This window comes from Malaclemys terrapin, chromosome 12, assembly GCF_027887155.1.
Source record: "Malaclemys terrapin pileata isolate rMalTer1 chromosome 12, rMalTer1.hap1, whole genome shotgun sequence".
Classification (NCBI taxonomy): domain Eukaryota; kingdom Metazoa; phylum Chordata; order Testudines; family Emydidae; genus Malaclemys; species Malaclemys terrapin.
This window is the reverse complement of record NC_071516.1, coordinates 49,904,146-49,964,870: the sequence shown is the minus strand read 5'-3', so window position 1 is coordinate 49,964,870 and position 60,725 is coordinate 49,904,146. Positions and strand designations below refer to the sequence as shown.

The window sequence follows — 60,725 nt, the reverse complement described above, 5'->3', positions numbered from 1 at the left end:
ATAGCCAACACTCTGTCTCCTGGCAACTAATGGTCTGGGCCCTTCCCCCCTGCAAGGTGATAGCTAAAGGTGTTGTAGAACAAAGGAATCAGGTGACCTCCTGGCCAGGGAAAGGGACAAAGTCCAGAGGAGGAGGGACTGGAGGGTGAGTCACTTTGGGCTGGCTGGGGATGTGGAGTGAGAGCAGACATGGGTGTCTGGTTCCCTGCCCCCCAAAATGGACCCAGCTGAGGGGTCCTGTTTCCTGTACCTACAAGCTCTGTTCTATGCTGTGGTCCTGTCGTCTAATAAACCTCTGTGTTACTGGCTGGCTGAGAGTCACGTCTGACTGTGGAGTCGGGGGGCAGGGCCCTCTGACTCCCCCAGGACCCCGCCCGGGCGGACTCGCTGCGGGAAGTGCACGGTGGGGCAGGGGATGCTGGATGCTCCAGGGTCAGACCCAGGGAGGTGGAAGCTGTGGAAGCTTCTTGCCCTGGAGACAGTCAGCTCTGAGAGAGGAGGCTCCCCCCGAGTCCTGACTGGCTTTGTGGGGAGCAGTTCCAGAGCATCGCCCGGCGACTCCGTGACAACTGGTGGCAGAGGTGGGATGTACTGCACCCCCATGGACAGCGCTTCCTGGAGTAAGTCACTGGGGAGCAGTAAAACGAATGGGGGATACTGAGGACCCGGCATGCTGAAGGCTCAGGGAGGGACAGTTTCAGGGGACGATTAACCCCTGGGAGTGTGTGACCAGTGAGAGGGACGTTTGCAGTAACAGGGTTCCCCTGGGGATTGCAGCGAGCGGTCCCAGGAGTGGAGGAGTCTGCAGCTCGACCCTGGCAAAGAGGTGGTGACCTGGAGAAGGGCTGGCACACTAGGGGTTCTTCCTGGAAACCATGGGGGAGCTGAGAGCACACAGGCCTGTGAGTCCACAGCAACTTGGGAACAGCGGAGAGATGGCCTATCACCATCTCCTCAAGAAGGTCATTGTGATCCTGTGTAAAAAGAGAGGGTTACGCATTGGGAAGTTCACCAAGGCCCAGTTCACCCTGCAGCTGGAGGACGAGGACCGCTCTAAGGGGCAGATTCCTGACCCAGATGGGGCTCAAGAGGATCTGGAAGCAGCTGGAGCAGTAGCCAGGCATCCCCAAGAGTCTGGTCCCCGACCAGACGGGGTCTTCACGATCGGGTTCCCCATCGGGGGATCAGAGACAGATGGGACTGGAGCTGAGTCTGAGAGAGCGAGAGGACCGTGAGAGACAGCAAGAGCCCGAGGAAAAGCTGCCGGAGAAGCAGCAGCAGCATGGACTGGCGCTGGTGGAGCGGAGAGGCATAGGGGGCTCCCCAGGGGTGAGTGGGGATTGACCCCGGGCTGCCAGTTCCACAGGGACCCTCGACACTAAATTGCTGCCCCTGGTTAAGGAACGGGGGGGATGTGGATGCCCACCACACGGCCTTCACGCAGGCGGGTGATTTGAACCAGGGGGACCCTGCGGAAAAGCCCCGGTATCTAGCTCCCTTGCTGGGTCCCAAGGCCATAGATTAGGGTTACCATATCTAATAAATAAAAAAAGAGGACCCTCCACGGGCCCTGGCCCCGCCCATTTCCCCACCCCTAACCCTGCCCCAACTCCGCCCCTTCCCCGCCCTAACTCCGCCCCCTCCTCCCTCCCACTCCCAGCCAGGGGGAAAGGACTGACCCAGTGCTACCGGCTTCAGGGTTTGCCGGGCAGCCCCCAGACCCTGCGCCCCCGGCCGGCGCTTCCCCAGCGCAGCTGGAGCCCGGGAGGGGAAGCGCCCAGCCGGGGGCGCAGGGTCTGGAGGCTGCCCGGCAAACCGTGAAGCCGGCAGCGCTTGGGCTTCAGGCAGCCCCCTTGCCTCTGGACCCTGCGCGCCAGCCGGGCACTTCCCCTCCCGGGCTCCGGCGGCGCAGGGTCCGGAGGTATGGGGGCTGCCCAAAGCCGGTAGCGCTCGGGCAGCCCGGCTCTTAAACAGAGCCGAAGAGTCCGGGAGGAGGAGAGCCGCCATTTTCCCAGACATGTTCGGCTTTTTGGCAATTCCCCCCGGACGGGGGTTTGACTGCTGAAAAGCCGGACATGTCCGGGAAAAAGAGGACATATGGTAACCCTACCATAGATGCCGTCAGCCAGATGGGTGGGGTGGTGGACAGGCTCCCACTCCTGGCCCCGGCCTATATGTCTGCGTGGAATCTCCTGGGCTCAGGCCCCTCCGACCCCCAGTGGGAGCGGAAGGTGGGGGTCAATGGGGAGACATGCCTGGGGTGGGGAGACCCTGGGACAGAGAGAACTGTTGTTGGGCCCCCGGTGGTGCAGCCGCAGATGCTGAGGGGCTGTGTGACCTGGGTGAAGGTCCCCGGGATGAAGCCCCTCACCCTGCCTATGGCCCGGATCCCTGTGCAGACAGACACAGGAGGGGTCGCGCTGGCTGGCCATTGGGGTTCTCCAGGATATCGGCTGTGAGGTCCTAGTGGGGGGTGACTGTGTCTCTTTGGGACAGGATCCAGGCCCTGCTCCTCTGACGGCCAAGGGTTTGAATTTGAATCCAGGGAACCAATTGGCTGAGACTAAGCGGTCAGTGAAAATGCAAATGACCTGGCTGGCAGGAGGGAGGGGCTGCTGGGCTCAGGATACCTGCCTGTCTGTCACCAGAGCCCTGGGGCTGAGTGGGAGGGAGAGATGCTCCTTGCCCCTCTGCACACCGGAGAGGGGGCTCACGCTGGCTCTGATGCTGTGACCAGAGCAGAGAGCTCGCTGCCTGCCCCCACTGGGACAGCCAGGGCAGCGCTGAGCACGGTGGGAGCTGAGACCCCAGCTGAGTGGGGGGACACCCAGGCAGGGCAGGTCGTCTGCCAACCAGGTTTGCCTGGTCCAGACGTGCTGCTGGGAATTGATTCCATGGCAGGGAGGGGGCTCTGGATATAGTGGGGCCCCCCAGCAAGGCGATCCGGTTGGGGAAGAAACGCATCCTGGTGGTGATGGATTTCACCAACCGCTACCCACGGGTGGGGATCTGCCCTCCGCGAGGCAGACGTGCTGCTGACCATCTTCAGCAAAGTGAGGGTCCCCAGCAAGGTCCTTACAGACCAGGGGTCAAATTTCACGTCAGCCCGGCTCCGAGGCTTGTGGGAGAAATGTGGGGTCTGGCCCTGGACCTCTGCATATCACCCTCAGTCCAACGGGCTGGTGAAGAGGATCAGAGATTGGCCTGTTCTCCAGACCAAGAAACAGGTCCAGGCCTTTATTGGGATGGCGGGGTACTACTGGGGGTTTGTACCCCACTTCAGCTCCCTAGCTACTCCCATCACCGAGCTATGTAAGAAGGGGAAGCCAGACGTGGTGGTCTGGACCGAGCAGTGCCAGAGGGTTCTCCTCTGTGTGCTGAAGGAGGCTCTAATCCAGGGCCTGGTAAATCTGGTAAACCCGGACAGTGCCAAGCCCTTTGCAGTGTTCACCGACGCCTCAGACGCAGGGCTGGGCGCGGTGCTGATGCAGGCCGATGCTGAGGGGGGGAGACACCCCATTGGGTGCCCAAGCAAGAAGCTGCTGCCCCGGGAGCAGAACTACGTGGCCATAAAGAAGAAATGCCTGGCCATGGGGCAGGCCCTTAAAAAGCTGCAGCCGTATGTATTTGGGCGGCGCTTTGCTCTGTATACTGACCCCTCTGCCCTGACGTGGCTGCATCCAATGCAAGGGGCTGATGCCGAGTGGCGGGTGACAGAGACACCTGGTCAGAGGGTGGCCAAGGTCAAGATGGGGGCTCTTAACCAAGGGAGCCCAAATCACACCCCTCCAAACTGGAGCGCTGGGAGAAGACCCGATCTCAGTTTGAACCACAGGGGTATTGGGGTGGAAATAGGGCACGGGTATCAAGCACCCCCAGCCCAAGGAAGGGCGTAAAACTGGAATGTCCTGGTGTAACTCCCACCAAGGAACGGGAGAGATGCTGGGGCATCCATGGGAATGTTGGTGGGTTCAAACTTCCCCAGGTCACCGGCTAAAGTGACCCCGCTCAGTTTGGTCTCGAAGGGGGGAGAGATGTGATGAAGTGGGAATGTTCTTAATGTTCTCTCTGAATACTGTGTGGGTGCCTCAGTTTCCCCTATGCAGTTCTTAAGTCTCTAGGTGGTGGGATAAGGGGGTGTAATTGTTGAAGAGCAAAGGGCCAGTGTACATAAATGGCCGACACTCTGTCTCCTGGCAACTGATGGTCTGGGCCCTTCCCCCGTGCAAGGTGATAGCTAAAGGTGTTGTAGAACAAAGGAATCAGGTGACCTCCTGGCCCGGGAAAGGGACAAAGCCCAGAGGAGGAGGGACTGGAGGGTGAGTCAGTTTGGAGCTGGCTGGGGGTGTGGAGTGAGTGCAGACATGGGTGTCTGGTTCCCTGCCCCCCAAAATGGACCCGGCTGAGGGGTCCTGTTCTCTGTACCTACAAGCTCTGTTTTAGCCCGTGTTCCTGTCATCTAATAAACCTTCTGTTTTACTCTGGCTGAGAGTCACGTCTGACTGCGGAGTTGGGGGGCAGGGCCCTCTGGCTCCCCCAGGACCCCGCCCGGGCGGACTCGCTGCGGGAAGCGCACGGTGGGGCAGGGGATGCTGGATGCTCCGGGGTCAGACCCAGGAAGGTGAAGCCGTGTGAGCGTCTGGCCCTGGACACAGTCAGCTCCGAGAGAGGAGGCTCCCCCCGAGTCCTGCCTGGCTCCGTGGGGAGCAGTTCCAGAGCATCGCCCAGGGACTCCGGGACAGCCCCGTTTCTGGAAATGGCCTTGCCGACCGAGCGCGCGTGGAAGTTGTTGGCAGCCGCTCATCCACTTTAAGCTCCCTCCCTTCCAGCCTTGGCGGATCCCACGGGTCCCGCAGCGATGGGGGCGGGTGGAAGTGACCCACGACGGACGCTGCTGGGAGTCGTCGTCATGGCATGTGTGCGGGTCGAGGCTTTGGCCACTTGTGCGTTGATTTGGCGGGGATGGGGATGGGGCTGTAGCTTGGCCACTTCTTCGCCACCCCGACTGCTCTATTCAGCAAGCGCCCAGCCCGCCTCTAGCTGACGGGGGTGCTCGAAAACACACTCGAAAAATTGTTCCTCCCGGACAACCTTGGCCAGCTGCCGTCAACACATAAGCCTTGAAAAGCTTCCGTGTTACGACATGGGATGTCCGAATGCTTCTTCATCGTCCAAATCCAACTGACCCCTGCACTCTGGCTGCTCGGATACTCAGCCCCGGCACCATTGCAGCGCTGAACGAGATGTGATGAGATGTTTCTTGTGGAAGGGACGGCCACAAAACCCGCCGGGTGACCTGGGCATCAGTGTCACAATGAGAAAGAATCTCGTTTGGAGAGCCTGCCCATCGGGATAAATCATAGACTCGTAGGACTGGAAGGGACCTCAAGCGATCGTCTAGTCTAGGTGTCTGTCCTCATAGCAGGACTCTCAACCTTTCCAGACGACTGTCCCCCTTTCGGGAGTCTGATTTGTCTTGCGTACCCCAAGTTTCACCTCACTTAAAAACGACTTGCTTACAAAATCAGGCGTAAAAATTCAGAATTGTCCCAGCACACTGGTACTGACAAATTGCCGACTTTCTCATCGTTACCATCTAGTTATAAAATAAATCGATGGGAATATAAATATGGTCCTTCCATTTCCGTGTGATACATGACCCCGTTTTCCACTTGTGAGCCTTGGCATTCTGGGAGGCGGTGAAACTACAGCAACAATGACGTTTTTCTCCACAGTGAGTCTATTCCGACTCTCCAGGCTGGAGTTGGGGGCGTGGCAAGCGGGGTGAAGCTAAGTTGCTTGGGCTTCAACTTTCTGCGCTGGGCCCCAGTGAGTCTAACGCCAGCCCATAAAAATAAACTCGCAACTCGCTTTGGGGTTGCAACTCACAGTTTGAGAACCACTGATGTCATAGATAGAGCAGCATAAACAAGTCAGTGTCTGTGTGAAATCTTCGTGTGTCCTGACTTCGCTCCTGCTTTTCATGTAGCCAGTTGTACAACTAGGCAAATCTCTAGATGAGTTGATGTCCCCCCGGAAGACCTGTGCGTACCCCCTGGGGTACATGTACCCGTGGTTGAGAACCCCTAGAATAAATGACAGATCAAGGAAGCGCCGACTGTGCTGTGCCTGTGCCCTGACAATGACTAACCCTAATGAGGGGAAGGAGCCATTTTGCTCCAAACTAAATGATCTCGTTTCATTGACTCCCCAGGAAAATGAGTGGATTCGTCTTGGTGACGTTAACCATTCTCCGTGGCATGGCCTCTGTGGCAAACATGGCAAGATGAACAGTAAAGGCATACTTCTGCTGGTGGCGTGCGTCGGGCACCAGTTACTTATCACAAACGCTGGCGTTCGGCTCCCCGAGAAACACAAGCCAACCTGGACATGCCCTCGCTTGCATCGTTGGCATCCAATTGACTACGGGTTGGTTTGACAGCAGGACCTACGGGCTGGGAGGGTCAAGCTGACCTGCAGTGAGAACCGACCTCAGGGCAGACTCTCAGGAAGCGGGGCACAAGCCCCCAGTTGCTGTGAGTGCTACAGAGCAGAATCCCGTTTATCCCATCTAATTGAGACCCGGCTAGATTGGATAGTCAAAAGGACGGTTAAGCCGGAGAATGGGAAAGTGCAGTGCTGCATCGCCATCTAGTGGCCGCAGGAGAGTTCGCCTGCTTCTGGGCCTGGAGTCCAGGTTGTTTGTTTAATGCAGAGAACCGGATAATGGAGGGTCGGATAAATGGGGTTTTACTGTACTTAGATGTCACCAGCTAACCATGGAGTCACAGTCAGTCCCCTTGGGCACTCTGGTCTCTCTTGTCAAGCTTGTAAAGATCGATGGTCCCGTATACCAAAAATCACAACAATATTCAATATTCAGCCCACACAAGAAATCCACTTCCTGGACACTACAGTGCAAATAAGTGATGGTCACATAAACACCACCCTATACCAGAAACCTACTGACCGCTATACTTATCTACATGCCTCCAGCTTTCATCCAGACCACATCATACGATCCATTGTCTACAGCCAAGCCCTAAGATACAACTGCATTTGCTCCAATCCCTCAGACAAACACCTACAGGATCTCTATCAAGCGTTCTTAAAACTACAGTACCCACTTGGGGAAGTGAAGAAACAGATTGACAGAGCCAGAAGGATACCCAGAAGTCACTACTACAGGACAGGCCCAACAAAGAAAGTAACAGAACGCCACTAGCCGTCACCTACATCCCCCAACTAAAACCTCTCCAGCACATCATCAAGGATCTACAACCTATCCTGAAGGACGATCTCTCATTCTCACAGACCTTGGGAGACAGGCCAGTCCTCGCTTACAGACAACCCCCCAACCTGAAGCAAATACTCACCAGCAACTACACAACACACAACAGAAACACTAACCCAGGAACCAAACCCTGCAACAAAGCCGGTTGCCAACTCTGTCCACATATCTATTCAAGGGACATCATCATAGGACCTAACCACATCAGCCACTCCATCCAGGGCTCATTCGTCGGCACATCTACCAATGTGATATATGCCATCATGTGCCAGCAATGCCCCTCTGCCATGTACATTGGCCAAACCGGACAGTCTCTACGCAAAAGAATAAATGGACACAAATCAGACATCAAGAATTGTAACATACAAAAGCCAGTAGGAGAACACTTCAATCACCTTCAACACTCAATAACAGACTTAAAAGTGGCCATTCTTCAACAAAAACACTTCAAAAACAGATTTCAACGAGAAACTGCAGAACTGGAATTAATTTGCAAACTTGACACCATTAAATTAAGCCTGAATAAAGACGGGGAGTGGCTGGGTCACTACAAAAAGTAATTTTCCCTCTGTTGCTACTCACACCTTCTTGTCAGCTGCTGGGAATGGGCCACATCCACCCTGATTGAATTGGCCTCGTGAGCACTGACCCCCCACTTGGTACGGGAACTCCCGTCTTTTCATGTGCTGTATATTTATACCTGCCTGCTGTATTTTCCACTCCATGGATCTGATGAAATGGGTTCTAGCCCACGAAAGTTTATGTCCAGGTAAATGTGTTAGTCTCTAAGGTGCCACAAGGACTCCTCATTGTTTTTGCTGATACAGACTAACACGGCTACCCCTCTGAAACAATAGTCAAGTTACTTCCAGTCCCAAAGGACCCGTCACTGACCCCAGGTCAATTGCCCCTTCAATCTCACACCAAAGACAAGGCTTGTAGCCAATCCTATAATAAACCGTTGAAAGCTTTATTACCTAGCAACGGGAAATCAGAGAGTTATTGACAAGATTAAAGCAGGTAAACACACATACAAATGAGTTACAGGCTTAAGTTTCAAAAGGTGAATAGAAGCTTCTATAATAAGGTCTAGTCGAGACTACAGACTAGGTCGACGCAAGGCAATTTACGGCAACTTACCTATGGACGTGTCTACACTAAAATTGTGCTCCCACAAAATTGGCTGTTATTGGCTTTCAGAAGTCGTCCCGCAGCGCCCCGCCCCGACAGTACAATCGGGATAAGTGCTGTGAGGACGCACACCGCCGACACAAGGAGCAAAGTGTCGACGCCACCAGTGATGTCATTACTGCGGCAGCTGTATGCCAACGTAAGTTAGGTCGTCTTCATTTTGTAGCATAGACCTGCCTACACAAATATGTCTTTTAGGGTTAATCCAGGGATCTTCTTCTTAGGCTTAGTAATCCTCTCCCCTCAGACTCAAAGCAGCTCCGCCTTGTTAGGGCTTTTGATTCCTTTCCTGCTTCTGGTTCGAGTTGCAGATTTAGCTGTTGGGAGGAAGTCAGTTGCACGGCTCCTCTTCATAGGGTGAGGGGAGCAATCCACAAAATCGTTGGTCTTCTGATGTTCCACTATGGTTCATCTGGGGTTGACGGGCCGTTTTCCATTGGGCAAGACATATCTCCTCCTGCTGGCAGCTAGAATTTCACGCTTGCTAATGCTTCTCTCCTGTCGGCTGATGTCCAAAGTTTCAATGCAAACCCATCAGTATTACCTTATAGCGTGGGTTACAGCAGTTGTTCTCAAACTTGGGCTGCTGCTTGTTCAGGGAAAGTGCCTGGCGGGCCGGGCCGGTTTGTTTACCTGCTGCGTCCGCGGGTTCGGCCGATCGCGGCTCCCACTGGCCGCGGTTTGCAGCTCCAGGCTAATGGGGGCTGCAGGAAGGGCGGCCAGCACGTCCCTCGGCCTGCGCCGCTTTGTGCAGCCCCCATTGGCCTGGAGCGGCGAACCGCGGCCAGTGGGAGCCGCGATCGGCCGAACCTGCGGATGCGGCAGGTAAACAAACCAGCCCGGCTCACCAGGGGCTTTCAGCAGCGGCCCAAGTTTGAGAACCACGGGGCTACAGGGCTATAAGTGAGATTAGTGCAGGCGGCAACTCACGAGCATTTCATGAAATCTAAACACTCAACGCGGTTTTAGAACTCTGACACCTATTTTAACAACTCTACCATACAGGTTGAGCCAGACTGGTTCCAACTACTTGTCAGCGTTCAGCTGAGACCGGTTTTGGCATGAGCTGGCACCTGGTTTGCCAGCATCATTGGGAGTATAACCCGAGTATTATACGGAGCTGATCGGTGGACTGCCCACCATCTTGTTCAGTTGGAGTTTTCCCTTTTTATTTGGCCAGAAATGCACAAAACCCAGTCCGCCAAGCGTCTGACTGTTGCCTGGTTGTAAGATCTGTTGACTGCCAAACAATTTTCAGCTACGTTTTTGGAAACTCTTCCAACGATCAGTGATGAGGCATCTGCCAAATGCTACAATCTAAAATACGGTTGTGGACGGCGCCGGATGTAAGAAACACCATCACGCCAACTGCTTTGCTGATCACGATCCCGAAATATCGAATCTTCTTGATGCCAAACAGCAAGGATGTGATGTGCTCTTAGCTGACCCGTTCGCCGAGTGGAAAAAGGCCAGATAGATAGTAGCTTGTGGCACTCTTCAGCACAAACTCCACCAAATGCAAAATATGTGGCTTGACTGCAGAGTGGATGAACGCCAGGTCCTTGCGGGAAAAAGTGACTCCAGAAGCTTCTATGGTGTGGTACAGCCCCACCCGATTTGCCTTGATGCCGCTAACAAGTGCTGATGGCAAACTTTTTATCAAGGATCGCACTGCCGTCCACTAACGGCGGCGTGAACACTTTTGGGAATTACTTAATTGTCTCTCTACTGTCTCTGAGTCACTGAATAATGCCCACAAATAGCCTGCATCTTAAACACTTGCAGATCCACCCACGTGAGCTGCGGTGTTGAAGGCCATCCAGGCAATGAAAAACAACAAATCTCCTGGTCACGATGCTATTTCAGCTGAAGTTTTGAAACACAGAGGAAACCTTCTCTTTGACGGGCTTTGTGCATTCTTCTCACGTGTCTCTGGCTTCAAGAAGTCACATCACAATCATGGAAAGAGGCCAAAATTATCACGATCTATAAGCACAAAAGCTCAAATAGCAACTGTGGTAACTGCCGCGGCATCTGCTTCCTCTTCACGGCCGGTAAGATTCTTGCTTGGATCCAGCGTCTGAGCCAAATTATCAACAAAGTCACAGTGCAGCTTTTGTGCTCCCCGGAGCACTGTTGAGGTGATTTGCATCCTTCAACAAATACAGGAAAAATATCGCGAACAGCATCAACCTTTGTACATCATCGTTCCTGGTCTAAGCTTTCAACATGGTCAACCCCCACTGCCGTCTGGAAAGTCCTTGCTAAATCTGGACATCCAGACAAATTTATTAACAACAGTCGGCAATGCCACAAAGGCTTGGTTGGAAGAGTTTGTGTGCATGGTGATCTAACAGACCTGTTTCCAATCACGAATGGGGTGAAGCAAGGATGTATCCTTGCTCCTAGCCTTCTTGGTCTACAATGCTAGAGCAAGCCCTCCATGGCCCTCCAAATGGCATCTGTGATGTTGCACTCTATATGATTTTATGAAAATATGCTAATGAGTGTGAATATAATGTAACTGGGATATGCTTCATGCAAAAGGTCTCTTGTAAGGTATCTTTACAAAGCTTATAATCTACTGAGTGTGATCATCCGATTTGTATAAATGTATCGCTCTTGTATTTGAAACTAGAAATATGAAGTATAACTCTGAGGGCCTATTGTAATTATGCAAAGTGTGGGCCATTCATGGTGGTTTGGAATCTTGATGACTCCCATCAACTAGAACAATTGACTGTAGATGGCTCTGTTTACTTGTAAGTCTTCCTGTGTACCTGTGTGCTGGCAAGTGAGTAACGAAGTCTTACAGTGACATGTGATCATGTCACCTCAACTGGAATCCATCTTTAACCTGGTGCTTTTCCATTGAGAAGGACGGGTGGGAACCCAGAGAGGGACAAAGCAACTGCCTTGTACAAAGCTTTATAAGTGGGTGGAACAGAACAAAGGGGGCTGCAATCATGAGAAATCCCCTAGCTACCACCTGAGCTGGGGCTGTACAAGGACTGTACTAGGGGAAAGGATTGGGCCCAGACTAGGAAGGTGTCCAGTCTGTGTAAGAAGCTTATTGGAACATCTCAGGGTGAGATTTTATCTGTAATCAGTTATTTTTACTGTATTAGGCTTAGATTTGCGTGTTTTGTTTTATTTTGCTTGGTAATTCACTCTGTTCTGTCTGTTACTACTTGGAACAACTTAAATCCTACTTTGTATACTTAATAAAATCACTTTTTACTTATTAATGAACCCAGAGTAAGTATTAATCCCGGGGGTGGGGGGGCAAACAGCTGTGTATATCTCTCTATCAGTGGTATAGAGGGCGAACAATGTAAGCTTTATACAGGGTAAAATGGATTTACTTGGGGTTTGGACCCCATTGGGAGCTGGGTATCTGAGTGCTGGAGACAGGAACACTTCTTAAGCTGTTGTCAGTTAAGCCTGCAGCTTTTGGGGGATGTGATTCAGACCTGGGTCTGGGTTTGTAGTAGGCTAGCGTGTCTGGCACAACCAGGCAGGGTCCTGAAGTCCCAAGCTGGCAGGGAAAACGGACTCAGAGGTAGTCTCAGCACATCAGGGGGCAGTTCCCAAAGGGGAGTTCTGTGACCCAACCCGTCACAGCATCTCTCTAGTGGCAAGCTTTTTATTCTGTCTCGTCTACATGCAAATATCAAGGAGATTGATGCATTGATCCAGGAACTGCTCTACACCAATGGTGTCCCCAGCCTCTGTTTCCCAGAAGCTGGGAATGGGCGATGGAATGAATCACTTGATGATTCCTTGTTCTGTTCATTCCCTCTGAAGCACTTGGCATTGGCCACTGTTGGCAGACAGGATACTGGGCTAGATGGTCCTTCGGTCTGACCCAGTGTTGCCATTCTTGGGTGCTTATGACTGTCCCTTGGTAGCACAATCTGAAGGAGCAGGACAAAATCTTACAACCCGCTTGGCTGGGGCAGCTCGTAAGGTTGGCCTTGCCATCAGCCGAACGAGACTATGAACAGCCAGTCGCTCAACAACTTTCCCCTGATCCATCAGTCTGCAGGGAGGATACCCCGCTCCGAGCTGCCGGGGAGTTCACTGAGTCGGCGGCAGGTTAAATAAGGCAGGAACAATCCATTGTGAAGTGGATGCGCGAAATAAGAACGCACGTGGTTGCCTTTTCAGCGACTCTGGGTGCAGCACACAATGTGTCGGTGGACAAAACACAAAGTCTATAATGCCCTTGTGGTCACAACATTGCTCTACGGGCAGGAAATCGGGACCTTACAAAGCTTGTTCGTTTCTAGCTGTTTCCGACGACTGCTGGGCCTCAAAGGAAGGACTGGGGGCCAGTGCACAAGTCTTGGTTTGGTTGGTATCAAGACTCACTTGATTTGCACCCAACTGACACGAACAGGCTGGAGACCTGTCTAGCAAAGCAAATTCTATCTCCCAGATTAAGCTCTGGCACCGGGAGGCGGCTGGAATTCTTGGACGAGGTTCTGGAACAAAACCTGCACGAGGCGAATATTTCTGCCTCGATCTTCACGCGGCCAGCAACCACCGGCACCACACGGTGCCAGGCCCCAACCGGGCGACTGGCTCTTGGTGTTCCGGGCGGCCAACGTTGTTCTTCCCAAATTGGTCTGGGGAACCGGGTGAAGACCCGTGGGTACAAACTGCCATTGTCCAGGTTGTCCTGGGTGACAGGGTGACGGGGATGGGAACCAGGCCGATGGGCAGCTGGCTGGCAGTGCGGCCGGGGGCGAAGCGAGGGAAGCCCTGGCCCGGGCAGCAGCATTCCCTGGAACAACAGGCAGGTGAGGGATGCCCCTGGAATGGGACCCAGACAATGGGAAACCCCCACCCCGCAGGAATGCGCCTGGCCATTGTTCCAGCAGAGCAAGAGAATCCGTGGGGCAGCCGGCCAGGGCCACCGGCAGAGCTGGGCGGGGGGCTAGGATCCCAGGGGCTGCAGGTCGGGAGTGAGGGGCACCCATCTCAGCACTGCCAGTGCCCCTCATTCCCAACCCACAGCCCCTGCCCTGCCCTGCCTCCCACAGCCCTGCCGGTGCCCCTCACTCCCGACCCGCAGCCCCTGCTAGCCCAGCCATGCCTCCCACAGCCCTGCCGGTGCCCCTCACTCCCGACCCGCAGCCCCTGCTAGCCCAGCCCTGCCGGTGCCCCTCACTCCCGACCCGCAGCCCCTGCTAGCCCAGCCCTGCCGGTGCCCCTCACTCCTGACCCGCAACCCCTGCTAGCCCAGCCCTGCCGGTGCCCCTCACTCCCGACCCGCAGCCCCTGCTAGCCCAGCCCTGCCGGTGCCCCTCACTCCCGATCTGCAGCCCCTGGGATCCTAGCCGCCCCCCGCCCAGCTCTGCCGGTGGCCCTGGCTGGCTGCCCCACGGATTCTCTCGCTCTGCTGGAACAATGGCCAGGCACATTCCTGCGGGGTGGGGGTTTCCCATTGTCTGGGTCCCATTCCAGGGGCATCCCTCACCTGCCTGTTGTTCCAGGGAATGCTGCTGCCCGGGCCAGGGCTTCCCTCGCTTCCCCTTTGGCCTGGCACATGCCCCCAGGCCGCTCTCCCTGCTACCTGCCCATCGGTCTGGCTAGCAACGCTGTGGGGTCTAGTGGCCAGAGCAGGGGGAGCTGGAGGCCAGGATTCCTGGGTTCTCTCCCTGGCTCTGGGAGGGCAGTGGGGGCTGGGGGCCAGGACTCCTGGGTTCTATCCCCGGCTCTGGGAGGGGAGTAGGGGCTAGTGGTCAGAGGAGAGGGGGTTGGGAGTCAGGACTCCTGGGTTCTATTTTCAGCTCTGGCTACTATTAATATGGCCAGGCCTTTTGGGGCCCGTGCACTGGGTAGGTCTATATAAGGCCTGTTGCTGGGCAAGGTGACCGTCTGTCCTCCTTGCTATTGTCCCATCCTCCCTCTTTGTTACCCAGGGATCGAGTGACAGGAGCGGGCGCGTCCTTTGCATCTAGGAAGCTAAAATTACACCAGTGGGAGGGAGGGGGGAAGACAAAGGCAGAGAAATAACAAAGAACAGAACTGAGGGGGAAAGTGCCGGAAGAGCCAGGGAGCGAGAGTGGATGGAAGGAAAGGGACAGAAAGACCCCACAGCGTTGTTAGCCAGACCGAGCGAGAGAAGGGGAAGAGGAAGGAAGGACGGGGCGGGGGGAAGAGCGAGAGAAGGGGAAGAGGAAGGAAGGGCGGGGTGGGGGGTGAGCGAGAGAAGGGGTAGAGGAAGGAAGGATGAGTAAAGGAAAGGCCCCAGAGGAGAAGGGCAGGGTCAAGGCAGAGGCAGAAAGAACGGAGCGGGGAAGAAAGAATACAAGAACAGGGGGACGTAAACGAATACGGGAGAGAGAAGAAGAAAATCTTCCCTCGCTCGCGGTCACCCCATAGCTCTGTCCCAGGTCACGCTCTGGCAAAGCGCCTACGGGCCAGAGCAGGTGGGTCCGGAGGCCCAGGGGTGCCGGTGGGGGGGGGGGGGGTCTCTAGCGAGCGCAGGGTTAATGCCCGGGAACTCCCAGCGCTTGGCACGCTGCCCCCCTCCGTGCCCAGAGTCGCATCCCGAATTCCAGCCGGACACATGCTCCCGGCTTTGTCTCCCACCCCCAGCGGCCACCTGCTTGTTGTCCGTCTGAGCACGGCGCTGGGGGAAGGGAGCGGATCACACAGCAGGGATGGAACCCAGGAGTCCTGGCTCCCAGCCCCCCCACTCTAACCACTAGACCCCACTGCTCTCCCAGAGCTGGGCCTGGAACCCAGGAGTCTGGGCTCCCAGTCTCCCCCCAACCACTAGACCCCACTCTGCTCTATGAGCTGGGGAGAGAACCCAGGAGTCCTGACTCCCAGCCCCCCGCTCTAACGACTAGATCCCACTCGCCTCCCAGAGCTGGGCCTGGAACCCAGGAGTCTGGGCTCCCAGTTCTGGGCTTTGTTGTGAAAGCCCAGGATAGGGTAGATCTTTATGGAGCTACGTTTCCATGGAAACTTGAGTGCTCAGGCACAATCCCATAATATTCCTGATGCTGATACAGGACCAACCAAGATCCCTCATTCCTCCCCCACCCCCCGATCCCAGAACAACTACATGGATGTTAGAAAGCACCCTATACATCTGCGGGGGGGGAGCCCAGGGCAGGGTTAGCAGGGGCTGCGGGTCGGGAGTGAGGGGCACCAGCAGGGCTGGGGGGCGGGAACGCAGGGCAGAGCTGGGGGGGCAGGGGCTGTGGGTCGGGAGTGAGGGGCACCAGCAGGGCTGGGGGGGGGGAACGCAGGGCAGAGCTGGGGGGGGCAGGGGCTGCGGGTCGGGAGTGAGGGGAACCAGCAGGGCTGGGGGGAGCCCAGAGCTGGGCCAGCGGGGGTGCAGGGCGGGATTGAGGGGGGCTGGCATAATGGGGTGTCCGTGTTCCTGTCCCTCCTCCCCTGGGACCCTCCGTCCTTCCGCTCTGGAATCCCAACCCTGCGGCCCCCGCCCCCGCCCCGAACCTGTTCCCATTCTTCATCGTTCCAGGACAATGACGAGAGCTTCCAATTGTTCCGTGGGGGGGAGGGGGGCTGTGCCCATATCGGGCGGGAGCCCCTGCCAGGGCGGGGCGCGGGCTATATAACGGGGAACCCACCTCGGCCGCCCCTCCACAGCCCCCCGTTTGTGTCGGTGTGAGGTAGGTCCCCAATGTTAGAGCTCTGGGGGGGGGGTGATCCCTGGGGGGCAAAGGGAATGGGGGGGTCAGGCCTCTGGTTGGGGCAAGGGGAAAGGGGGGATGTGGGGTTCCCTGTGAGTGTGGAGGCTCCCGGGGGAGCATGGGGGGAAGGGGCTGGAGGGTGCTAGCAGTGTTATGGTGCTGATGGGGGTCTTCCCAGGGGATGTAGGGGGATGGGAGGCTCTGGTGCGTCCCCGGGGGGGGGGGGACGAGGAGTTGGAGGGTGCTAGCAATTTTAGGGGGTTGATGGGGGGCTCCCTGGGGAATTTGGGAGGAAGAGGATGGGGGGAGCTGTGGTACAGAGGGGTTGGGGTTTCTGTGGGGATGTGTGGTATTGGGGGAGTCGGGGTGAGATTGAAGGGGGGGCTGGAGTTGTGGGGGGCTGAGAGGTTTTGTGTTTCTGTCATTGTGTGTGTGTGTGCCCCCTCCTGGTGGGGCTGGGCCCTGCCCTGAGGGGGGGTGTCTCACATGAATGGTGGATGTGGGATGGGGCGTGGAGGTCTGGGCCCCTCTAAGGGCATCCCTCGATCCCCGGCTCCTCTCTGACCTGCTCCCTCTGCCTGACAGGACTCCAGCCCCGTGGCAGCCAGCCCAGCCCACCTCGTTCTTCCCCCGCAGGAGCGTCAGAGGAAAAGAAAAGGTAGGCCGAAATGCGGCCTGTCTTGGGGCGGGCGCGGGGGCTGGTTATACAGGACCCCTCGCCTGGCTCTGAGATGCGGCTGGCTCTGGGGTGGGGCGCAGGGGCTGATTATACAGGGATCCCTCGCCGGGCACCGAAATGCGGCCCGTCTGGGGGAAGGGGGCGCAGGGGCTGCTTATACAGGGACCCCTCACCCAGTGCTGAGATGCGGCTGGCTCTGGGGTGGGGCACAGGGACTGGTTATATGGGGACCCCTCGCCTGGCTCTGAGATGCGGTTGGCTCTGGGGTGGGGTGCAGGGGCTGGTTATACGGGGACCCCTCAGCAAAAGGAGGTTGCTGCCCCTTGTTAGCAGCTGTAGGAAGTGTACCCCACCAATTCCAGCACCCCGGGGATGCTCGGGGAGGGGTCTGCCCCTCGTGGTCTGTCAGGGAACTACAGCACCCCAGGGCTGTGGGTTCGAATCCTGGCTGGGGAGGGGCCTGGGTTACCTACCACCCTGCTGCCGCCCGCAGAGCCCGCCATGCCGGACGCAGAGATGGCTGAGTTTGGGGCCGCCGCCCCCTACCTGCGCCAGTCGGACAAGCTGCGGCTCGAAGCGCAGACCCGGCCCTTCGACCTGAAGAAGGACATCTTCGTGCCGGACCCCAAGGAGGAGTTTGTCAAGGCCAAGATTGTCTCCCGGGATGGGGGCAAAGTCACCGCCGAGACCGAGACCGGCCAGGTGCGGGGGAGGGTGTGTGGGGTGGGGGGAGTCCCAGACAGCCCCATCCACACAGCTCTCTCCTGCCCTCCTCCAGTGCCACTGCCCCCAAGCACAGCGCCCCCAACAGGCTCCAGACACCATCCTCCATGGGGCCCCTCAGTGCATCCTGGGGCCCCTGTTCATGAAGGGGTGACTGCTCCTCCCCCACACAATACACCCAACACCCCCAAAGTGACCCCTCCTCCTCCTCCAGGGAACCCCCCTCCAGCCCCTACCCCTCATGAGTTCACCTCAGGGGGCCCCCAAACTCCTCCCCCCGCAACTCCTACAGTGCCCCCTGGAGGCTAATCCTGGTTCCTCTGGGGGCTGCCTGCCCCAGACGGCACCTGCCTCCCCATGGTCCCCCACGCTAACGCTGCCCGGGGCTCTCTCGGTGTGTGTGTTGCGGGTGTCCCTGCAGACGGTGACGGTGAAGGAGGATCAGATCATGCAGCAGAACCCGCCAAAGTTCGACAAGATCGAGGACATGGCCATGCTGACGTTCCTGCATGAGCCGGCCGTGCTCTACAACCTCAAGGAGCGATACGCCGCTTGGATGATCTATGTGAGTCTGCGGGGGGTGCCCCCTGCTGGGCTTTGCCAGCTTCCCTTCCCCGGCCTCCCCCGTGGGGCAAGGGAGAAAATACCCAGACCTCCATGCTGTGCGACCCACCCCTGCGTCGGTGCTGTAGTATTTCTGGGAGCTCTACATCTAGAGCCGTTCTGGAGTCGGACGTTCTAGATCAGGGGACTTTAGAGCCATTCCCCATCCAATGGCTCTGTTTAGAGCCCTTCTACATCAGCAAATCAGTCCATCTTCTAGATCCGAGGTTCAGGGGTTGAGGACTCTCTCCATCTTCTAGTTTAGAGCCGTTCTAGAAAAGAAACTCATTCACTGTTTTAGATCGGGGCATTGGAGCCATTTTAGAGCAGAAACTCAATGTCTCTTCTAGATCGGGGGGGAGGGTTAGAGCAATTCTGGAGGAGGGGCTTCCGCTCCCCTTCTAGATCAAGGATGTTAGTGTCATTCCGTATTGGTGGGGGTGTCCTCTCCTTCTAGACTGGGATTGGGTGGCATTATCTCTTCTTCTAGATCAGAGGTTGGCAAACTACGGCCCGCGGGACCGTCCTGCCCGGCCCCTGAGCTCCCGGCCAGGGAGGCTACCCCCGGCCCCTCCCCTGCAGGCACGCCGCTGCTCAGGCAGCGCGGCTTGCACCCGCCAACCTCCCAGGCTTTCCAATAAGCCAGTTCTGCCACTCTGAGTGGCATGGTAAGGGGGCGGGGGGGTTGGATAAGAGGCAGGGGGTCTCGGGGGGCAGGCAGGGGACAGGGGTCGGTTGGAGGGGCGGAGGTTCGGGGGCAGCGGTCAGGAGACAGGGAGCAGGGGGGGTTGGATGGGGGTGGGTTCCCGGGGGGTCCCCGGAGGGGGGAACAGGGAGCAGGGGGGTTGGATAGGGAGTGGAGTCCTGGGGGGGGCAATTAGGGACAGGGGTCCCGGGAGGGGGCAGACAGGGGACAAGGAGTGTGGGGGGGTTGGATAGGTCAGGGGTCCCAGGGGGCCTGTCAGGGGCCGGGGGTGTGGATAGGGGTTGGGACAGTGAGGGGACAGGGAAGGGGGGGTTGGATGGGGGTGGGGTCCCAGGGGGGCAGTTTGGGGAGTGGGGTTCTGGGAGGGGTTGGTCAGGGGACAAGGAGCAGGGAGGGTTGGATGGGGTGGGATCCCGGGGGGCGGTTAGGGATGGGGGTCCTGGGAGGGGTCGGATAGGGGGACAAGGAGCAGGGGGGGTGGATGGGCTGGGGATTCTGAGGGGGGCAGTCAGGGAGTGGGAAGTGGAAGGGGGCGGATAGGGGGTGGGGGCCAGGCTGTTTGGGGGGGGCACAGCCTTCCCTACCTGGCCCTCCATACCGTTTTGCAACCCCAAAGTGGCCCTTGGGCCAAAAAGTTTGCGCACCCCTATTCTAGATGGAGGTTGGGTGTGTCATTTTTTCCTTTCCTGGATCACAGGGGAGGCATCATCTCTATTATCTTCCCTCTCTCCGGCCTTCCCTCCCCCCCCCATTCCTCCTCTCCAGACCTACTCGGGGCTGTTCTGCGTGACGGTCAATCCCTACAAGTGGTTGCCAGTCTATAACGCGGAGGTGGTGGGCGCCTACAGGGGCAAGAAGAGAAGCGAAGCCCCGCCCCACATCTTCTCCATCTCTGACAACGCCTACCAGAACATGCTGACGGGTAGGGACCTAACCCTATCCTTAACTATACCCGTAACCATAAATATAACCGTAACCTTAACTCTGCCCCAGCCATAACCCTATCCTTAATTATATCCCTAACCCTAACCCTAACCTTAACTCTACCCCAGCCATAACCCTATCCTTAACTATATCCCTAACCATAACCATAAATATAACCCTAACCTTAACTCTACTCCAGCCATAATCATAAATATAAACCTAACCTTAATTATACTCCTATCCATAAGCCTAACCCTAATTATACCCATAATCATAACCCTAAATATACCCCTAACCCTAACTATACCCCTAGCCATAGCCATAGTCTCTATCCCTAAGCATAACCCCCTAACCTGCAGACCTATCCCACTGCTTCCTTTCCCTCTCTGCCTATCAGCACATGTGGATGGGTACAGGATATCCACTCTGATCTGGGTGGAGGGCACTCTGGGGTGGGCAAGACGGGGCTAGGTAGCTTCTATCCACCTCATGCTGTTTCTCCTCCCCTTCTTCTTTTCAGATCGGGAGAACCAGTCCATCCTCATCACGTGAGTGTCACCCCATCCCTTACTCTCTTACCCCCTCCCCCCCACAAAATCACTGCACCCCAAAACCTTTAACAGCCCCCTTGAAGTTTGATCCTGCCCCCCAAAGTTTTAACCCTTCTTGTATTGTAGCCCCGACCCTTCAAGTCTTAGCCCCACCTACTAAAGTTTTAACCTCCCTGCCTCCACTCTGAAGCCCCGCCCCCTCTTTGAAGTCCTGACTCCTGAATTCTGCATGGAGTCTTCCTGCTTCTCCAGTGCTCGGGGTGGGTGGGACACAGGCAGGAGGGGCTGTGTCTCACTCTCTCCCCTCCTGTACCCCAGCGGAGAATCCGGGGCGGGGAAGACCGTGAACACCAAGCGGGTCATTCAGTACTTTGCCGTCATCGCGGCCATCAGTGACCGCAGCAAGAAGGAACAGGTGGACAAGAGCAAGGTGTGGCCTCCACCCATCTATCTGAACCATCCATCTATGCCTGTATCCATCCCCATGTCTATCCGCCTATGCCTATCCCCATGTCCATCCCTTTACTAGTCTGTCCATCCCTGGCCTTGCGTTTATCTGCTACCATCCATCCATCCCCATCCCTCCATCTCTGTACCCATCTATCTGTCCCATTCCTATATCTGTTCACCCATCCATCCATCCCCATGTCTGTCTGTCCATCCTCACATATGTCCATCCATCTATCTCTCATTCTTCCCATCACCCATTCTCTGTCTCGCGCCTCCCTTTCTGACCTCTGATTATTTCCTTTTCCTTTCCCCTCACCTGTATGATGTTTCTCACTCAGGGGACCCTGGAGGATCAAATCATCCAAGCCAACCCTGCCCTGGAGGCCTTTGGCAACGCCAAGACCGTGAGGAACGACAACTCGTCCCGATTCGTGAGTGTCCTGGAATCGGGGTGGAGGTGGAGAGCTGGGGGAGGGGCATGTGGGGCTGTGTCTGGGGTGGGAGCTCTGGAGAAGGAAGCCATGGGGCTGTTGTCTCAGATGTGGGGGTCGGTGGAGGAGGTTATGGGGTGGGGGCGGTGGGGAAGGAGGTTGTGTGGTTATATGTCTGTGGGGAGAGGTCTGTATGGTTGTGTGCCGGGTGGAGGTGTCTTTGGGGGAGGGATCTATGGGGCTGTGTATGGAGTTTGGGAGTCTGAAGGGCAGTGTCTTGGATTGGAGAGTCTATAGGGAAGGAGATTTGTGGGGCTGTATGTCAGGTGGGAGATCTGGGGGAGAAGTCTCTGTGGCTGTCTATGGGGTTTGAGGTCTGAAGGGCCATGTATGGGGTGAGTGGCTGTGGGGAAGAAGGTTGCGGGGCTGTGTGGGAGTCGGGGGAAGGGGTCTGTGTTTGGAGTCTGTGGGGCTATCCCTGCTGTATTAGCCTCTAATCCTGAGCATTCTCCCTCCCTCCCTAGGGTAAATTCATCCGGATTCATTTCGGGGCGACGGGGAAGTTGGCTTCAGCTGATATAGAGACCTGTGAGTGTGATGAATGTTGATGTTCTCTGCCTCCATCCCGTGCCTCATGGATTCATGTTTGTTCTCTGCCTCTCCACATAGCTTCTCTCTAACCCACTCTTTTCCCCTTTCCCTCAGATCTCCTGGAGAAATCCCGGGTCATCTGCCAGCTCAAATCCGAGAGGAGCTATCACATCTACTACCAGATCCTGTCCAACAAGAAGCCAGAACTCCTGGGTGAGAATCTTCAGCAACCCAGGCAGACGGTGCTTGGGCTGTACTGAACAGCCTCATGTCTCCATGCGTTGGTCTAGTTGAGTGGCTTCGGGTCTTCATGAGTTGAGTGGTGTGTCCACAAATCTTGTTAAGGCAACTGGACTCTCGTATCCCTAAGTAAAGTTGAGTTCCCTTGAGTCTGATTCAAGCGGAGTGACCTCCAGTATCCTTGCGTTGAATCCCTTCCAGTCTCGGTGAGATGATGAACTCTAGTATCCTTAAACTGAGTTCCCTTGAGTCTTGCAGGTAGAGTGGAGTGACCATATGTCGTGTTGATTTGAAATGAGCTGAGCGTCCTCACATCTTAGAATGTTTAGGGGCATCAAATCTTGTTGAGTTGCATGGCCTCCAGTCTTGTTAGATTGAGCTTAGCATCTTCAAGTCTGGCTGAAATCCCTCAAATCCAGAAGAGCTGAATTCAGTGTCCTCAAGTCCTGTTGAGTCTGGGTGATTGGACTCATGTTGGGTTGAGTGAATTCAGGTCTTGAGGAATTGAACTGAGTGGCCCCAAGTCCTTGACCTTTCCTTGCTGAGCTGGTTTCGGTTGAGTGGCATCCTCACTCCTTCACTGACTTGAGTTGTGCAGATGCGTCATATAGACACGGATCCTGTGTCCATCCGTAACCCATCAGCTTCCCTCTGCAGACATGATGCTGGTGACCAACAACCCATATGACTACGCCTTCATCTCCCAAGGAGAGACCACGGTGTCGTCCATCGATGATGCTGAAGAGTTGATAGCCACCGATGTGAGTATAGCCAGGGGCAGCAGGGGGCTGGGAAGACTCTCAAGGGACCACTGGCTGGGAAGCCATTGCTGCCTCTTCTTCAGTTGGAAGCTTTGACATTTTGTCCCTCTCCCACCACAGAGCGCCTTTGACATCTTGGGCTTCACTCAGGAGGAGAAGAACTCCTTGTACAAGCTGACAGGCGCCATCATGCACTTCGGGAACATGAAGTTCAAGCAGAAGCAGCGCGAGGAGCAGGCCGAGCCTGACGGCACCGAGGGTGGGCACCGGTGGCGACTGGGGCCAATGCAGGGTGGGGATTAGTCATGCCCAGGGCTGGGGGAATGGAAGACAAACATTGTCTCCTTTGCTTTTCCAGAGGCGGACAAATCTGCCTACCTGATGGGGTTGAACTCGTCAGATCTACTGAAGGGGCTTGTTCACCCACGGGTCAAGGTGGGGAACGAATATGTGACCAAGGGGCAGACTGTCCAGCAGGTGAGAACCCACTTCCTTCTTTCCTTCTCCTTTTTCACTCCTTTCCTCTCCTCTTTCTGTGTCTTAGTTTTTTCTTTCACTTTTTCTTTGTGTCTCATTCTTTCTTTTATTTCGTTCACTTTCCCTTTCTTTCTTCCATGCTTTCTGTCTCGGTTTCTTCTGATGTTTTTCTTTCTTTTATTCTTTTACTTTGTGTGTTTCTCCTTCTCTCACGGCTTCATCTCTATTTTCCATCCTAACTTTCATTTTCTTTCTTTCTTTCTTTCTTTCTTTCTTTCTTTCTTTCTTTCTTTCTTTCTTTCTTTCTTTCTTTACATTTCACTGTTTCTTCCCTGTTTCTCATTCTTTTCTTTCATTCTTGCTTTCACCTGAATTGAGCCTGGGTGATTGGAAATGGGACTCATGAGTTCAGCCCAGAGTGGGGGGATCCATGCCCAGGGACCACCAGGCCTGGGATTCACCCTCTCAGACTGCAAGAGCAATAGGTAACCAAGTCATCTGTCATCCCCCAGGTATCTTATGCTGTAGGAGCCCTGGCCAAGTCCGTGTATGAGAAGATGTTCGGCTGGATGGTGACCAGGATCAACAACACCCTCGAGACGAAGCAGCCGCGTCAGTATTTCATCGGGGTGCTGGACATTGCTGGCTTTGAGATCTTTGATGTAAGTGATTCCCCCAGCAGGGGGCACTGTAGGGAGCAGGGCAGGGGCACTGGCTGTGGGGGAGCTCCCAGCTACTCCAGCCCCAGCCTCTCCCAGCAGAGGGCACTGTAGGGACTGCTGGTTGTGGTGCAGTTCCTCCCTTCCTCCATTAGGAGGCTCTATAGAAAAGCACCACCTGGCAGGCGCAGTTACACTCTGGTATGTCTTCCCCAGATGCCTCTATGGTCTCACCATAGCAGAGGGTACTTTTTGTTCTAATTCGTCTCTTGTTCCCCAACCTCCTCCCCAGTTCAACAGCTTCGAGCAGCTCTGCATCAACTTCACCAACGAGAAGTTGCAGCAGTTCTTCAACCACCACATGTTCGTGCTGGAGCAGGAGGAGTACAAGAAGGAGGGGATCGAGTGGGTGTTCATCGACTTCGGCATGGACCTGCAGGCCTGCATAGACCTCATTGAGAAGGTACCTCCCACCGCCACTCCATCGTGACCCTCCACGCCTCCGTCGCGGCCGCTGGAGTAGGATCTACAGTCGGGTTTTGCGTCTCATTCCCAGCCTTGGCTGATCCCTGGCCAGTTCATCCATTTTGCTCTTATGCTGACGTTCTCCTTTCGCTTCATCAGCTCTTCTCCCTCCCACAATGTATTCAGAGCACTCAGATCCCCTCTCAGCCTGTGTTTGATGCTAACCAGGCCCAGCTCTTTCATTTGCCTCCCATAAGACCTGGTCTCCGTTCCCCTGATTGTCCCAGCAGCCCTTCACTCAGCACCTGTCCCGGTAGGACGCCCTCTTTCTGGAACAGGTGACCGGAATTGCACACCGGATCCCCGATGAGGTTTTGCCAGTGCCTTGTCCAATGGCATTAAAACCTCCCTATCTCTCCTGGAAAAACCTGTCCTGACAAGCTGTAGGACAGCGTTGTCCTTTTCCACAGCAACGTCACATCAGTTACAATGTCAGTTTCCAGGTGAGAGCTCGGGGCACTCTGGACACTGAGGCAGGGCCTACAAGAATTTGGCAGGGAGAGAATCTAATTCTCCAGGGCAGCATTCAGCTGCTTAGCCCCAAGACCGGCCTTTCTGCTCCTGCAGCCCCTGCCTCATTCACTCCATGCCTTGCAACTCGTGAGGCAGGGGCTGGCAGACACAGGCCTGATTCAGTCCATGCCAGGTGCTGAAGGAGGCAGGGTCCAGCAGACAGAGGCCTGGCTGGGCCCGGAGCTGGGCGCTGATTGAGGCAGGGTCGGCAGACACAGCCCTCGTTCAGCCCCAGAGCCGGCTAGGCCAGGCGCTAATTGAGGCAGGGTCCTGTGGGAATACAGCACATGATCATGGAATTGAAGTCTGTCTCTCATGAGGGGCAGAGTTAAGGGTAGAGAGGCAGCCTTAATCCTTTGCTGTTTGCCTGTGGTGTCTCTGTCCTGCAGCCCATGGGCATCATGTCCATCCTGGAGGAGGAGTGCATGTTCCCCAAGGCGTCGGACATGACCTTCAAGGCCAAGCTCTACGACAACCACCTGGGCAAGTCAGGCAACTTCGGCAAGCCGCGGAACATCAAGGGGAAGCCGGAAGCGCATTTCTCCCTCATGCACTATGCCGGAACGGTGGACTACAACATCCTGGGCTGGCTGCAGAAGAACAAGGACCCACTCAATGAGACAGTGGTGGGGCTCTACCAGAAATCCTCCCTCAAACTCCTTGCCCTCCTCTTCGCCAACTATGCGGGGGCTGACGCAGGTAAGACCTCTCTCCCTTGAGTCCCAGCCCCCCCACTCTAACCACCAGACCACACTCCCCTCCCATAACCAGAGAAAGAACCCAGGAGTCCTGGGCTCCCAGCCCCTCCTCGCCACTCTAACCACTAGTCCCCATTCCCTTTCTAATGGGTGCGGGTCTCTCTCCCTCACAGCCCATGATGGCGGGAAGGGGAAAGGATCAAAGAAGAAGGGTTCATCTTTCCAGACGGTGTCAGCGCTGCATAGGGTAAGGGGGCCCGGGGGCGGGCGGCAGAGCTAGGGTCCTGACCTGCTGTAGGATCGACTCTGCCAGACGCGATTCCTAACAGACCCCCTTGTCTCTCTCTGTTTCTTCTTCTTTCTTCTTTGCTTCTCCTTGACTCTTTCTGTCTCATTCCATCCATCTGTCTGCCCCCCTTTCTCTCTCATTCCATCCATCTCTCTGCCCCCCTTTCTGTCTCATTCCATTCATCTCTCTGCCCCCCTTTCTGTCTCATTCCATCCATCTGTCTGCCCCCCTTTCTCTCTCATTCCATCCATCTCTCTGCCCCCCTTTCTGTCTCATTCCATCCACCCTTCTGCCCCCCTTTCTGTCTCATTCCATCCACCTCTCTGCCCCCCTTTCTGTCTCATTTCATCCACCTCTCTGCCCCCCTTTCTCTCTCATTCCATCCACCTCTCTACCCCCCTTTCTCTCTCATTCCGTCCATCTCTCTGCCCCCCTTTCTCTCTCATTCCATCCACCTCTCTGCCCCCCCTTTCTCTCTCATTCCATCCACCCTTCTGCCCCCCTTTCTGTCTCATTCCATCCATCTCTCTGCCCCCCTTTCTCTCTCATTCCGTCCACCTCTCTGCCCCCCTTTCTGTTCATTCCATCCATCTTTCTGCCCCCCCTTTCTGTTCATTCCATCCATCTCTCTGCCCCCCTTTCTGTCTCATTCCATCCATCTCTCTGCCCCCCCTTTCTGTCTCATTCCATCCATCTCTCTGCCCCCCCTTTCTGTCTCATTCCATCCACCTCTCTGCCCCCCTTTCTCTCTCATTCCGTCCACCTCTCTGCCCCCCTTTCTCTCTCATTCCATCCACCTCTCTACCCCCCTTTCTCTCTCATTCCGTCCATCTCTCTGCCCCCCTTTCTCTCTCATTCCATCCACCTCTCTGCCCCCCCTTTCTCTCTCATTCCATCCACCCTTCTGCCCCCCTTTCTGTCTCATTCCATCCATCTCTCTGCCCCCCTTTCTCTCTCATTCCATCCATCTCTCTGCCCCCCTTTCTGTTCGTTCCATCCATCTTTCTGCCCCCCCTTTCTCTCTCATTCCATCCATCTCTCTGCCCCCCTTTCTCTCTTATTCCATCCATCTCTCTGCCACCCTTTCTCTCTCATTCCATACATCTCTCTGCCCCCTTTTCTCTCTCATTCCATCCATCTCTCTGCCCCCCTTTCTCTCTCATTCCATCCATCTCTCTGCCCCCCCCTTTCTGTCTCATTCCATCCATCTGTCTGCCCCCCTTTCTGTCTCATTCCATCCATCTCTGCCCCCTTCTCTCTCATTCCATCCATCTGTTTTTCTCTCTGTGTTTCATTGTTCATCTCTCTCGTTTCTTTCTTTCTTTCTCTTTCTTTCTTTCTTGTTCTCTCCATTCCTCTCTGCCTCTCTTTGCCTCATTCTCTTTATCCATCCATCCCGCCGTTTCTGTCCTGTTCTCTCCATCTCTCTCCCCACCCCCCAGGAGAACCTGAACAAGCTGATGACAAACCTGCGCTCAACTCACCCCCACTTCGTCCGCTGCATCATCCCCAATGAGATCAAGGCTCCAGGCACGTGATCCCCCCCCCGGCCTCTGCCCACTGGGCGCCGCTACCCCCCCCCCGGGGGAGGGGAAGTCACAGGCTCCATGGTTGCTCAGGGCTGTTCAGAGGGAGGAGGCATGGCTAAGGACTGGAGGACGGTCCTAAAGGGGAGAGGGGTGTGGCTAAGGGCCAAAGGCTAAATGATGAGGGGGTGAGGAGTATGTCTGCATGGATTTCCTGTCTCTGTTGCCCTCCATCCCTCCCCAGAGGTGAGGGGACCTGGCTAAAGGAAGAGGGGCGGGGCTAAGGGGAAGAGGGGCATGTTCATTTTTTGCATAACTCTATTTCTCCCTATGGCCGAGGGGTGTGATTAATGGGAAAATGGGCGTGGCTGCATGTGATGGGGGCGTGGTTTATAGATTGGGCCCCCTTCCACTTCTGTCCCTACCTAAAGAGCAGAGTGGGTGTGGCCTAACGGGCATACATTGCCCCCCACCCAAATCAATCCCTGCCCAAAGGTGCTGGGCAGGGCTAAGGGCACAGGGGCGTGGCTCAGTGGGAAGGGGCGGGGCCTTTATTTGCATGAATAAAGCTCCCTATCCACCCCCTCTTCAGAGGCAAAGGGCATGGCCAAGAGCTAAAGGGAGGGGCCTGTGACTGCCAGGCTCCACCCCTTTCCATCACTAACCCCCGTTTTCCCGCCCCCAGGGGTGATGGACAACCCCCTGGTGATGCACCAGCTGCGCTGTAACGGGGTGTTGGAGGGCATCCGCATCTGCAGGAAGGGCTTCCCCAACCGCATCCTCTACGGGGACTTCAGACAGAGGTGGGTGTGGCCCCCCGGGGCACTGCTGCAGGGGAAGCTCGCACCACCACGGGACGGCCTCAGAGATCCAGGGTCACTAACGAACCCCTCCCCCCAGGTACCGTATCCTGAACCCCGCGGCCATCCCCGAGGGCCAGTTCATCGACAGCCGCAAGGGGGCAGAAAAGCTGCTGGGCTCCCTCGATATCGACTCCAGCCAGTACAAATTCGGACACACCAAGGTGAGGGGGAGGAGCCTGTGGGGCACAGCTAGCCACACCTCTAGGGATCAGGGACCATACGGTTGTGCGGGCATTAGGGGGCACTGTGCTGGGGGGGTCCCAGCTGTGGCCTATCTCCCAGCCTGGTGCTAGGGGACGCTGGGTCGGAAGGGGGGGGGTCCCAGCCTGGTGCCAGGGGGCGCTGGGCCGGGGGGGGGTCCCAGCCTGGTGCTAGGGGGCACTGGGCCGGGGTGGGTCCCAGCCTGGTGCTAGGGGGCACTGGGCTGGGGTGGGTCCCAGCCTGGTGCGAGGGGGCGCTGGGCCGGGGTGGGGTCCCAGCCTGGTGCTAGGGGGCGCTGGGCCGGGGTGGGGTCCCAGCCTGGTGCTAGGGGGCGCTCTGCTGATGTTTGTATTTCGCTGGCTGTCCCAGGTGTTCTTCAAGGCCGGGCTGCTGGGGCTGCTGGAGGAGATGCGTGATGAGCGGCTCGCCCGGATCATCACCCGCCTCCAGGCCCAGTCCCGGGGCCTCCTCTCCCGCCTTGAATTTAAGAAGATCTTGGAACGCAGGTAGGGTGGGGTGCGAAGGTGTCATAGGAGACGTTGTTGTAGGGCAGCTCGTAGCCATTTCTGGCTTGGGCACTGCTGTGGGGAAGTTCACAGCTTCAGCTCATGTGGCCTCCCTCCCTGCCAGGGACTCCCTGCTGGTTATACAGTGGAACATCCGGGCCTTCATGGGGGTGAAGAACTGGCCCTGGATGAAGCTCTACTTCAAGATCAAGCCGCTCCTGAAAAGCGCTGAGACGGAGAAGGAGATGCTGGCCATGAAGGAGGAGTTTGGGCGCCTGAAGGAGGCGCTGGAGAAGTCGGAGGCCCGGAGGAAGGAGCTGGAGGAGAAGATGGTCTCTATGCTGCAGGAGAAGAACGACCTCCAGCTGCAAGTGCAGGCTGTGAGTGATGGAAGTGTTCCTCCCCCTTGACCCCTCTGGGCCCCGTGGTCAGTGAGGTTGGGTTGGGCCATGAATGATGGAGATCCCCCCCGTTTGAATCCTCCTGACACCCATGGAGGAGCTCCAACTCCTGCCCTGTAGGCTTAGAAGAAGGGATTCCCCTATCCTTGAACCCCGTGCTTCACCTATGAACCTATCACACTCTTTCTTTCCTTCATTCTCTCCATCTTTTTCTTCTTTCCTTTCAGGAGCAAGACAATCTTGCAGATGCCGAGGAGCGCTGCGACCAGCTGATCAAGAACAAGATCCAGCTGGAGGCCAAGGTGAAGGAGCAGACGGAGCGGCTGGAGGACGAGGAGGAGATGAATGCTGAGCTGACGGCCAAGAAGAGGAAGCTGGAGGACGAGTGCTCGGAGCTCAAGAAGGACATTGACGACCTGGAGCTGACCCTGGCCAAGGTGGAGAAGGAGAAACACGCGACGGAGAACAAGGTGAGGGCAGAGACGGGAGTTTGACTTGCAATAAGTGGCTTCAAGACTACTGCGGTTGAGTGGTATCAAGGCTGAGGCGAGTGGCCACAAGGTTGGTTGGGTTGGTTGGATTTCATGGCCTGAGACCTGGTTAGACTGAGCATTCTCAAGACTGGCTGGGTTGGATTGAGTGGCCTGTGGGATGGCTGGGTTGGGTTGAGTGTCATCAAGGATGGTTGGGTTGGTTCAGTGGCATGAGGGATGATTGCGTTGGGTTGGTCAAGTGGATTCAAGGATTGCTGTTTTGAGTTAAGTGGCCTCAATCCTCCACCCTGCCATGAAGCCACTAATCTCCAACACTGAGCTTTGCCCATTGGGCCACCCAATATCTAAACCCACCTGATTTATCTACTTGCAGGTGAAGAACCTGACAGAGGAGATGGCCGGGCTGGATGAGATAATCGCCAAGCTGACCAAGGAGAAGAAGGCCCTGCAGGAGGCCCATCAGCAAGCGCTGGACGACCTGCAGGCCGAGGAGGACAAGGTCAACACCTTGACCAAAGCCAAGGTCAAGCTGGAGCAGCAGGTGGACGACGTAAGTACCAGCAGCCTGGGATGGGGCTAAGGAGCTAGATGGCATTACTGATAGGTTATTACTTCCTCCCCGTTTGGTGACTCCTTAGACTCTGGGGGATGTTGTGTCTGGAGAGGTTATCTCTGAGGGGTCCAGGGAGGGTGTCAGGGGGAATCACAGAGCAGAGTGTCTCCGATGGAGGGTGATCCATCACTGGGGGATTTCCCAGTAAAAACATCCTGTTGAGCGGACCCCGAGTTCCTGGGTTCATTTTCTTTCTCTCTCAGTTGGAGGGCTCCCTGGAGCAGGAGAAGAAGATCCGCATGGACTTAGAACGGGCCAAGAGGAAGCTGGAAGGGGATTTGAAACTGGCCCAGGAGAGCATCATGGACCTGGAGAATGACAAGCAGCAGCTGGACGAGAAGCTGAAAAAGTAGGAGCCTCCTTGTGTCACCAACCAGGAGTCCTGACTCCCAGCCCCTCTTTGCTCTAACCCCTAGACCCCACTCCCTCCCAGAGCCAGGGGTAGAATCCAGGAGTCCTGGCGCCTAACCTCCCACTCTAGCCCCTAGACCCCACTCCCCTCCCAGAGCCAGGGGTAGAATCCAGGAGTCCTGGATCCCAGCCCCCTGCTGTAACCACTAGACCCCACTCCCCTCGCAGAGCTAGAGAGAGAACTTGTTTTCTGTCTCCTTCAGGAAAGACTTTGAGCTCAGCGCACTGAATGCCCGGATCGAGGATGAGCAACTGATAGCTGCCCAGCTCCAGAAAAAGCTCAAAGAGCTTCAGGTGAGGCAGGCTGGCTTGTACGTCACCAGAGTTGGGGTACAGAAATGCTCCCCGCCTAGCTGGGCTGGTAGCAGGATGATCTCAGTGCACATCTCCTCTCCAGACTTTACTCTGTGTTGCTTGGGGGTGTCTCCACAATCCCTCCCCCCGTTTCTCTCCGGTCGAGAATTAGGAAGGAGGAGCTCTCCTCCATCGAAAGTCTAGAACCAATAGAGACATTGAGGGTCCCCTCTTTTGTCTCTCAGGAAAATTCTCTTCCTCTCTGCTGTAGAACAGCATGCCCCAAAAGGGAGAAGATCTCATATTGGTCAGAGCCTATGGTCCTTTGCTTCTAGAACTTAGACTACTTGTATAATGTTCTAGAACGCCTACATGTTTTATTTGGTGCTGTGGGGTCTAGATCTGTTTAAAGAAATGGGTTATCTGAGCTCTCTCCTGTTTGAACAGGGAATCTCCAGAACCCGTACTATTCCTTCCCTGCTCTAGAATGTCCACCAGTCATTTTCAACATTGGGCACTCTAGATGCTGCTAAGGCCACTTGCTTCTAGACCCACCACGCTTTCCCTGATCTAGAACATCTACATTCTGTCCTTTGGAGCTGCGTGTTGTAGACCCAGTTCAGGCACTTTACTTCTGGAACCCAAAGCATTCTTTCCCATGACCTAGGATGTCTACATGCTGTATGTGAAACTGGGTGTGTGAGATCTGGCTAATGACCTTTGTTTCTAGAACTTTTCTATCGTATCTAGCATATGTCATGTTCCAGATTTGGCTGAGGACCTTTGCTCCTCTACCCCACGTGTTCCTGCCTGCTCTAGCATGTGAGATGTTCTAGGCCTGTCTAAGCCCATGGGTCTCTCTCCGGCTGCAGGCACGCATCGAGGAGCTGGAGGAGGAGCTGGAGGCAGAGCGCACGGCCCGGGCCAAGGTGGAGAAGCTGCGCTCGGACCTGTCGCGGGAGCTGGAGGAGATCAGCGAGCGGCTGGAGGAGGCGGGCGGCGCCACCTCAGTGCAGATCGAGATGAACAAGAAGCGGGAGGCGGAGTTCCAGAAGATGCGGCGGGACCTGGAGGAGGCCACGCTGCAGCACGAGGCCACGGCCGCCACCCTGCGCAAGAAACACGCCGACTCGGTGGCCGAGCTGGGCGAGCAGATCGATAACCTGCAGCGCGTCAAGCAGAAGCTGGAGAAGGAGAAGAGCGAGCTCAAACTGGAGCTGGATGATGTCAGCTCCAACTTGGAGCAGCTGCTCAAAGCCAAGGTGCCCGGGGGCAGGCCGATGGAGGGGAGGGGCCATGGGTAGTTGGAGGGGCTAAGGATGGAGGGGCCGATCTTAGCTGTGAGGGCAGCATCAGTGGGGGAGGAGCCACTTCCTCCTACTTAGAACCGGTGCTCATGAGGGCCAGACAAAGGCAGGGAGGTGGGGCCGAAGCTAGTGGGCAGGGGGAGGTGCCTCTCTTTCTGCCGCCCTCCTGGTTTTTTGGGGTCTCCTTTTCCTGTCGCTCCTTCATTCTTGCGTTGGTTTCTTCCCCTCTTCCTTCCCTTCGCCCCCCCCGACGTCTCCCCTTCCCCAGGCCAACCTGGAGAAGCTGTGCCGGACGGTGGAGGACCAGATGAACGAACACAGGACCAAGTCCGAGGAGGCGCAGCGCATGGTGAACGACCTGACCACCCAGCGTGCCAAGCTCCAGGCTGAGAACGGTGAGTGGGGACCCCCCATCGCCCTGCCCCCTGGAACCCCCCCATCGCCCTACACCCCTGGAACCCTGCACCACTGGTATCCCCTGCAAACTTGGGACCCCCCTCCCTGACCCCTATGCCCCTGGGACTCCCCCACCCGCCCCTGAGAGTCTTGCTGCATCCTCCTGACCACCCCATGAGGGATGTGCCCTCTGGGAGCCCCCTCCTCGCCCCCCATGTCCCCTTCCTCCCCCCTGCACCCCACACGCCATGTACAAGCCCCTGAGCCCTCTAACCCTCCTCCCCGCCCTCTGCCCCTCCCTGGGGGACCCCCCAAGAGCTCTCTCCCAACCCCGTGCACTCCATATGAGGGATCCTCCCCCCGCACCCCTGGGAGCCCCCCTCATGGTCCTCGTACACTGGGGTGAGGGGTGCAGGGTCCCCACGGATGGTTCCCTATTCTTCCTTTCTGCCCTGCGCCCAGGTGAGCTGGCCAGGCAGCTGGACGAGAAGGATGCGCTGGTCAACCAGCTGACACGGGGGAAGCTGACGTACACCCAACAGCTGGAAGATCTCAAGAGACAACTGGAGGAAGAGGCCAAGGCAAGGGCTGGACTAGCAGGGGGCTGCGGGTCGGGAGTGAGGGGCACCGGCAGAGTTGGGGGGGAGGGGCTGGACTAGCAGGTGGCTACGGGTCGGGGGTGAGGGGCACTGGCAGAGCTGGGGGGGGGCAGGGCTGGACGGGCAGGGGCTGCGGGTTGGGAGTGAGGGGCAGCAGCAGAGCTCGGGTGGGACTGGACTAGCAGGTGGCTACAGGTCGGGAGTGAGGGGCACCGGCAGAGCTGGCAGGGGGCAGGGCTGGACTAGCAGGTGGCTACGGGTCGGGAGTGAGGGGCACCGGCAGAGCTGGCAGGGGGCAGGGCTGGACGGGCAGGGGCTGCGGGTCGGGAGTGAGGGGCACCGGCAGAGCTGGCAGGGGGCAGGGCTGGACTAGCAGGTGGCTACAGGTCGGGAGTGAGGGGCACCGGCAGAGCTCTTTGTCCCCCACCCCAGGCGAAGAACGCCCTGGCCCACGCGCTGCAGTCAGCCCGGCATGACTGCGACCTGCTGCGGGAGCAGTACGAGGAGGAGACGGAGGCGAAGGCCGAGCTGCAGCGCTCGCTCTCCAAGGCCAACTCCGAGGTGGCGCAGTGGAGAACCAAGTACGAGACGGACGCCATCCAGCGGACAGAGGAGCTGGAGGAGGCCAAGTGAGTGCCAGGTGGCTTTCCCTATCGCCGTCTCCCTCCCTGCCTTCCCCCCATCCTGGGAACTTGTCTAGAATGCTCTAGAGCCATCTGGAACATGAGGATCCCATGTGGCAGGCCAGTGTTTTGGATGTTTTCTCCTGGGGACTTGTCTAGAGCGGTCTAGAACCCTTCCATTCCCCCGTTCTTCCATTCCTGTTTGCTTTCACCCTCTCATTCAATCCCTCCTATTTTCTTTTTGTTCCCTTGTTCTTTTATTTTTTGTGCATTCTCATTCTTTTGTGCTTTTTTCTTTCATCCGCTCCTCTTGTTTCTCTCAATCATTCTTTTTTTTCACATTCATTCTCTTGTTTGTTCTGTCATTTTTTCTTTCTTTCTGTTGTTCTTTCATTTCTTGTTTTGTTTGTTCTGTCTTCCCATCTCTCTTGCTTCCTTTCTGTTGGCTTTTCATTTGTTTGTTCTTTCGTCCGCCTGTTCTTTTTTCCTTTCATCCTTTTTTGTTCTTTTGTTCCTTCTTGCATTCCTTCTGTTTTTTCTTTTTTCCTTTTTTATTGTTTGTCTCATTCTTTTTCTTTTTTCCTTTCATCTTCCTGTTCTTTTTTTTTCTTGTCCTTTCTTTCTGTTCATTCTTCCTTCCTGATTGTTTGTTCTTCCTGTTCATCCTTTCCTTTCCTTTCTTTTCCTTTAATCCTATCCTGTGCTTGGTTTGACATTCCCACCATCTCTCCTATTTCCTTCCATCTTGCCCTGAAGTGAAGGTGTGTGTGTCTCTCTCTATTCCTCACCATGGACCAGAAACTCCTTCTGTCTTGAAGGGTCTAGAACATAAGGTTCCCATTCATCCTGCCAGTGTCTTGGTCATGTACAGCTGGAAGATTGTCTACAATGGTCTAGAGCAGTCTAGAATATAAGAATCCCACGTGTCAATCCAGTGTCTTGGTAATTTTCTACGGAGAACTTGTCTAGAATGGTCCAGACCATCAGTCACAGGCATTTTTCTGCTGGGAACCCCCTGTAATTCCAAGGCTGAGGGAGGTGGGGAAGAGCCCAGGTTGCTCTTTGGTGACCGATGGTGTCTGTCGCCCCCCGGTGGCAGGAAGAAGCTGGCGCAGCGGCTGCAGGAGGCGGAGGAGGCTGTGGAGGCCGTGAACGCCAAGTGCTCGTCACTGGAGAAGACCAAGCACCGGCTGCAGAATGAGATCGAGGACCTGATGGTGGACGTGGAGCGGTCAAATGCCGCCGCAGCCGCCCTGGACAAGAAGCAGAGAAACTTCGACAAGGTGGGACTGGGGGAGAGAGAGAGCGGGAGAGAGAATGAATGAATGGATGAAGTAGAGCAAAGAAAGAATGAAACAGGGCCAAAGGAAGACAGAATAAAACAGAACTAAAGAAATGAAGCATGAATTAAATAGAGGCAAGGAAAGAAAGGAGGAGGTAGAGCCGCAGAAAAATTGAATACAAAGCCAAAAAATATCAAATTAAATAAAATCAAGGAAGGAAGGAAGGGATAAAACAGAGTGAATGAACGAAAGAAAGACTAGAAGGAAATAAAGAAGGAAACAGAGCACAGAAGGAATGAAATAGAGCCTAGGAAAGAAAGAAGCAAAACCAAATATAAATAAAATAGAACAAAAATATGGAACAAAAGTAAAAATGGACTAGAGGGAAGGAGTCAAAGAATGAGAGCAGGAAGTACAAAGAAAAATTGAATAAAAGGCCAATGAACAAATGAATGAAAGAGAGCAAAGAGAGACTTAAATGGGGGCAAAAGATAGACAGGGTGAAAGATGGAAAGAAACCGAAATAGAGAGAGCCAAATAAAGAACGAGTGAATGAAACAGAGCCAAAGAATGAATGAAATAGAGCCAAGAAAGGCAAAAAATACTTTTCAGCACCCAACAATTGGGTATTTTTCAGCAGAAAACATTCTCATTTGGGTTGCTAAGAGGTAAAAAAATTTGTTTCCCCGAAAAGTCAACATTTCCATCCCCCCTCCCGTCTCGTTCTCCTTTCGAAGATGGGGAGACCATAATATCTCAGAGCTTACGAGGTGACTTGATCATGGTCTACAACAGGGATCGGCGACCTTTGGCACGTGGCTCACCAGGGTAAGTAGGGTGCTTACCCTGGCGAGCCGCGGGCCAAAGGTTGCCGATCCCTGGTCTACAAGGATCTACCCAGGCAAGAGGTTTTCTGGTAGGGCACTCTTGAATCTCAACACCCAAAGGAGAACGAGACCAGTGCCTGAACTCTGAAGTACGACATGTTCAGACTAGAAATAAGGTGCAAATTTTTCACGGGCACAGGAAGTAACCCTTAGAGGAGCCAGCCTAGGCTGATGGTGGCTTCTCCGTCACTTGGCATCTTTAAATCAAGAACTGGCGTCTCTTAAGACATGTTCTAGCTCAGTTGTCAGATATGGGCTGGAAACATGGGTGACTGGGCTTAGAATCTACAGAAAGGGGGAGAGACCGAGGACAGGGAAAGCAGGAAGGAATGAAAAGCTAGAAGAAAGGGGAGAGAAGGGAGAGGGGCCCAGAGCAGGGAGTTTTCTCCGCTGAGCAGAAGGCTCATCCATTGGGGTGACTCTCTCACCCCCCACCCCACCCCCCAGATCCTGTCCGAGTGGAAGCAGAAGTTCGAGGAGTCGCAGACGGAGCTGGAGTCGTCGCAGAAGGAGGCGCGGTCACTCAGCACCGAGCTCTTCAAGCTGAAGAACGCCTACGAGGAGTCGCTGGAGCATCTGGAGACCTTCAAGAGGGAGAACAAGAACCTACAGGGTGAGACTCCCCAGCCCACTCCCCGGCACCCTCTGCCCCCGCTCCCTGCAGCACAGCGCCCCGTGGCCCCACGCTGGGATAGGACAATCTCCCACCCTAGCCATGACCCGCCTCCGGCTTAGCGCGGTCTCTCTCTCCCCGCAGAGGAAATCTCGGACCTGACGGAGCAGCTGGGAACCAGCGGCAAAACCATTCATGAGCTGGAGAAGGTGCGGAAGCAGCTGGAGGCCGAGAAGATGGAGCTGCAGGCGGCGCTGGAGGAGGCTGAGGTGAGGGGCACAGCCGAGCACTCCTTCCCAGGGCTGCATGGGGGTCAGCCGGGAACCCCTTCCCAGAGCCACCTGGGGGTCAGCCAGGAACCCCCCCAGTGCCATCAGCTGGGAACCCCTTCCCAGAGCCATGTGGGGGTCAGCCGGGAACCCCCAGCACCGTCAGCCGGGAACCCCTTCCCAGAGCTGCGTGGGGGTCAGCCGGGAACCCCCCAGCACCGGCTCTGCCTATTCTGATTTCATTTTCCCTTTCTCTCTTTCCAACCCTTTCCCCGGTCTTCCCCTTTCATTCACCCTTGCTTTTTTCACTCTTTCTTTCTTTCTTTCTTTCTTTCTTTCTTTCTTTCTTTCTTTCTATTGATTTCTCCTTCCTCTCTTTCTTTGCTTTTCTTTATTCCTTCTTTCTATCTTTTCCTTCCATTCATTTCTTCTCTCTCTTTTGGTCTCCATTCCTCTCCTCCTTCATTAATTTCTTCTTTCTTTCCAACTCTGCTTTTCTTCATTCCTTCTTTCTTTCTCCCTCTGTCTTGGATTCATTTTTTTCTCCCTGTCTTCTTTTTCATTTCTGGTTTCATTTTGCCTCTCTGTCTTTCCAATGCCTTCCCCATTCTTTCCTCTTCATCCACTCTTCTTTTTCCACTCACTCCTTCCTCCTCTCTGTCTTTTTTCATCCTTCCTTTAACATATTTCTTCTTTCTTTCTTATTTGGGATTTCATTTTTCCTCTCTCTCTCTCTTTCCAATCCTTTCTCCATTCTTCCTATTTCATTCACTCTTCCCCTTTTCATTCATTCTTTAATTCTTTCTGCCTCATTTTTCATTCTTCCTCTGATATATTTACTCCTTCCTTCTCTCTCCGCCTCCCCTCTCCTTTTCTTTCTTTCTTTGTATTAATCTCTCTCTCTCTTTTCTCTCATTCATTCATCCTCCCTCCTCCCACCACCCCCAGGCCTCTCTGGAGCACGAGGAGGGGAAGATTCTGCGGGCCCAGCTGGAGTTTAACCAGTTCAAGGCGGATTTCGAGCGGAAGCTGGCGGAGAAGGACGAGGAGATGGAGCAGGCCAAGCGCAACCACCTGCGGGTGGTGGATTCGCTGCAGACCTCGCTGGACGCCGAGACCCGCAGCCGCAACGAGGCGCTGAGAGTCAAGAAGAAGATGGAGGGCGACCTCAACGAGATGGAGATCCAGCTGAGCCACGCCAACCGCATGGCGGCCGAGGCCCAGAAGCAAGTCAAGCTGCTGCAGGGATTGCTCAAGGTACCTCCAGGGGGCGCTGTGCTGTGAGGGGGTCCCAGTGGTTCCCTGTCTCCCAGCCTGGCCCTAGGGGTGCTGTGCTGTGGAGGGGAGGGTCCTGGCCATGTCCTGTCTCCCCACTCATGGCCTGTTCTCCCTCCACCCCAGGACACCCAGATCCAGCTGGACGACGTCGTCCGGGCCAACGAGGACCTAAAGGAGAACATCGCCATTGTGGAGCGGCGGAACAACCTGCTGACGGCCGAGCTGGAGGAGCTGCGAGCCGTGGTGGAGCAGACGGAGCGTGCCCGGAAACTGGCCGAGCAGGAGCTGATAGAAGCCAGCGAGAGAGTCCAGCTGCTCCACACCCAGGTGAGAGAGATGGGGACCCCCGACATCTGACCCCTTGAGCGGAATCCCCTTTGGTCCACTACAGAAAACCTGGCCCCAGCAGCGGTTCCCATCACTGACCCATGTGAGCTTCCCTGTTCATTCATAACAGGAGCCTAGAACATTGACACTGCCCTGTTGGGTCTGGAGAGTGATCTAGAACATGACAGCCATAATCTAGAGTGTGTGTGCTGCTGTGTTGAGGTTGGATTGTAATCCAGAACATGAGCAGCACTTTGTTTGCCCTAGGAAGTGGTCTAGAGCCTCGATACTGCCATTTTTGTGTCTAAATGGATAACCATTTAGAATGTGATTGCCACTTGATTTGTTCTAGATAATAGTCTAGAATATCCACTAATAGTCTAGAATATCCACTCTGTCTGGAAAACAACGTAGCACAAGATCACAACCATATGGGCTTCCCTGTTCATTCATGACAGGAATGGGTTTGGGTGATGCTCTGAAACATGACTAGAGCTCAGCACTTTCTGGATAGTAGTCTAGAAGATGGCCATTGCCAAGTTCATTCAGAATAGTCATCTAGAACATGGTGGCCATTTTATTTGTTCTGGATAATACTCTGAAATATAAACATCACTTTATTTGTTCTGAATAATCATCTAGAAGATGGTTATCACCCAGTTTAGTCTGACTAAGAGTCTAGAACATGACAAACATGTTTTGAGTGAGGTGATAGTCTAGAATATATGTATAATATGGCCAGTGTCCTGATTGCTTGGGGGAAATGTCTAGAACTTGTCTTGGTCAGGTAAAATAACATCCTGGGATCACTGCACCATTTGGCTGGGGCAGTAATGTAGAACATTTGGGTGGGGTGACAGTCTAGAATATGATAATTACTCCTTTTGTGCAGATAATAGACTAGAATATGCCCATTTTGAGTGAGATAAGTCTAGAAAATAATCACTGCTCTGTGTGTGAGAGACAAGAGTCTCTTATTTGTCTGGTGCCTGTACAGACCACCAGCTGGTTTTAGGCCAATCTAGAGCTTGAGTCTCAACAACCACCACCTGATTCCATTTAATTCAAGATCAAGGAGCTAGAACATTTTAGGGAATGGCATTTCTCCCAGAGAGGCAAATCTAGAACAGACCTGCCAGCATGGGATTCTAGCCCACCAGGGAAGGAGCTCAGATGGCTCGGATCCTGAGCTGTCAGGGAACTATCTCTAGATCTGATGGAACGATGCTGCCTCTGAGCTTATCTCCCCTCACCCACTGATCTAGAACACCAGCCTGATCAACCAGAAGAAGAAGATGGAGGCGGATCTGTCCCAGCTGCAGACAGAGGTGGAGGAGGCCGTGCAGGAGTGCAGGAATGCCGAGGAGAAGGCCAAGAAAGCCATCACCGACGTGAGTGCGAGGGAATGGGACAGGGGGCCTGTGCCCTGTAGGGGGCACCGGCTCCGACCTGGCCCCAGGGTGGGGGTACTGGCTGGCTCAGGGGGGCAGGGAATGACTTTTCTTTCTGGCCGCAGGCGGCGATGATGGCGGAGGAGCTGAAGAAGGAGCAGGACACCAGCGCCCACCTGGAGCGGATGAAGAAGAACATGGAGCAGACCATCAAGGACCTGCAGCTGCGGCTGGATGAGGCCGAGCAGCTGGCCCTCAAGGGCGGCAAGAAGCAGCTGCAGAAACTGGAGGCGCGTGTCCGGGAGCTCGAGAACGAGCTGGAGTCGGAGCAGAAGCGCAATGCGGAGAGCATCAAGAGCCTGCGCAAATCAGAGCGCCGCATCAAGGAGCTCACCTACCAGGTACCTGCTGGGAGGGGGTGAGTCTGGAAACAAGAGGAGCTGTAAATCTTGCAGTCCAGAATACAAATGATATGCTCCAGAATGCGAGTTGCATGCCTTAGAACACAATGTGTGCTCTAGAACCTGAAGTGCATGCCCCAGAACTTGCAGTCTAGAACACGAGTTGACTGACATGGAACACAAGTAGCCTGCCCCCAAACACGCTATGTATTCTCTAGAACATATGACACATGCCCCAGGGCATGTACGGTCCTATCCAGAACATCATCCTAGCTGTTCTGAATCGCAAATACCTGGCTTCTGACCATCCCACACTAGGACTTGAGCATCGCACTCAAGACACATGCTACAGAATTGTTTGCCTGGTCTAGAACATCTTACTGATCATTGTAGACCTCGGTGAGCATGTCCTGTTCCAGAAACCTCTGCACCAGAACACAAGCTATCCGCTCGAGAACGTGGGACATGTGGCACAGAACATAACCTGATCTATGCTAGACCATAGATGACCTAGAGTCATAGATCCAAGGTCAGAAAGGACCATTGTGGTCATCTAGCCAGATCTCCTGTGTATTACAGGCCATAGACTTCCCTGACTTGTTCTAGAATAGTTTTCACATATTCTAGAGCCCCTGAGCTCCTGGCCAGGAGGCTAGACCCCGGGCCCTCCCCTGCTCTCCCCCCTCCCCTGCAACCCCAGCTCACTCACTCCGCTGCTGGCGCAATGCTCTGGGCGGTGGGGCTGTGAGCTCCTGGGGCAGCGCAGCTGCAGAGCCCGGCCTGACCTGGTCTCTGTGCTGCGCGGTGCGGGTGGTGGCATGGCCTGACTCCAGCCAGACAGTGGGGCTGTAGCACCGCCAGCCAGGCAGCGCGGTAAGGGGGCAGGGAGCAGGGGGTGTTGGATAGAGGGCAGGGGAGTTCGGGGTGGTGGTCAGGGGGCGGGGGTGTGGATGGTGGTCAGGGGGGAAACAGGGGGTTGAATGGGGGCAGGGGTCCCGGGGGGGCAGTCAGGAAGAAGAAGGGGGCTTGGATGGGGCGGCAGGGGGCAGTCAGGGGCAGGGGTTCCAGGGACAATCAGGGGACAGGGAGAAGGGATGGTTGGATGGGGCAGAGGTCCCGGGGGGCCATCAGGAATGAGAGGAGGGGTTGGATGGGGTGTCAGAGGTCCAGGGGCAGTCAGGGGACAGGGGGGTTGAATGGGGCAGGAGTCCCCGGGGGGGCAGATAGGAGGTGGGGGCCGGCCCATGAACCCCTCCCCTAACCAGCCTTCCATACAATTTACTAAACCCGATGCGGCCCTCAGGCCAAAAAGTTTGCCCACCCCTACTCTAGAGCATAGCACACCCATTGCCATAGCTCTGTTCCATTGCCAAACTCAAGAACACCATTCCCTCCATAGTCTCAAACCCTGCATGAAATCCCCATGGGTTACCTCCATAGTCTACAGTAACAGCCAGGAGTATCTCAGCATCCCCAGCCATCGTACTGTTCTAGAGCCAGGCTCTTACCCAGTCCTGCTCTACAACCAACTACTAACTGGCTTGGCTTTTGGTCTAGAACATGATGGATCTAGAAACCATCACCCCTCACACTGGCCTTTTTAAATTGTAGATCAAGGATACCCCAGCAGCCCTTGGGTTTTAGACAGGTCTAGAGTAATTATGGGGCTCTTTTGTTACCACCCCCACTTGAGGAAGCACACATAGACTTATGGTCATGAACGGAGGTTGGGGATTAATCCAGACCCCCATGGTTCTCGAGCAGCTGGGTTCCAGAGCCACTGGCTGAATCCAGAATTTCTTCCCCCCTCCCCCCTCATCTCTCCAGACTGAGGAGGACAGGAAGAATCTGATCCGTCTCCAGGACCTGGTGGACAAACTCCAGCTGAAGGTCAAAGCCTACAAGCGGCAGGCCGAGGAGGCGGTGAGTGTCCAGAACTTCTAGATCCTCCCCATGATGCATTCTGGAATCCAGACCTCCTCCTCCCCCGGACCCCAGAACCCAGATGGATGGGCAGGTGGACAGTTGAGTGGGTGGATAGATGGAGAGTTGATGGAAAAGTTGGATGAAAAAATGGAAGAATGGATGGATTGTAACCAATCAGTACAGGGGAGCTGGCCCCCTCCTATTCTTCCCTGAGGCCTTATCTGTTGGAAATCCAGTGGTGGGTAGTTCCACAGGTTAACACATCCCGTTTTCTTCTCTGTGTCCCCAGTGGGACAGGCACCCCCTGCCTTGGGGCAGTAGCCAGGTAGATGCAGGGGCCTGGCCATGCTGAACTCTGGGCTGCGCTGCAGACCCAGTAGCGGGCAGTTGCACAGGGTAACACCCCGTTTTTTCTCCCCCGGCAGGAGGAACAAGCCAACACCAACCTGGCCAAGTTCCGGAAGGTGCAGCACGAGCTGGACGAGGCGGAGGAGCGGGCTGACATCGCCGAGTCCCAGGTCAACAAGCTGCGGGCCAAGAGCCGCGACATCGGAGCCAAGGTGGGCCATGGCGGGGCTGCCCCTCCCCCTCCTCTGACCCCACCCCCTCTTCTCCTCTCCTTCCCCATTTCTCCTGTCACCTCTTCTCCCCTCCCATCTTCCCTCCCACGTCTTTGCCTTCGTATTGACACTCGCTTTCTCTCTCTGTTCTTTTGCAGAAGGGGCTGAACGAGGAGTAACTCCCGTGACCCCCGCCGGCTGCAACTGACAGACCCCGCCACCCCGACCCCTGTTCTCTGTATATCAGTGTCGGCCCCCATGTCCCCTTCCCAGACTGTAGAATAAAATGCATTGTACAGCACCGTGCACTCTGCGTGTGACTTTAAATAAACATGCTCCACGGCACAGCGCCTCAGCCAAGCCCTCCCCCCAGCTCCCCACAGCACAGTGCCCCCCGCCGAGCCCCACCCCCAGCTCCCCCATCTGAACCCCACCCCCGGCTCCCCACAGCGCAGTGCCCTCTGCCGAGCCACGCCCCCGACTCCCCACAGCGCACCGACCCCACCGAGCCCCGCCCTGGGCTCCCCACGGCGCAGGGCCCCCCATCCAAGCCCCACCCCCGACTCCTCCATCTGAGCCCCACCCCCGGCTCCCCACGGTGCAGCGCCCCCCGCTGGGCCACGCCTCCAGCTCTGAACAGCCTGGCGCCCCCAGCGCTACACACCCCTGTCCTCTCTACCCATAGATAATTTGAGCTGAGACCATGTGCTGTCATTGGCATCACCTGCCCACTAGTGCCCAGTTTCCGTATTGCACAAGGAACCGGCCAGGACGGGGTTACAGCCCGGGATGGGGGCTGGGACCCAGGCATCCAGAACGCTGCCCAGGAGCGGCCAGTTGAGACGCGAGGGAGGGGAATGGAAAGGGGCATTGTGGAGGGAGAGGAGGATGGACGGATGGATATCGCACAGGGAGGGATGGATGTTGTGGTGGGAGAGGGGGATGGACGGATGGATATCACACAGGGAGGGATGTTGTGGATGGAGAGGGGGATGGACAGATGGATATCGCACAGGGAGGGAGGGATGATGTGGAGGGAGAGGGGGATGGATGGATGGATGGATATCACACAGGGAGGGATGGAAGTTGTGGTGGGAGAGGGGGATGGACGGATGGATATCACACAGGGAGGGAGGGAAGTTGTGGTGGGAGAGGGGGATGGATGGATGGATATCACACAGGGAGGGATGGATGATGTGAAGGCAGAGGGGGATGGATGGATGGATGGATGGATATCACACAGGGAGGGATGTTGTGGATGGAGATGGGGATGGACAGATGGACGTCGCACAGGGAGGGAGGGATGATGTGGAGGGAGAGGGGGACAGACGGATGGATATCACACAGGGAGCGATGATGTGGAGGGAGAGGGGGATGGATGGATGGATATCACACAGGGAGGGATGGATGCTGTGGTGGGAGAACGGGATGGACAGATGGATATCACACAGGGTGGGAGGGATGATGTGGAGGGAGAGGTGGATGGACGGATGGATATCGCACAGGGAGGGAGGGATGATGTGGAGGGAGAGGGGGACAGACGGATGGATATCACACAGGGAGGGATGATGTGGAGGGAGAGGGGGATGGATGGATGGATATCACACAGGGAGGGATGGATGCTGTGGTGGGAGAACGGGATGGACAGATGGATATCACACAGGGAGGGAGGGATGATGTGGAGGGAAAGGGGGATGGATGGATGGATGGATATCACACAGGGAGGGATGATGTGGAGGGAGAGGGGGATGGACGGATGGATATCACACAGGTAGGGATGGATGATATGGTGGGAGAGGGGGGTGGACAGATGGATATTGCACAGGGAGGGAGGGATGATGCGGAGGGATATCGCACAGGTAGGGAGGGATGATGTGGAGGGAGAGGGGGTGGATGGATGGATATCGCACAGGTATGGATGATGTGGAGGGAGAGGAGGATGGACGGATGGATATCGCACAGGGAGGGAGGGATGTTGTGGTGGGAGAGGGGGATGGACGGATGGATATCGCACAGGGAGGGATGATGTGGAGGGAGAGGGGGATGGATGGATGGATATCGCACAGGGAGGGAGGGATGATGTGGAGGGAGAGGTGGATGGACGGATGGATATCGCACAGGGAGGGATGGATGTTGTGGTGGAAGAGGGGGATGGACGGATGGATATCGCACAGGGAGGGATGATGTGGAGGGAGAGGGGGATGGATGGATGGATATCGCACAGGGAGGGAGGGATGTTGTGGTGGGAGAGGGGGATGGACGGATGGATATCGCACAGGGAGGGATGGATGTTGTGGTGGAAGAGGGGGATGGACGGATGGATATCGCACAGGGAGGGAGGGATGATGTGGAGGGAGAGGGGGATGGATGGATGTCTATCGCACAGGGAGGGGGGGATGATGTGAAGGCAGAGGGGGATGGATGGATGGATGGATATCACACAGGGAGGGATGTTGTGGATGGAGAGGGGGATGGACAGATGGACATCGCACAGGGAGGGAGGGATGATGTGGAGGGAGAGGGGGATGGATGGATGGATATCACACAGGGAGGGATGACGTGGAGGGAGAGGGGGATGGACGGATGGATATCACACAGGGAGGGATGATGTAGAGGGAGAGGGGGGATGGATGGATGGATATCACACAGGGAGGGATGGATGATGTGAAGGCAGAGGGGGATGGATGGATGGATGAATATCACACAGGGAGGGATGATGTGGATGGAGAGGGGGATGGATAGATGGACATCACACAGGGAGGGAGGGATGATGTGGAGGGAGGGGGGATTGACAGATGGATATCACACAGGGAGGGATGATGTGGAGGGAGAGGGGGGATGGATGGATGGATATCACACAGGGAGGGATGGAAGTTGTGGTGGGAGAGGGGGGTGGACGGATGGATATCTCACAGGGAGGGAGGGATGATGTGGAGGGAAAGGGGGATGGATGGATGGATATCACACAGGGAGGGATGATGTGGCGGGAGAGGGGGATGGACGGATGGATATCGCACAGGGAGGGAGGGATGTTGTGGTGGGAGAGGGGGATGGACAGATGGATATCACACAGGGAGGGAGGGATGTTGTGGTGGGAGGGGGGATGGACAGATGGATATCACACAGGGAGGGAGGGATGATGTGGAGGGAGAGGGGGATGGATGGATGGATATCACACAGGGAGGGATGATGTGGAGGGAGAGGGGGATGGATGGATGGATATCACACAGGGAGGGAGGGATGTTGTGGTGGGAGAGGGGGATGGACAGATGGATATCACACAGGGAGTGAGGCATGTTGTGGTGGGAGGGGGGATGGACAGATGGATATCACACAGGGAGGGAGGGATGATGTGGAGGGAGAGGGGGGTGGATGGATGGATATCACACAGGGAGGGATGATGTGGAGGGAGAGGGGGATGGATGGATGGATATCACACAGGGAGGGATGGAAGTTGTGGTGGGAGAGGGGGATGGACGGATGGATATCGCACAGGGAGGGATGGAAGTTGTGGTGGGAGAGGGGGATGGACGGATGGATATCACACAGGGAGGGATGATGTGGATGGAGAGGGGGATGGACGGATGGATATCGCACAGGGAGGGAGGGATGATGTGAGGGAGGGGGATGGACGGATGGATATCACACAGGGAGGGATGATGTGGAGGGAGAGGGGGATGGACGGATGGATATCACACAGGGAGGGAGGGATGATGTGGAGGGAGAGGGGGATGGACGGATGGATATCACACAGGGAGGGATGGAAGTTGTGGTGGGAGAGGGGGATGGACAGATGGATATCACACAGGGAGGGAGGGATGATGTGGAGGGAAAGGGGGATGGATGGATGTATATCACACAGGGAGGGATGATGTGGAGGGAGAGGGGGATGGACGGATGGATATCACACAGGTAGGGATGGATGATATGGTGGGAGAGGGGGGTGGACAGATGGATATTGCACAGGGAGGGAGGGATGATGCGGAGGGATATCGCACAGGTAGGGAGGGATGATGTGGAGGGAGAGGGGGTGGATGGATGGATATCACACAGGTATGGATGATGTGAAGGCAGAGGGGGATGGATGGATGGATATCACACAGGGAGGGATGTTGTGGATGGAGAGGGGGATGGACAGATGGATATCGCACAGGGAGGGAGGGATGATGTGGTGGGAGAGGGGGATGGACGGATGGATATCACACAGGGAGGGATGGATGATGTGAAGGCAGAGGGGGATGGATGGATGGATGGATGGATGGATATCACACAGGGAGGGATGTTGTGGATGGAGATTCATAGATTCATAGATTATAGGACTGGAAGGGACTTCGAGAGGTCATCGAGTCCAGTCCCCTGCCCGCATGGCAGGACCAAATACTGTCTAGACCATCCCTGATAGACATTTATCTAACCTACTCTTAAATATCTCCAGAGACGGAGATTCCACAACCTCCCTAGGCAATTTGTTCCAGTGTTTAACCACCCTGACAGTTAGGAACTTTTTCCTAATGTCCAACCTAGACCTCCCTTGCTGCAGTTTAAACCCATTGTTTCTGGTTCTATCCTTAGAGGCTAAGGTGAACAAGTTCTCTCCCTCCTCCTTATGACACCCTTTTAGATACCTGAAAACTGCTATCATGTCCCCTCTCAGTCTTCTCTTTTCCAAACTAAACAAACCCAGTTCTTTCAGCCTTCCTTCATAGGTCATGTTCTCAAGACCTTTAATCATTCTTGTTGCTCTTCTTTGGACCCTTTCCAATTTCTCCACATGTTTTTTAAAATGCGGCGCCCAGAACTGGACACAATACTCCAGCTGAGACCTAACCAGAGCAGAGTAGAGCGGAAGAATGACTTCTCGTGTCTTGCTCACAACACACCTGTTAATGCATCCCAGAATCATGTTTGCTTTTTTTGCAACAGCATCACACTGTTGACTCATATTTAGCTTGTGGTCCACTATAACCCCTAGATCCCTTTCTGCCGTACTCCTTCCTAGACAGTCTTTTCCCATTCTGTATGTGTGAAATTGATTTTTCCTTCCTAAGTGGAGCACTTTGCATTTGTCTTTGTTAAACTTCATCCTGTTTAACTCAGACCATTTCTCCAATTTGTCCAGATCATTTTGAATTATGACCCTGTCCTCCAAAGTAGTTGCAATCCCTCCCAGTTTGGTATCATCTGCAAACTTAATAAGCGTACTTTCTATGCCAATATCTAAGTCGTTGATGAAGATATTGAACAGAGCCGGTCCCAAAACAGACCCCTGCGGTACCCCACTCGTTACGCCTTTCCAGCAGGATTGGGAACCATTAATAACAACTCTCTGAGTATGGTTATCCAGCCAGTTATGCACCCACCTTATAGTAGCCCCATCTAATTTGTATTTGCCTAGTTTATCGATAAGAATATCATGCGAGACCGTATCAAATGCCTTACTAAAGTCTAGGTATACCACATCCACCGCTTCACCCTTATCCACAAGGCTCGTTATCCTATCAAAGAAAGCTATCAGATTGGTTTGACATGATTTGTTCTTCACAAATCCATGCTGGCTGTTCCCTATCACCTTACCACCTTCCAAGTGTTGGCAGACGATTTCCTTAATTACTTGCTCCATTATCTTCCCTGGCACAGAAGTTAAACTAACTGGTCTGTAGTTTCCTGGGTTGTTTTTATTTCCCTTTTTATAGATGGGCACTATATTTGCCCTTTTCCAGTCTTCTGGAATCTCTCCCGTCTCCCATGACTTTCCAAAGATAATAGCTAGAGGCTCAGATACCTCCTCTATTAGCTCCTTGAGTATTCTAGGATGCATTTCATCAGGCCCGGGTGACTTGCAGGCATCTAACTTTTCTAAGTGATTTTTAACTTGTTCTTTTTTTATTTTATCCGCTAAACCTACCCCCTTCCCATTAGAATTCACTATGTTAGGCATTCCTTCAGACTTCTCGGTGAAGACCGAAACAAAGAAGTCATTAAGCATCTCTGCCATTTCAGAGTTTCCTGTTACTGTTTCTCCCTCTTCACTAAGCAGTGGGCCTACCCTGTCTTTGGTCTTCCTCTTGCTTCTAATATATTGATAAAAAGTCTTCTTGATGGGGATAGACAGATGGACGTCGCACAGGGAGGGAGGGATGATGTGGAGGGAGAGGGGGACAGACGGATGGATATCACACAGGGAGGGATGGAAGTTGTGGTGGGAGAGGGGGATGGACGGATGGATATCACACAGGGAGGGATGGATGATGTGGAGGAAGAGGGGGATGGATGGATGGATATCACACAGGGAGGGAGGGATGATGTGGAGGGAGAGGGGGGTGGATGGATGGATATCAAACAGGGAGGGATGGAAATTGTGGTGGGAGAGGGGGATGGACGGATGGATATCGCACAGGGAGGGATGGAAGTTGTGGTGGGAGAGGGGGATGGACGGATGGATATAACACAGGGAGGGATGATGTGGAGGCAGATGGGGGTGGACAGATGGATAATGCACAGGGAGGGAGGGATGATGTGGAGGGATATCGCACAGGGAGGGAGGGATGATGTGAGGGAGGGGGATGGATGGATGGATATCACACAGGGAGGGATATTGTGGATGGAGAGGGGGATGGACGGATGGATATCACACAGGGAGGGATGGAAGTTGTGGTGGGAGAGGGGGATGGACGGATGGATATCACACAGGGAGGGAGGGATGATGTGAAGGCAGAGGGGGATAGATGGATGGATGGATATCGCACAGGGAGGGAGGGATGATGTGGAGGGAGAGGGGGATGGACGGATGGATATCACACAGGGAGGGAGGGATGATGTGGAGGGAGAGGGGGATGGACGGATGGATATCACACAGGGAGGGATGGAAGTTGTGGTGGGAGAGGGGGATGGACAGATGAATATCACACAGGGAGGGAGGGATGATGTGGAGGGAGAGGGGGATGGAAGGATGGATATCACACAGGTAGGGATGGATGATATGGTGGGAGAGGGGGGTGGACAGATGGATATCGCACAGGGAGGGAGGGATGATGTGGAGGGAGAGGGGGATGGATGGATGGATATCACACAGGGAGGGATGGAAGTTGTGGTGGGAGAGGGGGATGGACGGATGGATATCACACAGGGAGGGATGGATGATGTGAAGGCAGAGGGGGATGGATGGATGGATGGATGGATGGATGGATATCACACAGGGAGGGATGTTGTGGATGGAGATGGGGATGGACAGATGGACATCGCACAGGGAGGGATGGAAGTTGTGGTGGGAGAGGGGGGTGGACGGATGGATATCACACAGGGAGGGATGATGTGGAGGGAGAGGGGGATGGATGGATGGATATCACACAGGGAGGGATGATGTGGAGGGAGAGGGGGATGGATGGATGGATATCACACAGGGAGGGATGGAAGTTGTGGTGGGAGAGGGGGGTGGACGGATGGATATCACACAGGGAGGGATGGAAGTTGTGGTGGGAGAGCGGGATGGACAGATGGATATCACACAGGGAGGGAGGGATGATGTGGAGGGAGAGGGGGATGGATGGATGGATATCACACAGGGAGGGATGATGTGGAGGGAGAGGGGGATGGATGGATGGATATCACACAGGGAGGGATGGAAGTTGTGGTGGGAGAGGGGGATGGATGGATGGATATCACACAGGGAGGGATGGAAGTTGTGGTGGGAGAGGGGGATGGACGGATGGATATCACACAGGGAGGGATGATGTGGAGGGAGATGGGGATGGATGGATGGATATCACACAGGGAGGGATGATGTGGAGGGAGAGGGGGATGAACGGATGGATATCACACAGGGAGGGATGGAAGTTGTGGTGGGAGAGGGGGATGGACGGATGGATATCACACAGGGAGGGATATTGTGGATGGAGAGGGGGATGGACGGATGGATATCACACAGGGAGGGATGGATGATGTGAAGGCAGAGGGGTATAGATGGATGGATGGATATCACACAGGGAGGGATGTTGTGGATGGAGAGGGGAATGGACAGATGGATATCGCACAGGGAGGGAGGGATGATGTGGAGGGAGAGGGGGATGGACGGATGGATATCTCACAGGGAGGGATGGAAGTTGTGGTGGGAGAGGGGGATGGACAGATGGATATCACACAGGGAGGGAGGGATGATGTGGAGGGAAAGGGGGATGGATGGATGGATATCACACAGGGAGGGATGATGTGGAGGGAGAGGGGGATGCACGGATGGATATCACACAGGTAGGGATGGATGATATGGTGGGAGAGGGGGGTGGACAGATGGATATTGCACAGGGAGGGAGGGATGATGCGGAGGGATATCGCACAGGTAGGGAGGGATGATGTGGAGGGAGAGGGGGTGGATGGATGGATATCACACAGGTATGGATGATGTGGAGGTAGAGGGGGATGGACGGATGGATATCATACAGGGAGGGATGGATGATGTGAAGGCAGAGGGGGATGGATGGATGGATGGATATCACACAGGGAGGGATATTGTGGATGGAGAGGGGGATGGACAGATGGATATCGCACAGGGAGGGAGGGATGATGTGGAGGGAGAGGGGGATGGATGGATGGATATCACACAGGGAGGGATGGAAGTTGTGGTGGGAGAGGGGGATGGATGGATGGATATCACACAGGGAGGGATGGATGATGTGAAGGCAGAGGGGGATGGATGGATGGATGGATATCACACAGGGAGGGATGTTGTGGATGGAGATGGGGATGGACAGATGGACGTCGCACAGGGAGGGAGGGATGATGTGGAGGGAGAGGGGGACAGACGGATGGATATCACACAGGGAGCGATGATGTGGAGGGAGAGGGGGATGGATGGATGGATATCACACAGGGAGGGATGATGTGGAGGGAGAGGGGGATGGATGGATGGATATCACACAGGGAGGGATGGAAGTTGTGGTGGGAGAGGGGGGTGGACGGATGGATATCACACAGGGAGGGATGGATGCTGTGGTGGGAGAGCGGGATGGACAGATGGATATCACACAGGGAGGGAGGGATGATGTGGAGGGAGAGGGGGATGGATGGATGGATATCACATAGGGAGGGATGATGTGGAGGGAGAGGGGGATGAACGGATGGATATCACACAGGGAGGGATGGAAGTTGTGGTGGGAGAGGGGGATGGACAGATGGATATCACACAGGGAGGGATGGATGTTGTGGTGCAAGAGGGGGATGGACAGATGGATATCACACAGGGAGGGATGGAAGTTGTGGTGGGAGACGGGGATGGACGAATGGATATCACACAGGGAGGGATGGATGATGTGAAGGCAGAGGGGGATGGATGGATGGATGGATATCACACAGGGAGGGATGTTGTGGATGGAGAGGGGGATGGACAGATGGATATCGCACAGGGAGGGAGGGATGATGTGGAGGGAGAGGGGGATGGATGGATGGATGGATATCACACAGGGAGGGATGGAAGTTGTGGTGGGAGAGGGGGATGGACGGATGGATATCATACAGGGAGGGATGGAAGTTGTGGTGGGAGAGGGGGATGGACGGATGGATATCACACAGGGAGGGATGGATGATGTGAAGGCAGAGTGGGATGGATGGATGGATGGATATCACACAGGGAGGGATGTTGTGGATGGAGATGGGGATGGACAGATGGACGTCGCACAGGGAGGGAGGGATGATGTGGAGGGAGAGGGGGACAGATGGATGGATATCACACAGGGAGCGATGATGTGGAGGGAGAGGGGGATGGATGGATGGATATCACACAGGGAGGGATGATGTGGAGGGAGAGGGGGATGGATGGATGGATATCACACAGGGAGGGATGGAAGTTGTGGTTGGAGAGGGGGGTGGACGGATGGATATCACACAGGGAGGGATGGATGCTGTGGTGGGAGAGCGGGATGGACAGATGAATATCACACAGGGTGGGAGGGATGATGTGGAGGGAGAGGGGGATGGATGGATGGATATCACACAGGGAGGGATGATGTGGAGGGAGAGGGGGATGAACGGATGGATATGACACAGGGAGGGATGGAAGTTGTGGTGGGAGAGGGGGATGGACAGATGGATATCACACAGGGAGGGCTGGATGTTGTGGTGCAAGAGGGGGATGGACAGATGGATATCACACAGGGAGGGATGGAAGTTGTGGTGGGAGAGGGGGATGGACGGATGGATATCGCACAGGGAGGGAGGGATGATGTGGAGGGAGAGGGGGAAGGACAGATGGATATCGCACAAGTAGGGAGGGATGTTGTGGAGGTAGAGGGGGATAGACGGATGGATATCGCACAGGGAGGATGACTATTGTGGAGGGAAAGGGGGATGGACGGATAGATATCACATCGGGAGGGATGGATGATGTGGCGGGAGAGGGGGATGAACGGATGGATATCACACAGGGAGGGATGATGTGGAGGGAGAGGGCATGGACAGATGGATATCGCACAGGGATGGAAGGATGATATGAAGGCAGAGGGGGATGGATGGATGGATATCACACAGGGAGGGATGTTGTGGAGAGAGAGGGGAATGGATGGATGGATATCACACAGGGAGGGATGTTGCAGAGGGAGAGGGGGATGGACGGATGGATATCGCACAGGGAGGGAGGGATGATGTGGCGGGAGAGGGGGGTGGACGGATGGATATCACATAGGGAGGGATGTTGTGGAGGGAGAGGGGGATGGATGGATGAATATCGCACAGGTAGGGATGTTCTGGAGGGAGAGGGGGATGGACGGATGGATATCGCACAGGTACGGATGATGTGGAGGGAGAGGGGGATGGACGGATGGATATCGCACAGGGAGGGAGGGATGATGTGGCGGGAGAGGGGGGTGGATGGATGGATATTGTACAGGGAGGGAGGGATGTTGCAGAGGGAGAGGGGGATGGACGGATGGATATCACACAGGGAGGGAGGGATGATGTGGAGGGAGAGGGGGATGGACAGATGGATATCGCACAGGGACGGAGGGATGATGTGAAGGCAGAGGGGGATGGATGGATGGATATCACACAGGGAGGGATGTTGTGGAGGGAGAGGGGAATGGACGGATGGATATCACACAGGGAGGGATGTTGCAGAGAGAGAGGGGGATGGACGGTTGCATATCGCACAGGTAGGGATGATGTGGAGGGAGAGGGGGACGGATGGATGGATATCACACAGGGAGCGATGATGTGGAGGGAGAGGGGGATGGATGGATGGATATCACACAGGGAGGGATGTTGTGGAGGGAGAGGGGAATGGACGGATGGATATCACACTGGGAGGGATGTTGCAGAGAGAGAGGGGGATGGACGGTTGCATATCGCACATGTAGGGATGATGTGCAGGGAGAGGGGGATGGACGGATGGATATCACACAGGGAGGGATGGAAGTTGTGGTGGGAGAGGGGGATGGACGGATGGATATCACACAGGGAGGGATGGATGATGTGAAGGCAGAGGGGGATAGATGGATGGATGGATATCACACAGGGAGGGATGTTGTGGATGGAGAGGGGGATGGACAGATGGATATCGCACAGGGAGGGAGGGATGATGTGGAGGGAGAGGGGGATGGATGGATGGATATCACACAGGGAGGGATGGAAGTTGTGGTGGGAGAGGGGGATGGACGGATGGATATCACACAGGGAGGGATGGATGATGTGAAGGCAGAGGGGGATGGATGGATGGATGGATGGATATCACACAGGGAGGGATGTTGTGGATGGAGATGGGGATGGACAGATGGAGGGATGAAGGGCTGTGGATGGCAATGGAGGGGTGGGAGGATGGAGGGGGCGGGGGATGGAGGGATGAAGGGCTGTGGATGGGGATGGAGGGGTGGGAGGATGGAGGGATGAAGGGCTGTGGATTGGGATGGAGGGATGGGGGATGGAGGGATGAAGGGCTGTGGATGGGAATGGAGGGGTGGGAGGATGGAGGGATGAAGGGCTGTGGATGGGGATGGAGGGATGGGGGATGGAGGGATGAAGGGCTGTGGATGGGAATGGAGGGGTGGGAGGATGGAGGGCTGAATTGCTGTGTATATGCCGGGAAGGTGAGATCAGAGGGGACGGGGATGTGGATGGATGGATGGATGGATGGATGGATGGATAGTGTAAAGGGGACTGACACATAGAGAGATGTTACGGCTGGGACGACAGGTGGATAAATATCCTCGAGACAGATTACAGGAGTGGCCCAGACAGCTCCAAGTAGAGACTGGAGAAAAGTGCATGGCTATAAGAAAGTTGAAAATTGCTGGGAATGGGTCTAAGCAATACATTGGCCACTAGATTCAATGCCCAGCCAAATGTTTGCTGCAATGCACAGCCAGACACTGGATGAACATGGCTTGGCCTGGGACTTTGTAATAGAATATCAGGATTGGAAGGGACCTCAGGAGTATCTAGTCCAACCCCCTGCTCAAAGGGGGACTAATCCCCAGACAGATTTTTGCACCAGATCCCTAAATGGCCCCCCCAAGGATTGAACTCTCAACCCTGGGTTTAAGCAGGCCAATGCTCAAACCACTGAGCTACCCCTCCCCCATCCTCCCTTTATCTAGCGCTCCAGAATGTCAGATTAAAATAGGTGACAGTGGGGGCTGGGTCACACACTTTGTTGCTTCTGTTGGCCAATCTTCTATCTCTTCAACCGACCCCACCCGAGACTCCCTGGATGTCCCCTCCCAACCCACTCAATGTCTGGATGGGCTCCACCCGCTGCCCCATGGCCTCTTCTCCCCCATTCCCACCTTTCCCGCTATGCTGGGGTGCTGCGTGCCTCCATTTCCCCTCCTCGATTTTAAATGAGACAGTTTCGTTTAGCGCTGGTTCCAGGGCTGGACACGGGAGATGAACAATGGGGCGATACGTAGCTATGAGAACACACAGCTCACAGGCTCCTAGCTCTGGCAATTACATCAGTTATAATAGGTTAGTCAAAGTACAGAAATACACCAGATTCGAGTGGTTTTTGGTGTACTGAGTTCACACAGATTATAATAGATTAGCGAGACTAAAATCCTCGATGAGAATCTGTTTGTGATGGTGGTGTGGCCGGATTGAGATGAGAGAGACAAGGTGGGATATCTTTTATGAGACTGACATCTCTTGGTGAAAGAGACAAACTTGTGAGTTTACACCGAGCTCTTCCTCACCATAACGTTGGTGAAAGTCCATCTTTCTGGGGACCAGAAGAAGACCTTGGTGGTCCAGTGAAAGATATTTCCTGATCTACCTTGTCTCTCTAATTATAGTCTATCAAATGCATTATGCTAGAGACATTCGACAGATTATAGTCGATTACACAGTTTATAATCCATAACCACAACATATGACGGATGATGACATACATTTTAGACAGATTATGATCGGGACACAGACTAAAATAGATGGTTCCATAAAGTATCGGAGTGATTTGTGGTACCCAGAGAAGTTACACAGGCTCCATGGAGATTGGGCAGTTGAGCTCCACGGGATTAGAGAGATGGAAAGGGACCGAAGGGTGAGATTAGATCAGAGATTAGAGGGAAATGGATAAAAATAGAGTTGAGGGTTTAGTAGGGATTGGGGTAGACAGATTGGTTTATCTGACCGGATTAGACCAGAGAGGGAGATGAGTCAGAGGGATTAGCAGAAGTTTGATTTGATTAGATGTAAACCTATTTCAAAGGCAAAGAAAATCCAGGGGGCTTTATTGGATTGGAGGCCGTTAGCTGCACAGATGGTCAACAATGGGTAACGATGACTAGATGGATAGACAAGTCTGTGATGAGTGGGTGGGGGGGTGGGTGGATGGAGGGGTGGAGGGAGGAGTGGATGAATGGATAGAGGGGTGTGTATGGGGATGGATGGATGGAAAGGTGATGGATGGAAGAAGGAATGGATGGAAGGAGAGGCGTGTATGGGGATGGATGGCTGGAGAGGTGATGGCTGGAGAGAGGGGTGGATGGATGGATGAAGAGATGATGAATGGATGGAGGAATGGATGGAGGGAGAGGTGTGTATGGGGATGGATGGATGGATGGATGGAGAGAGGGCTGGATGGTTGGATGGATGGATGGATGGATGGATGCAGGGATGGAAGGAACGGTGGGTGGATGGATGGAGGGAGGGAGGGGTAGAGGGAGCGGTGGGTGGATGGATGGATGGATGGGTGCAGGGGGTGGATGGGGACAGGCGGGTGGATGGAAGAATAGGAGGGTGGGTGGGGACAGGTGGATGGATGGATGGGAGGGGTAGAGGGACCAGTGGGTGGATGGACGCATGGGCATATACACAGCCTGGATTACTATAAATCAGAGCTCACCGACTGGAGCTGAACGCTCAGACCTGCAGCGGGCAGCAGATGGCGCTGGGCAGGTGTCACAGCTGGGTGCAGAGTGGAATTGAGGCCAGGTCCATCCGTGGTGTGCTGCTGTCCCAGTCTGACTCTCTTTGGGCCTTCCCCCCGGGCTGGGGAAGCAGATACGCCCCCCTCTATCTACCCCCATGCACCCCCTTCATCCCCATCCATCCATCTATCCATCCCCATCCACCTCCTCCATCGACCCCCATAAACCCCCTGCATCCATCCCCCCATTCATCCCCATGCACCCACCATCCACCCCCTCTATCTAACCCCATACGCCCCTTACATCCATCTCCCCCTTCATCCCCATCCACCCATCTATCCATCCCCATCCACCCCCTATGCCCCCTGCATCCATCCCCCCTTCATCCCCATCCACCCACCATCCATCTATCTATCCATCCCCATCCACCCCCTCTATCTACCCCCATACGCCCCCTGCATCCATCCCCCCATCCATCCCCATCCACCTCCTCCATCGACCCCTATACGCCTCCTGCATCCACCCCCCATTCATCCCTATCCACCCATCTATCCATCCCCATCCACCTCCTCAATCGACCCCCATATGCCCCCTGCATCCATCCCCCCATTCATCCCCATCCACCACATCTATCTATCCCTGTACATCCCTCTATCTATCCATCCCCATCCACCCCCTCTATCTATCTATCTATCCCCGTACACCCATCTGTCTATCTATCCCTGTACACCCATCTATCTATCTATCTATCTATCTACCTATCCATCCTCATCCACCCCCTCTATCTATCTATCTATCCCCGTACACCCCGTCTATCTATCTATCTATCTATCTATCTATCTATCTATCTATCTATCCCCATCCACCCCCTCTATCTATCTATCTATCTATCTATCTATCTATCTATCTATCTATCCCAATCCACCCCCTCTATCTATCTATCTATCTATCTATCTATCTATCTATCTATCCCCGTACACCCCGTCTATCTATCTATCTATCTATCTATCTATCTATCTATCTATCCCCATCCACCCCCTCTATCTATCTATCTATCTATCTATCTATCTATCTATCTATCTATCCCCGTACACCCCGTTTATCTATCTATCTATCTATCTATCTATCTATCTATCTATCCCCGTACACTCCGTCTATCTATCTATCTATCTATCTATCTATCTATCTATCTATCTATCTATCCCCATCCACCCCCTCTATCTATCTATCCATCTATCCCTGTACACCCCCTCTATCTATCTATCCCCATCCACCCCCTCTATCTATCTATCTATCTATCCCCAGACACCCACTCTATCTATCTATCTATCTATCTATCTATCTATCTATCCCCATCCACCCCATCTATCTATCTATCTATCTATCTATCCCCATCCACCCCATCTATCTATCTATCTATCTATCTATCTATCTAGCCTAGAAAGCACCAGCCTCCGACTCCCCACTGTGGCGCCCCCTACTGTCCAGACCCCCGAACTGCCCCCAGCTCCCCCGAACTGCCCCTCTGTTGTGCTGACTGCCCTGGGGGAGGGCAGGGCGATGGGACCCAGGAGTCCGGCGGAGGCTCGGGGTTTATCAGCGTGCTTCCCAGCGGAGGCTCGGTCTGTCTGTCCGCTTGTCTCCCGTCTGCCCCCCCCGCCCCCAGACACCGCACGGACCCACCTTCCCCTGCGCTGCCGCCCCCGGACTGGACTGAATGGGGGAGTCCAGCAGCTCGTAACCCTGTCCTGGCTGTGGGCTTGTTCTCCCCCCCTCCTGTCCCCCACACACGCCGGAGGGGGGAGCAGCGAGTGGGGCGGGACCCCGTGACTGGGAACTCCGGATCTCCCCTCCAAGAATCACCCCTCGTGTGCCTCCTACCCCCCCAGCCCCCTCTGCCCCATGCAGCCCCCGACTCCCCACCCGTTCTGCCCTATACAACCCCCCATCGCCCTCTGGCTCTCCCCTCCCTCCTCTTCCCCCGCCCCACTGCCAGCCCCCCCATTGTCTCCCCAGCCCCCTGCCCTACACAACCCTCGTTACCTCCCCCAAACCTCCACCTCGTAAGTCCCCTCCCCACCTGTCCTCCTGCAGCCCCTTCTCCCCTCCCCCGTCAGCTCCGCCCCTTCCCCATCGCACCAGCATCCCCCCCCCCAGCTGTCACCCCCCTCTCCCCTCACCAGGGAAATATTTCACTGACGTCAATGGAGGCGCCAACTCCAACAGGTGAAACCGGTGTGACATCCCCCAGCCTCCCTGCCCCCGGTGCCCCTCACTCCCGACCCACAGCCCCTGTTAGCCCAGCCCTGGGTTCCCCCGATCCTGCCGGTGCCCCTCACTCCGGACCCGCAGCCCCCTGCCCGCCCTGCCCTGCCCCCCACCGCCCTGCCCGTGCCCCTCACTCCCGACCCGCAGCCCCCTGCCCCCCGCCGCCCTGCCGGTGCCCCTCACTCCCGACCCGCAGCCCCTGTTAGCCCAGCCCTGGGTTCCCCCGATCCTGCCGGTGCCCCTCACTCCCGACCCGCAGCCCCTGCCCGCCCTGCCCGGCCCCTGTTATTTCCAACGCTGTTGCAATGAGGTAGAAGAGCAGGGGTTGCGGGGCGGGAGTGAGGGGCACGGGGGGGTTGCGGGGCGGGAGTGAGGGGCACGGGGGGGCTGCGGGGCGGGAGTGAGGGGCACGGGGGGGTTGCGGGGCGGGAGTGAGGGGCACGGGGGGGTTGCGGGGCGGGAGTGAGGGGCACGGGGGGGCTGCGGGGCGGGAGTGAGGGGCACGGGGGGGGTTGCGGGGCGGGAGTGAGGGGCACGGGGGGGTTGCGGGGCGGGAGTGAGGGGCACGGGGGGGTTGCGGGGCGGGAGTGAGGGGCACGGGGGGGTAGCGGGGCGGGAGTGAGGGGCACGGGGGGGTTGCGGGGCGGGAGTGAGGGGCACGGGGGGGTTGCGGGGCGGGAGTGAGGGGCACGGGGGGGTTGCGGGGCGGGAGTGAGGGGCACGGGGGGGTTGCGGGGCGGGAGTGAGGGGCACGGGGGGGTTGCGGGGCGGGAGTGAGGGGCACGGGGGGGTTGCGGGGCGGGAGTGAGGGGCACGGGGGGGTTGCGGGGCGGGAGTGAGGGGCACGGGGGGGTTGCGGGGCGGGAGTGAGGGGCACGGGGGGGTAGCGGGGCGGGAGTGAGGGGCACGGGGGGGTTGCGGGGCGGGAGTGAGGGGCACGGGGGGGCTGCGGGGCGGGAGTA

General features: G+C 55.6%; 1 protein-coding gene across 1 annotated transcript; it reads left to right on the top strand.

Moving 5' to 3' along the window:
- The first annotated feature begins 16,121 nt into the window (after nt 1-16,121).
- LOC128846376 (myosin-7) lies at nt 16,122-43,451 on the top strand. The gene is made up of 40 exons (XM_054045433.1): nt 16,122-16,140; nt 16,747-16,819; nt 17,334-17,542; nt 17,985-18,128; nt 19,638-19,794; nt 20,317-20,344; nt 20,666-20,777; nt 21,136-21,228; nt 21,753-21,816; nt 21,934-22,032; nt 22,717-22,820; nt 22,941-23,079; nt 23,179-23,297; nt 23,810-23,959; nt 24,249-24,419; nt 25,384-25,693; nt 25,866-25,939; nt 27,424-27,511; nt 28,193-28,310; nt 28,408-28,531; nt 28,941-29,077; nt 29,202-29,457; nt 29,706-29,948; nt 30,346-30,522; nt 30,789-30,934; nt 31,200-31,290; nt 32,163-32,552; nt 32,866-32,992; nt 33,456-33,574; nt 34,025-34,221; nt 35,315-35,498; nt 36,833-36,998; nt 37,143-37,267; nt 38,216-38,524; nt 38,669-38,872; nt 40,138-40,263; nt 40,389-40,664; nt 42,492-42,587; nt 43,016-43,150; nt 43,309-43,451. The coding sequence occupies exons 3-40, from the start codon at nt 17,342-17,344 to the stop codon at nt 43,327-43,329; spliced, it is 5,820 nt and encodes a 1,939-aa protein (XP_053901408.1). The 5' UTR covers nt 16,122-16,140; nt 16,747-16,819; nt 17,334-17,341; the 3' UTR covers nt 43,330-43,451.
- Nucleotides 43,452-60,725: the final 17,274 nt, after the last annotated feature.

Excerpts from the sequence above, each read along its gene's own strand:
- LOC128846376 (XM_054045433.1), top strand. The coding sequence starts at position 17,342 with ATGCCGGACGCAGAGATGGCTGAGTTTGGGGCCGCCGCCCCCTACCTG. Across the intron at positions 21,229-21,752 it reads ACGACAACTCGTCCCGATTC|GGTAAATTCATCCGGATTCA; the intron begins GTGAGTGTCCTG and ends CTCCCTCCCTAG. Across the intron at positions 38,525-38,668 it reads TGCTGCAGGGATTGCTCAAG|GACACCCAGATCCAGCTGGA; the intron begins GTACCTCCAGGG and ends CCTCCACCCCAG.